This window comes from Arachis ipaensis, chromosome B4 (genome assembly GCF_059453495.1).
Source record: "Arachis ipaensis isolate K30076 ecotype BB chromosome B4, ASM5945349v1, whole genome shotgun sequence".
In the NCBI taxonomy this organism is placed as follows: Eukaryota; Viridiplantae; Streptophyta; class Magnoliopsida; order Fabales; family Fabaceae; genus Arachis; species Arachis ipaensis.
The window spans coordinates 99,223,711-99,284,658 of record NC_142439.1 but is presented as its reverse complement, the minus strand read 5'-3'; the positions used below and the strand labels follow the sequence as shown (position 1 = coordinate 99,284,658).

The following is a 60,948-nucleotide window of genomic DNA, read 5'->3' as shown; positions in this document are numbered from 1 at the left end:
AAATTATATAATTATTTTAACTATAAGTAATGAATTTTAAATAACACAACTTTAAATTATTTAAATTGATTTTTTATTATTTTTCAAACATTATTATAAAATAAAAATTCTCAAACTGAAAACTAAAAAGAACAGAATATATATTCAAAATAAAACTTCAACAACCGCTGCTGCCACCACCACAACCTCCTCTACCGCCATTGTCGCCGCCGCCACCACCACAACCTCCTCCGCTGCCACCGCCACCACCACAACCTCCACCGCCACCACCTCCACCGTGTTCATGATGATGATGATGATGCTGACCACCCCCTCCACCACCACCTCCACCGTGTTCATGATGATGATGATGATGATGCTGACCACCCCCTCCGCCACCGCAAGCGGCAGAAGTAGTTGCGGTGTTGTCGAAGGCAGCAGCTGTCATAATAACTAAGTCACCGTCTTTGGTTCCGCCGCTACCGCTTCTATGAGATTTTGGTTTTGGAGCAGTAGTGGAGTTAGTTGTAGTTGCAGTTTTTGTTGTACGTGCATCCTTATAAATTCTTTCACTTCTCTTATTATCTACTTTCTCTTGAGCATTCCTCTTTCCACCACCACCGAAACAAAAACAACCCATAGTTCGTTACTTAATAATATTGCAGATTCTAATGACGAGTCCTATTATTTTCCTCTATCCTCTTTCCTTATATATACCCCAAATTAAATGCAATCAAATCAAGCACCACGCTTCCACGAAAACTACTTCGAAGTTCGTCAATGTGATATTCTTTTATGTACTCTGACAATTTCTTATGTATTACATTTATTTGTATCAGAACACCTGGAATAGGTATAGGATAGGGATTAGGAATCTTCTTTACTTATAACTTTTTTTTATTAATTTCCTAAACGTGTTATCTAAGACTCGTTAAAAATAGATTTGCCGTGTCAATGGTATCTATCCTATCTTCTCATTTATGAATGAATTTTTTGAGTAAGTATTAAATATTTGAGAAATTTAAAACTTAAACACTCGCGAATTTATTATTTATTTTCTGCCTGATCAAATGTGAATCTTTCCAAATTTTGCCAATGAGTAATAGTTCAAATGGCATAAACTCCTCATACTCAATTAAGAGGTTGCGGGTTCGAGTCTCCTATCTTTCCAAATTTGGCCAATGAGTTATAGCTCAAATGGCATAGACTCTCCATACTCAATTAAGAGGTCGCGGGTTCGAGTCACATGTCTTTCCAAATTTGCCAATGAGTAATAGCTCAAATGGCATAGATTCTCCATACTCAATTAAGAGGTTGCGGGTTCGAGTCTCCTATTTTTCCAAATTTGCCAATGAGTAATAGCTCAAATGGCATAGACTCCCCATACTCAATTAAGAGGTTGCGGGTTCGAGTCTCCTATCTTTCCAAATTTTGCCAATGAGCAATAGCTCAAATGGCATAGACATACTCAATTAAGAGGTTGCGGGTTCGAGTCTCCTATCTTTCCAAATTTGCCAATGAGTTATAGCTCAAATGGCATAGACTCCCCATACTCAATTAAGAGGTCGCGGGTTCGAGTCACATATCTTTCCAAATTTTAGCCAATGAGTAATAGCTCAAATGGCATAGACTCCCCATACTCAATTAAGAGGTTGCGGGTTTGAGTCTCCTATCTTTCCAAATTTTTGAGCCAATGAGTTATAGCTCAAATGGCATAGATTCCCCATACTCAATTAAGAGGTCGCGGGTTCAAGTCACATATCTTTCCAATTTGCCAATGAGTAATAGCTCAAATGGCATAGTCTCCCCATACTCAATTAAGAGATTGCGGGTTCGAGTCTCCTATCTTTGGTAGAAAAAAAAATGTGAATGATGAAATTCGTCGTAAAAGAATAGATAGCTAGGGACAGAGGAAATTACTCTTAAAGACAACTAACAAAAATTATTTATTAAAAAAAATTAAATTAAAATTATTGTACGAGATGTCTCTGGTACGGTTTGAAGGGTGGATCGGGAACCCGCGGGCGAAGCCGGAACCGGATTGTTTGATTGGAACAACGGGGGGTGGTACCTGCAAAGACACTCCGACGCTCAAGTCAGAATGGATCTAAGAGGCAGAAAGTATGTGGAATGGATGAATACCTGGAGGGACCTGGGTCCTCTATTTATAGGTGATGGCGAATATCTTATCTTATCTTATTTGGCTGAGATAAGGGAGATGTTTGAATTCGAAAGTTGGTTAGGAGCTTGGGAGGGCCGGTTCTGGGCCTTCGGGTCGAAACGGGTTGTACCGGGTAACCGGGTATGCGGGATCCGTGGGTCGGATCCGTAACAGTTGCCCCCGCAGCGGGAGAGCGAACGAGATCGGTCTGTCGCTGGGAGACGTTTGTTATGGGCTCGATTTTTTTTTCTCGGGTGCCCGTCTGATCACTTTGGGATGAGGTCGGTGCCTCGGTTTTCGTATTGTGGTAGATTCGTCTGACCGTTTAGATCTGACGTGACTCTTCCGTATCAGTCGCGTCTGTTGCGTTCTTCGAGGCGTTATCTGCTTTCGAGGGGGGTATTTATTGCGAGCTGCGCTTTTCCTTTTTTGCCCTTGCGTTTGCTTTGCTCTCTAAGGGTATTTTTGCCATTTTGCTTTTTTCGAAACCGTTTTGGTTTTCCTCCTTCAGTTCCCTCGTTCTGCTTTTACTTCTCTATTGCTTCCTTTTCCAACCAGAGCATTCCTCATTCTTCATTTTTGCTTTCCGTGGTTTTGGTTGGTCTTCTTTTGCAGCGTCTTTCCTTTGGGTTGTCTTCCTTCGATTTATCAGGTTAGCATTTCTCTTGTTTCTTTTTGCTTCTTCTGCTTTGTTTTCTGTAGTATTTTGTTTTTGTTTTTGCTAAGTGTAGCTGTTTTTAGAGTAGTTTTGTGGTGTTTGTATGGTGGTTAGATAGTTCTGTTGGGTTCCTAGAAAAAGGGTTGGGGCGAGTGCCACCGTATAATTGGTGGTGTGCGGTGGCAGTATTTTTTGGTTTTTTACCCGCCGTCATTTTCTGCCGTGAGGTTTGGCTGACGGTGGTGCTTCGCCGATATTTTAGGTATGGCTCGCCGACGGACGGAGGGTGTGAGGGCTCCGGTGGCCCCGGAGGGGGGTGTCCCTGACCTTTTTTCTTGGGTCACCAGTGATGTTTGGGGGACGCCGTCGCGGATGACGGAGGCGGACCTCCAACGGCTCCGTGATGAAGGGGCTGTTTGTGGGGGTGGCGATGCCGAACGTTACTACGAGCTTGCCCTCCCTGGGGTTGACGAGAGGGTTTGCTATACCAATCTCGACTCCTCGACAGTGCCGGATTGGATGTGGGTGTATGAGGCGATGTTCACCCGGCTTGGTGTTCGGCTTCCCTTTTCTCCTTTTGTTCAGCAGTTGTTGAATCGGTGCTCCGTGGCGCCGTCCCAGCTACATCCGAACAGCTGGGCGGCAATACGGTCTTTTGAACTCCTTTGTGATTATTTAGAGTTACCTGCCTCAGTAAACGTTTTTCTTTTCCTTTTCTTGTGTACTCTTCTGACTAAGGAGGGGAAGCATAAAAAGGGGTATGTATCTTTCCGAGCTCAGCCCCATCGTCGGATTTTCGGTTTGTATGAAGACTCCTTCCACGGTTTTAAGAGTGGTTATTTTAAGGTTCGTCCCGCGGAGGGACATCATCCCTTTTGGTTGACGTTGGAGGGTGATCGCCGGTTCCCCACTTACTGGAATTTTAAGGCGGGTCCGTCGGTTTTTACTCGGGTTTCGAAAGAGTTCCTGTCCTCGGAGGAGCGGGATATTGCTCTCGTTCTGTGGCAGTTGTTTGGAGAGCGTCCTCTTAATCCCCGGGACGTGATGGGTGATCCGGTTGCTTACCGGTCATATGTTGGTGTGTGTCTGTTTTTTCTTTGGTTTTTATGTTTTGTTTCCCGTTTTTGTAACTTGGGATTTTTTGTATTGTTTGCAGTAGAGATGGCTGGTGGCTTGACATCCTTGGCTCGTTTGAAGGCGGCGATGGCCCTGGAGGAGGGGTTGTCGTCTCCGGCTACTCCTGTTTCTCACCCTGCCGTGGATTCTCAGCCAGTTTCTCAGGAGGTGGTTTCCTCGGGTGCGCGGGCCGAGGCTCAAGTTTCTCCAGAGCCTACGAACTCTCCTGAAGTCATTGTGGTGACGGCTGCTGAGGCTTCTCGGAAGAGAAGAAGGCCTGAGGATCCGAGCAGCGAGACCTTCGAGGATGAAGGTTTGGTGCCCAGTGTGATGGACCGACGTTTCGATGCTCCGGGGTTTATTGATCAGCACTTGATGCCTGGGACGGAGCCGTTTTTTGATGGCTGCGATGTTTCGTTCCAGGCTAAGTCGGTGTATCGTGCTCTTCTCCGATCTGCCGTTGTTGTTCGGAAAGCCGAGCCCGTGATGGCACAAGTTGGCTTGTTGGACAAGAAGCTCCGTCATTCTCAGGCTGAGGTGGCTAAGCTGAAGGAGGAGCTTGAGGCTGCCGGGGTTGCTAGGGAGAAGGCGGTGAAGTCATCTGAGGAAGCCGGGGCGGAGATTCTCCGGCTTTCCGAGGTTGAGACTTCGCTTCTTTCTCAACTGGCGGAGGAGCGGCAACGGGCTTCTGATGCGGGTTCTCAGGCGGCCGTGCTTCTCAGTGAATCAGAGACTTTGAAGGCCGAGGTTGCTGCCTTGAGGAGGGAGAAGGCGGAGTTATTGGCTGATGCAAAGGGTGCGATTGCGGCTACCGAGGAGACGATGAGGGCTCAGGCCTTAGTGCTGGCTCCTGGTGCGGATGTGTCCGTGATGGGGGCCTTCAAGATTGTTCGTGATGGCCAGATCGTTGACCTCGAGTAGCTTTCTATCTTTATCTTTTTTGGATTTTTCTTCAGACTGTGTTTTTGGATACTTTTGGATGGCCAAGGGCCGTGTATTTTGGGATTTTGGAACACCGAACTTTCGTTTTATTAGTGTTTATCGGCCGTTCGGGCCTTTTTGTATGTTCCGTTGTTATATTGTTTTTGGGCCGTCCGGGCCTTCTTTATATTCCGTTTTTAGGCTATTTTGTTCCCTCGGACCGTCGTTTGGTCGGGTTTTTTCATGGATATCCGCGTGTTTTGGGCCTGGGGGGTGATCAGTCCCCCAATTGTGGCCGTGTTTCCGTTCCGTTTTTGAGACATTTAGGAAAATATAAATAGCTGTTTTAATGGAATTTTTATTGATGGTTGGGCCTCGTTAAAACCCTCCGTTGTTGGCGGGAAAGAGTACCCGTGTTTAAAACTTAGATGAAATAAAACTTTAGAATTTGTAAACTGGTAGGAGAAGTACAAAAACAGAAATGAGGGCAAGGGTGCGACCTTGTGGGTTGGTCTAGGCGTAGTATCGTCGCAAGTTGGCGGCGTTCCATGTTCTCGGGATTTCGTCGCCGTTGAGCCGTTGGAGTTTGTACGCTCCTTTTCCGATTACGGCCTTGATTCTGTATGGTCCTTCCCAGTTGGGGGTGAGCTTCCCTTCTCCTGGGGTCGGGGGACCGATGTCGTTTCGTCGTAAGACGAGGTCGTTGGCCGCGAATTCTCGCCGGATGACTCCGTGATTGTATCTCAGGCTGATTCTTTGCTTTAGGGCTAGCTCTCTGAGATGGGTTATGCTTCTTGTTTCGTCAATGAGGTCTCGTTCTGCTTCCTCGTCGTTACCTCCGACCGTTTTTCTGGGGCTTGGGTCTCCGATCTCTACCGGGATGACCGCCTCAACACCGTATGTTAGTCGGAAAGGTGTTTCTCCCGTTGTTGTTTGAGGTGTGGTTCGGTATGACCATAGGACCGACCCGAGTTCGTCGGCCCATAGTCCTTTGGCTTCGTCGAGCCGCTTTTTAAGTCCTTTGACAATTATTTTGTTCGCGGATTCCACCTGTCCGTTTGTCTGAGAGTGTTCTACCGAGCTGAAACGGTGGGATACATGTAGCCCCTCTAAAAATTCTCTGAATTTTTTGTCGGTAAATTGAGTTCCGTTGTCCGAGATAACGATCTCGGGGATCCCGAATCGGGTGATGATCTGACGCCAAAGGAATTTTCGGCATTGGGTTGCCGTTATGGAGGACAGGGGTTCGGCTTCGATCCATTTAGTGTAGTAGTCTATGGCGACGATGAGGTATTTAAGCTGGCCGGGTGCCGTTGGGAAGGGTCCGACGAGGTCGATGCCCCAAGTGCCGAACGGCCGTTCTGCCGATATGGTGCTGAGCTGGTGCGGTGCGGCTTGGTGAATATTGGCGTGCCTTTGGCATTTGTTGCAGTTTTTAACTATTTGTATGGAATCCCGGATAACCGTGGGCCAGAAGTAGCCTGCTCTGATGATTTTTTGGGCTAATGTTTTGCCCCCGACGTGGTGACCGCAGCAGCCTTCGTGGATTTCACGGAGTATGTATTCCGTGTTCTCGGGTTCGATGCATTTGAGCAGGGGTTGCGAGAATCCACGTTTGTATAGCTGTCCTGCGACAATGGTATAGTTGGCGGCTTCCCTTTTTATTCGTTTTTCCTCTTTGGGGTCTGGTGGCAGTGTTCCATCGAGGAGGTATTGCAGGATAGGGTAGGTCCAAGATCCCCGGTTTGAGATTGTCAGATGAGCGTCGGTCGTTGTTGACACGGAGGGTGTCTTGACAACTTCCTGGATCAGCGACTTGTTACTGTGTCCGGGTTTGGTGCTGGCTAGCTTGGAGAGTAGGTCTGCCCTGGCATTTCGTTCCCTAGGGATGTGCTGTATGGTAATGTGCTCGAATCCTTCCTTTAGTTTGTTTACCTTGGCGAGGTATTGTTGGAGTAGGGGATCTCGTGTCTGGTAGTCTCCGTTAATTTGGGAACTGACTACCTGAGAATCGGTATTTACTTCTAGGACCCTTGCTCCGACTTCCCTGGCTAAGGATAGGCCTGCCAAGAGGGCCTCGTACTCTGCCTGGTTGTTTGAGACCGGGAATTCGTATCTCACTGATTGTTCGATCACGACTCCGTTTTGGCTTTCGAGAATGACCCCGGCGCCTCCGGAGGTGGTATTCGAGGAGCCGTCAACGTGTAGCTTCCACGATTCGGGGTGGAGTCTCCTGGTGTCATTTCGGCGATAAAGTCGGCCATGGCCTGTGCTTTGATCGCGTATCGAGGTTCGAACTTGATATCGAACTGGGATAGTTCGATGGACCATGCTAGCATTCTTCCTGCTAAGTCGGGTTTTTGTAGTACCTGTTTGACCGCTTGGTCGGTTCGGACCGTCATGGAATGAGCTTGGAAGTATTGTCGTAGGCGTCGGGAGGCTATAAGGAGTGCGTAAGCTAGCTTTTCTATGCGTGAGTAGCGAGCTTCCGCATCTTGTAAGACTTTGCTTATGAAGTATATGGGTTTTTGATCTTTTTCTCGTTTTCTCAGATTAGTGCTGCTGCAAGTGCCTCCTCCGTTATGGAGAGGTATATGTACAGTGTTTCCCCTGTCTGAGGTTTGGCGAGGATTGGTGGTTCCGCTAGAACTTTTTTGAAATGTTGGAAAGCTTCTTCGCATTCCGTTTCCCATTTGAAAAGTGTTCCTTTTTTCATCAGTTTGAAGAAGGGGATTGCCTTTTGAGCCGATGCCCCGAGAAAACGTGATAACGCCGTTAATCTGCCGGTGAGCTTTTGGATTTCTTTGAGGTTTTTTGGGTTTGTCATTTCAAGGATGGCACGGCATTTCTCTGGGTTTGCTTCGACTCCGCGTTGTATAATCATGAAGCCGAGAAACTTTCCTGCTTCCATTCCGAAGGCACATTTTGCCGGGTTGAGTCGCATTTGGTGCTTTCGTAGGGTGTTCATTATGACCTCGAGGTCGTTGGTTAGTTGTTTGCTGGATTCGGTCTTGGCGAGCATGTCGTCTATGTAGACTTCTAATTTGTTACCGGATAAGTCTCGGAATCTGGTTGTATCCGGAATATGCGTCCATGAAGCTGAGGTATCGGTGACCGGATGCAGCGTCTACCAATCCGTCGATGTTTGGTAGGGGGAAGGCGTCCTTCGGACAAGCTTTGTTGAGGTCCGTGTAGTCGACGCACATGCGCCATTTCCCATTAGATTTTTTCACTAGTACGACGTTGGCTAGCCAGGTCGTGTAGAGGAGTTCTCGGATAAAGTTGGCCTCGAGTAGGGCTTTAACTTGTTTTTTGACTTCGATGGCTCGGTCCGGTGACATTTTTCTTCTCCTTTGTGCTACTGGTTTAGCTTTGGGGTCCACGGCTAGACGGTGAGACATTAGGTCGGGGTTTATTCCCGGCATGTCGGCTGGTGTGAATGCAAACAGGTCTCTATTTTGTTTCAGGAGTTGAGAGAGCTCCTCTTTGAGGTCATATGGGAGGTTCCTATTAATGAAGGTGTATTCTTCCTTGGTTGGCCCTATTTGTAGTTTTTCCATATCCCCTTCTAGCTCTGGCCTGGGTTGGCCGTCTTGTCGGGCATCCAGATCGGCTAGGAATACTCCAGCCGCATCTCGGGATTTCTTCCTTAGGGCTAGGCTGGTGTTATCGCATTCGGCTGCGACTTCTCGGTCCCCGTGGATGGTGCCGACGGAGCCGTCGTCGGTTCTGAATTTCATAAGGAGGTATTTGGTAAAGATAACTGCGGAGAAGTCGTTGATTGTTTTCCTTCCGAGGATCACGTTATAGGCTGTGGAGTCTTTTAGGACTACGAATTCAGATAGGATTGTCTTCTTCTGGCTGCTCGTTCCTATGGTGATGGGAAGTGTGATTGAGCCATCTGGTTTGAGGAAGTTGTCTCCGAGTCCCGTGACGCCGTGGCGGTGTGTTTGGAGGTTGTCGTTGCGGAGTCCGAGTTTATCGAAGGCTCCTCGAAAAAGGATGTTTGAGTCTGCCCCGGTGTCTACCAGTATCCTTCGTACGAGTCCTGTTCCGATTCTAGCTGAGATGACGAAAGGGGCATCCTCGGCTGAGGTGCCGTGTTGGCAGTCCTCTGGTAAGAACGTTATCGTATTGTCGGCCGCGGAGATTGGGACTTGGTTCCTTATAGCCATTACCTTGAGGTCTTTCTTCATTGTTAGTTTTGACTTGCTTGATACGTCCTTGCCTGTGATGACGTTTACTATGATGGTTGGATCTTCCTCTGGGCTTTCCCTGGGGGGTTGCTTTTGGGTTCTCGGGTTACGTCCTTCCCTCTCCGACGACCTATCTCTCTCCGCGCGTCTCGGTTCTCTGATGATTTTGGCAAATTCTGGGAGTTTGCCGTCTCGTATGGCTTGTTCAAGGGCGTCTTTAAGGTCGAAACAATCTTGTGTTCTGTGACCGTAACCTCGGTGGTATTCGCAGTAAAGGGTTTTGTTGCCTCCTGTCCTTTCTTTGAGTTGCCGGGCTTTCGGAATGATGCCTCGATCTGCTATTTGGTGGTATACCTTAGTAATTGGTGCTGTCAGGGGCGTGTAATTAGAGAATTTGCCTATTCTCGGTGGTCGGCTAGTCGGCCTGGGGTGGTCCCGTTGATTCTCTTTGAGTGTTGGGTTTTGGTGAGAAGCCGAATTGCCGCGCTGGGCGTTGCCGTGCTGCCGCTTGTTGGCGGCGACGACCTGGCTGACTTCTTCGTCGTTGATGTAATCTTTGGCGACGTTCTGGATCTCATGCATGGTCCATACCGATCTGGTGGTGAGGTGTTTGCGAAAATCTTCGTTCATTAGCCCATTGGTCAGGCAAAGGCTTGCGACGGAATCCGTGAGTCCGTCGACCGTTAGGCATTCGTCGTTGAAGCGGTCGAGGTATTTTCTTGTGGATTCTTCTTGTTTTTGCGTGACCCCTAGTAAGCTGATGGGGTGTTTGGCTTTGGTGATCCTAGTAGTGAACTGGGCCATGAACTTTCGTGTAATATCGTGGAAGCTGGCTATGGATCCGTTCGGGAGGGCGTTGAACCATTTGATCGCTGGCCCGGCGAGAGTTACCGGGAAGGCTCTGCATCGGACCGCGTCGGCCGCTCCTTCTAGGTTCATTCTGGCCTCAAAAGCCGTTAGATGTTCTTGGGGATCCTTAGTTCCATCGTACTTCATATCGGTAGGTTTGTCGAAGCCTTTGGGGAGTTTTGCCCTTAGGATTCTTTCTGTGAAGGGTGTAGCTCCCATTATTATATGGTCGTTTCTTGTGCGTTTGGTGTTTCGGTCCCTCCGATCTTCGTCTGAGTAGTGTTGATAACTCAGATCTCGAGAAGCGCTGCGGTTATGTTTCTTGTTGTATCGCCGTTCTGGCGATTTCTCGTGTCTGTGATCGCGTGATGAGCTGCGACCGTCTCTTCTGTCGTGTCGTCGGGTTGGCGACCTACCGCGGCGAGATCTTGATCTGGAGGTTGCATGGCTTCCGTGCTCGTTGTTGTGTTTTCCTTTATTGGTTATCTTGCCTTCGAGATCCTGAACTCGGAGGCAGAGATCCTGGATGATCTGCGCTGTTTTGTCGCTGGCTTTCTCAGGATGTCGTCGGTCCGTGAGGTCGTGATCGTTCGCGTTTTGGATAGTGCTTGCTATTCTTGCTTGGTTTGTGACTTCACGGTGCTCGGGGGTTGGGTTAATCGGTTGTGAGTCATCCTGGCTTGAGGGGGTTTCCTCTAGGACGTCCCCCATTGGGCCCAGCTGGCGCAGGTTCCCCACAGACGGCGCCAATGTACGAGATGTCTCTGGTACGGTTTGAAGGGTGGATCGGGAACCTGCGGGCGAAGCCGGAACCGGATTGTTTGATTGGAACAACGGGGGGTGGTACCTGCAAAGACACTCCGACGCTCAAGTCAGAATGGATTTAAGAGGCAGAAAGTATGTGGAATGGATGAATACCTGGAGGGACCTGGGTCCTCTATTTATAGGTGATGGCGAATATCTTATCTTATCTTATTTGGCTGAAATAAGGGAGATGTTTGAATTCGAAAGTTGGTTAGGAGCTTGGGAGGGCCGGTTCTGGGCCTTCGGGTCGAAACGGGTTGTACCGGGTAACCGGGTATGCGGGATCCGTGGGTCGGATCCGTAACAATTATTAAGAAGAGTTTACCTGGATAATATTTAAAGAGGATTATGGCTATTAAAGCTAATTTTCAAAAGAGCTAATAATCTTTTTTTTTATTTAACAAAGTTATTTATGTAAAAAAAAAAAAATTTATGTACGTGGAGTTTAAATGCACGTGTTACATTGCATTTGTAAGTTCTAATTAGTAATTACACAACTTCCTAATCATGGCTTTTTAACTAAGAAGTGATCATTTCTAAAATTTATTATTAAAATATTAATCTTTTTAATTATTTATTCAGGAGTTATTATTTTATCACGGTAGCATTTGTTATTAGAAGAATGTTAGGAGGGTAGTAGATTTTATAATTTATAATCATTAATTAATTATTATTAATATTTTTAATAATATAAAATTATATCTATTAATATAAAATTACTTATTTTTTTTATTAATTAAATATTTAAATTTTAATAAAAATATTGACCTTTAAATGTTTTCTCGTTGTTATTATATTTTGACATGCTTACTGAAACACAAACACACTTTTTCCTAGAAAAGGCTAAGCTTATTAAAGGCGTTTTTGTACACGTATTGTGATAAAACATTTGCTAATTACAATATAATCGGTATTTATATTGTCGTTTAGAACTTTACATTGATTTAAAAGACAAAATGGATACAATTTGTAACTACTTGAATAATATGGCTTGATTTTACTAAGCCAATTGAATTCAAACTATTGTGGTTTAAATTTGAACGACTTATATTTTCTATTTAAATTTTAAATTTTATAATTAAAAATTTTTTATTATTAATTATTTAAACAATTGAATTATATTTTTATTAAAATTTAAATTTAAAAAACTTTTCAATTTAAATTATACATTTACATCCCATTCAAATTTGAAAATTCAAAATATCGCTATCAAAGAATGGAGTGAACAACTTGATTTAGAAGATGTAACAGTTTCAAGGAAGTGAATTTTTTTTCAAAATCAATTAAAATAATTTTTTTATTTTTTAAAACAAAAAAAAAACTATTTTTAATCACGTATTTTTTTTTCTTAGGTGCAAATTACTAATGGTCCACCTGCTCTGGGGTTCTGTCTATAAAAGACAATTTTTTATTCCTCCATTTTATTCCATATCTACTCTTTTTTGTTTTGTTATTTTTTCTTGTCTCGTTCATTCAATGCTATGTTATTTTATTTTAGAAAAAATAATTATTTATATCCGTAAAAGATGCACTTGTACAAAAAGTGACAAAATTATTTTTGATAGATCAAAACAAATTTTGTATCCATAAAAATTTAGCCCCGTTTACCAAAAGTACCTAACATCAAAGATACATTAGAAACATTAAGTGAGAGTCTAACATGGCACGTTAAATGAGGATGTGGCATATTATTACTATTCTAAGGTGTCAAAAATATTATTGTTATAATACTATCCTTTTCTTCCATTTGTCCCAAATTGAAAATCCTAGAATGACAATAATGTGCACAGTAGATCCAACTCTTGTGCTTCAAATATAATGGTACCTTCAACGGAGATATGACTTCATCTTCCGAGAGGAATCCAGAGAAGAATTTGTTTGGGAGATGCTTGTGTGGATAGTACGTGATATTGTTATAATCTGGAACAGTGAGTAATACTGGGAGGTGGTTCATTCACTATTCTCTTTGAAAGATAGATATGTTTGTCTATTAATTTGTATTGATGAGAATATGTTACGTTGTGAATGCTTATATATTTCTTTTCTTTTGTATTGTAGACAATCACTACAAGAAAAATATTGAGCACTGTCGAATTTACTGTCGGAATTAGCGTCGATATGTACTAGTGGATTTCGCGTAAGATTTTTTGTTGGAAAGGAGAAGGAATTCATCGCCATAAAAAATTATCGTCAGAACAGATTTTTCCTCGCTAAATCCGACGATAATTGTTGGTGCAAAAACGGAAATCACGCATGCCAATTATACCGTCAATAGCGAGAAAAAATCCGACGGTATCCTTGTTTAATAAAACGCGTCGTTTTAGTGAGTTATTGACGGTAAAATTGGGGCTAAATTCAAACACAACCCTTTTCCCTCACTTGTATGATCTCTCTCTCTCTCTCTCTCTCTCTCTCTCTCTCTCTTCGTCTGCTCCTACTGCCACTGAGTAGCACGTTGCCACCGATCTCACCACCGCGTCTGGAGCACCTATTGTCACCGCCGCTAGACGTGCTCGTCGAATCTGCTGCTACTGTTGTCCCCATCACATCCTCTGCCACGGTTGCTATTCACGTCATCGTCATTGCCACCTATGTCGCCACGAAATATATATGAGACTGTAGCAACTATCATCAGATTGGTTTGTTGCGGTAAAAGCTTTGACTATTCAGTCCAACCTGTGGCAGCAGATCTTGGCCAATTATGTCATGCCAAGTACCCACGAAACCAAGATTACTGCTGACATGGCTGTGTTGTAAACTCTTAGTAGCTCGTGGTTTGTTTTTGTAAAACGGTTTATCGTTTCGTCGCGTTATTACTAACAAGCAAAGACGGATATTGGCTTTATTTTCTAAGTACTTTTATGGCAACCTTTTCGTAGCCGTTTTAGTATAGTACTTCATGATGTCGATGGCTATCGGGGTGATCAACCCCGAAATGCCGTAATCTTATTAAATCGACTGGTTGTTAGTAACCGTATGATGCCTGAAGCAGTAAGTCGGTAAAAAAGAACCATAGACATTCGTCAGGAGAAATTAAAGTATATTAAACTCACGAACTAAACAAACGTAAATATATAATGACAAATGCGAATATCAACAAGTGAATCGAGTAAACATGAAACTAATGAAATGTAATCAACAACAAATGAACATAAATATTAATCAAGGGAGCATGGGTGTTACTAAGTCGGGATGTCGTCTGACTTTCGGGACTGATGAGGCTTCTAAGAGTAGAACCTCCTTAAGTTCCCCGCATTCCATGTTCTGGGTACCTCTTTCCCGCCGAGTCGTTCCAGCCTATATGCTCCGCCGCCGACCACTTCCGTTATCCTGTACGGGCCTTTCCAATTGGCTGCCAACTTTCCTTCTCCCGGTGTTGGGGTGCCCACGTCATTTCGCCGTAAAACCAAATCGTTTGGTTCGAAATTCCTCCTCAACACCCTGGCGTTGTATCTCAAGGCTATCCTTTGTTTCAACGCCGCTTCCGACAAGTGTGCCATTTCCCTGGTTTCATCGATCAGATCCTTTTCAATGGCTTCTTCTACCCCGCCAAGGAGTAGCCAGGGGCTCGACTCTCCTATCTCCACGGGTATTACTGCGTCGACTCCATAGGTGAGCCGGTATGGCGTCTCGCTGGTGGAGGATTGTGGTGTTGTACGATAGGACCATAGAACCGATGCTAGCTCGTCCGCCCAGGCTCCCTTCCTCTGGTCGAGTCGTTTCTTAAGACCCTGGAGGATGACCTTGTTCGCCGCTTCGATTTGGCCGTTGGTCTGAGGGTGCTCGATGGACGAGAACTTCTGCTTTATCCCCAAGCCGGAAAGGAACTCCCCGAACCTCTTGTCGGCGAACTGCGTCCCATTGTCTGATATCACAACTTTTGGGACTCTAAACCTGGCGATTACCTGCCTCCACAAGAATTTCCAACAGTTTGCTGAGGATATGCTGGCTAATGGATCAGCTTCTACCCATTTGGTGTAATAGTCAACGGCAACAATTAGGTATTTGATCTGTCCAGGGCCAACGGGAAAGGGTCCCAATAGGTCGATCCCCCACTGAGAGAAGGGACGTGAGGCCATCAGTAGATTCAGCTCCGCTGTTGGGGCTTTGTGGAAATTGGCGTTTTCCTGGCACTTCCTGCACTTCTTTACGAACTCTTGTGAGTCTGACATCATTGAGGTCCAGAAGTAACCGGCCTTGACGAGCTTCCGCGCTAGAGCCTTCCCCCGATGTGGTGGCCGCAGCACCCCTCATGGACTTCCCTTAAGACATAGTCCGTTTGGTCAGGTCGTAGGCATTTCAATAGGGGTTGGTTCAGTCCTCTCTTGAATAGCTGGTCCTGTATAACGACGTACTTGGCTGCCTCCCTCTTTAGCGCTTTCGCAGTCTTGTGGTCGTCAGAAAGCTTGCTGTTTTCCAAAAAGTCCGTAATTGCGTCGATCCATGAGCGAACGACGTCTGCTCGGGTCACACATAGGGCAACTGTTGGCTCTTTTATCAATCCTTGGATCAGAGACCGGTTTTCTGTCCCCGGCTTCGTGCTGGCCAACATCGATAGGAGGTCGGCTTGGGTATTTCTTTCTCTTGGAACATGCCACACCACGACCTCATCGAATTCTTCCTTCAGACTTTTTACCCATTCCAAATATTTTTGTAGTAGGGAATCCTTGGCTTGATATGCCCCGTTGATTTGGGACGTGATGACCTGGGAGTCGCTGTTCACCTCCAGCTTGGTTGCCCCGACGTCTTTTGCTAAGAGCAGGCCAGCAATGAGGGCTTCATACTCTGCTTGATTGTTCGAGACCGGGAACTTGAACTTGATTGACTGCTCATATACCACTCCAGCGGGGCTTTCTAGGATGATCCCTGCTCCTCCGAACGTTTGGTTGGAGGCTCCGTCTACATGGAGTTTCCATCGTGTGTTCGGGATCTCGTAAGTGTCTCCCGTCACTACCACCAAGAAATCGGCCATCGCCTGGCCCTTAATTGCATGTTTGGGTTCGTACTGCAGGTCCTACTGGGATAGCTCGATTGCCCAAACTATCATCCTTCCCGCCAGGTCGGGCTTCTGCAAGACTTGGCGGATCGCTTGATCTATTCTGACGATTATCCGGTGTCCTTGGAAGTATTGCCGCAATCTTCGAGACGAGGTTAAGAGCTCATACGCCAGCTTTTCCAATTTACTATACCTCAGCTCTGCCCCTTGCAATGCTTTGCTAACAAAGTAGACCGGCTGTTGGGTTTTCCCTTCTTGCTGCACCAAGACGGCCGCCAAGGCCTCGTCTGTCACTGCCAAATATAAGAAAAGCACCTCCCCCTCCATAGGTTTGCCAAGGACTGGAGGTGCCGAGAGTATGCTCTTGAAGTGGTTGAAGGCCTCCTTACATGCTGGGGTCCACTCAAAAACTATTCCTTTTTTCATCAAGTTGAAAAATGGAAGGGCTTTGGCCGCCGACGCTCCGAGAAAATGAGATAGGGCCGTGAGTCTTCCGGCCAGCCTCTGTACGTCCTTAATGCACCCCGGGCTCGACATCCGCAAAATCGCTTCGTACTTCTCCGGGTTGGCTTCGACTCCCCTCTGGGTTATCATGAAACCCAAGAACTTTCCGGCTTCCATGGCAAAGGTGCACTTGAGAGGGTTAAGTCTGATATTGTGTCGTCGGAGGGACACGAACACAGTCTTTAGGTACCCAATTAGGTCTTCCGACTGGCCGGTCTTTACCAGGATGTCATCCACATACACCTCTACTGACTTCTCGATAAGTTTGCTGAAGACTTTTCTCATTAGCCTTTGGTAGGTTGCTCCCACATTCTTTAATCCGAACGGCATTACCCTGTAGCAATAGGTGCCACTTGGCGTTATAAACGCCGTTTTTTCTTCATCTGGTCGGTGCATCAGGATCTGGTTGTACCCAGAATATGCGTCCATGAAACTCAGAAAGCGATATCCCGCGGCCCCGTCCACTAAAGCATCAATGTTGGGGAGGGAAAATGAGTCCTTAGGGCATGCCTTGTTGAGGTCGGAGTAGTCTACACACATCCTCCACTTCCCATTAGCCTTCTTAACCAGGATCACGTTCGACAACCAGGTCGAGTAGTCTAGTTCTTGGATGAATCATGCTTCTAACAGGCTGCCATTTGCTTTGCCACCTCGTTGGCTCTCTCCTGGGACATTTTCCTTCGTCTTTGGGCTACGGGCTTGGCGTCTGCCTTCACGGCCAGGTGGTGCAACATGAATTGGGGGTCGATCCCCGGAATGTCGGCTGGTGTCCAGGCAAACAGATCGCCATTTTCTCGAATCATTTCCATCAAAGGCTCTTTCAAGTTGTAGGGGAGGTTTCTATTCACAAAGGTGAACTTATCTTCTGAGTCGCCGACTCTGAACTTCTCCAGGTCTCCTTCAGGCTTTGGCCTTGGTTTGTCGTCAATCCTAGCGTCCAGGTCAGCTAGAAAAACCCCAGATGCCTCCTTTGACTTCTTCCTTAGGGAGAGGCTGGCATTGTCGCACGCGACAGCCGTTTCTAGATCTCCCCTGATGGATCCCACCGACTCATCGTCGGCTATAAACTTCATTGTCAGCAGCTTGGTACATATTACCGCCCCGTACTCGTTGATCGTCTTCCTCCCTAAGATAAGGTTGTAAGCCGTGGAGTCCTTCATAACAACAAACTCTGCCATCAGTGACCTTTTTCCTTGGCTTCCCCCAATGTACACCGGGAGGGAGATTATTCCATCAGGCTTGATAAAATTATCCCCTAAGCCAACCACACCGTGGTGGTGAGTTCTTAAGTCGGCTTCTCGAAGACCCAGGGCGTCAAACACGTTTCGGAACATAATGTTTGAGTCAGCTCCGGTGTCAACGAGAATTCGCCTGACCAAACCGGTTCCTACTCTTGCTGTGATTACCATGGGAGGGTTCTCCGGGAGGTCGTGGAACCATTGGTCCTCCGGTCCGAACGATATCGTCGGGATTCTCCTAGGGAAATGCCCTTGGTTAGCCGACGACATAGCCAAGACCTTAACGTCTTTCTTTGTTGCCGACTTAGACCTTGCTACAACATCACTCCCGACTACGACATTCACGATGGTGAGGCCACGGTCGTCCTCTTCGGGCTCTTGCCTTGGTTTGACGGCGCGGCTTCTATCGTCACCAGATCGGTCGCGCTCTCGCCTTCTGGGTTCTCTTATGAGGTGAGAGAACTTTGCGAACTTACCTTCCCGGATCGCCTGCTCCAGAGCGTCCTTCAGGTCGAAACAATCTTGGGTTTTATGGCCGAAGCCCTTATGGTAGTCGCAGTAGAGGTTCTTGTTCCCTCCGATTCTGTCCTTGAGCTGGCGAGGCTTCGACAAGATGCCTTTGTCGGCTATCTGCTGGTACACCTCAACGATCGGGGCAGTCAGGGGCTTGTAGTTAGTGAACCTCCCTACCTGGGGGAATGGCTTGAAGGTTTTAGCTGGCCCTCCGTGTTTGGAGTGCTCCTTAGGCCTTTTCCCATTACCGGGCTGACGAGTAGGGTGATAGGTGGGTTGCCGCTTGTTAGCTGCTATGACTTAGCTGACCTCCTCGTCGTTGATATACTCTCGAGCCACAATTTGGTTTTCTTGCATTGTCCACACGGGTTTGGTGGTGAGGTGTTTCCTGAAGTCTTCATTCAATAGCCCGTTTGTCAGACACAGGCTGGCCACCGAGTCGGTCAGGCCGTCAATCTCTAGGCATTCGTCATTGAACTTGTCCAGATACTTCCTAGTCGGTTCCCTGCTTCTTTGCGTCACCCCCAGCAAGTTGATCGGGTGCTTTGCTTCGGCAATGCACGTGGTGGTCCCAACAGAAAATCCATTCAGGCCAGATCCCCACAGACGGCGCCAATGTTCGTGACTTCGGGTCCCGAACGGGTCGGAGATGCTTTGAGTGTGTGATGGTGGGAACCAGCTTGGATCTGGGTCATTGGTGCGTGGATGGACCTCCCGGATAGGTTCTGGCGCGTGAGGACTGGGGTTTCACAACTTCCCGAGCTGGTGATTGGATGAGGGGGAGCCACCGACAAAAAGGACTCCGACGCTCAAGACAGGTGGCAGTAAAAGTGAGGAAATCGTGACGTACCTTGTGGGAGGGGTAGGGCCCTCCTCTTATATACTCTGCGTCTAGAGCAAGTCCCACAGTACTGACCTACTTTCTAGAAAATTTCCTCTCTCAGCTGTCATATAACTGGCTGGGAGAGAGGAGGTGTCCGGGTATTCCTCGCAGTTCAGGCATCGCGCGTTCGTCTGGTCGGCCGCTCGGGCGGGGCACCATGCCAGCTGGGCCGGGGCATCATGTCAGCTGAACCGGGTTAAAACAATTCTTATTAATGTTTTTAATAGTGTGAGATTTTATCCAATAATATAAAATTATTCATTTTTTTTACTGATTAAATATTAGTCAAATTTTAATAAAAATACTGGCTTCAAACTTTTTCAATATAGAAGACCTCTAGTCCTTGCACATTTTGTTTTCCTTGACGACCTATAAATGAAATGAGTTGTAATTTTTTTTTTCGGTATTCGAAATGAGTGGTATTCGTGTGAACTACCATAGGATAAACTGAAACAAATCCTTCACAAGCTTTACAACCCTATTTCGATGTCATTTTTTTTTCTTCTCAATTGGTCCTAAACGGTGGTTAAACCAGACTATTAAAAGGTTCCATCCATTGGCTACTTAATGATTGTTTGGTGAAATTCATAAAAATAACACATGATCAAATAACTTCATAAATTATAAGTCAAAAGTTAGTCTATTAATTGAATTTGGTTTAAACAAATTAAACAAACAGAATTATCTGTATATTTTTACCCCTTCTGCTGCACAGTACAATAATTGCGCAACACGTTGCAGCTTTAATTATTTGTTAAACAACCAAGTGGATTCTTTTATTTTTTTTCAATGGAATACGGATTCATAATACTTGTCGCATAGAAATATAAAAACGTTGGTCGGCGAAACCCTAGTTAAACTATATTTATCCAACCACTACTACTTATGAAGTTAGTAAATTAGTCAAATTACTTTGAAAGATAGTCCTTTTAATTATTCTAAAATTTTGACGACAAGTGATAGAGCGTGTTTGGATTGCAAAAAAAATAGAAAAAAATTTCAGAAATTAGTAGTTTTATTAAAATTTAATTCACATTTAATTATTAAAAAAATATATAATTTTATACTATTAAATATAATTTTATATTATTAAAAATATTAATAATAATTAATTAATAATTATAAATTACAAAATATACTAATTTTCTAGCACTATTGAAAGAAATAAAATTGAAATGGTTTGAATTAAATTCTGAATAATATGTTTCAACAGAAGCATAAAGAAATAAATTAATTGTTTCCAATTTCACTATATTTCATTTTTTAAAAATATTTTATATTAAAAATATCTTTATTTTTAAGTGGAGATTTATGTATAAATATCATCGAATAATTTTTAATTATTAATTTTAATTCACATGATATCAACTTCATATAAAAATAATTACATACACATTTCTATCTTTATTTTTATGTATTTATATGAAATTGTTTGATTTTAAATCTCTATAAAATTTAAACGATGACATCCGGAATTGGAATAAGGACATGTATTAAAGTGACATTATCTCGCTATATGGTTTAATTTTATCTTCTAAATAATGTCCACTCCATGTGGTATTGCATCCTAACTGTTGATGTGTGTGCATGCGTCTGTGAAATTCACATCAAATTGATAAATTAGGACAAGTTTTTTTTTTCTTTTAAAGTTTTTAAATATATCTAAAAATGGTTAAACTTGTACCATCTAATAAAATTTAAAAATATTATTCATACACTAAAATCAATTATTAATATATTTATGTATAAAATATACATATGACATGTGACAACTTTTAATATATATTTATATTAATGACTGATTTTAGTAATTAATTTTAGTACACACAACAGAGTAAAATAAAATTAAAAAAATATCTCACGAAAATAAATAACTAAGATCTGAATACTTGATATATTGCATGAAAACGTCTTTATTTAAAATAAAAAAAAACATTAATTTAACATCCTACTAAATTAAGAAGAACATTTTGATAAAGACATTTAAAATATATTTTTTTAAAGGCGTTTACATGTGTCATGATATTATTGGACATTTTTATTAAACTGGTTAATAATTTAATTTTTAATAAACCAGAATAAAATTGGTTTATTATAGTAATAATAATAAACCTAATTGTCCACACTATAACTATTAGACCTGATTTGATCCGACCGATTTACATAATCTAAATCGAATCATGTTTAAATTTTTTGATAAAAAAATAAATATATCCCTAATTTTTGTTTTAAAAAAAACTATGATCCAGTGGGTTACGTAAATTGATCAGTTCGACTTGATCTGATAACAATTGAGTTTATTGTTATTGTTATAAAAAATTCGATTTTATTCTAGTTTATTAAAAAATTAAAAAATAACCGATTCATTAATACGTCTAATAATAATACAACACATAAATGTCACATTTTACGCGTATTTATGAAAGCATCCTTCCAACCTATTAATAAGGGAAGAAAAAGATTGAAAATAAAACGGGGATGGAGTATCAATAGGTGATGATTTAGTAATAAAAAATATTGGTGTTTGCTATGGTACGATCATAAATTCATACGTACCGATATATTTAAAATATGGACAAGTAATAACAATGCATGTGGAATTTATTTTCCACATCAGCATTTAATTTTTTCTTTTTTAAATATATATTATATCACCACTTTTACTAATACACCCTTTTAATTAAATAAAAATAAAAAAATATTTTTTATTTAATTTTATAAAAAATCTTAAACATCCTTACTTTATTTGATTAAACAAAAATACCCTTTTAAATTAATCAAATTTTAGAATTTAATTAATCCTAATTTTATAGTTTCAAATAATTTAAACAACAAAATAAAAACATAAAAAAAAAAACTAAAAATCAATCGTTCTTTATCTTCTCTAATTTTCCTAATCATTCGTCCCTTCCTCTGAAGCAAAGCAAAACGTATCAAAAAAACAAAAAATCAATTGTTCTTCATCTTCTCGAATTCTCCTAATCATTCGTGCCCCCTTCTGAAGAAAAGCATTAAAAGTCCCAAACCAAAACGGCAAAACCCTAGCCCTAGATTCTTTGCCGCCGCCGTCCCCAGGTTCTCAACACTTCCGCTTCTTCCTATTCCCCCATTCCGGAATCCAGGTAGCTCGGCACGTCGTCCCCATCCTCGCTGGCTTCTTTGTCCGTGGCTTGGACCAGTTCATCTTCGGGTCACCGCTTGCCATGGTCTCTGCTCTCGCCGTCATCTCGCCGGTTGCGGCCGTGTCTCCGTCGAAGGTTAGTAGCCCTGCTCTGACAAAAAATGCATGTTTCAAAGAAATGATTGGTAAAAGGCGTTTCGGTTATGGAGATTGCGATGCTTTTCATGATGCAGGTATATATATCTTGGGCTATTCGACAGCGAAGTAGAAGCTGCAAGGTCCTAGTGATACGTGAATTATATTCTACCTGCACTGAATTTATTACCCTGAATTTTCAAGCTCACTAGGGCTCCAATCCAACACGTGTATCCCTTTTGATTTTCTGGAATTCAGGGCTTATGACAAGGCTGCTATCAAATGCAATAGAAGAGAAGCAGTGACTAACTTTGAGCCAAGTACATATGAAGGAGAGATGAAATCTCCAGCCATCAATGAAGGTATAACAATGATCTATTTTGCTCCTCTTAATGTACAAGTGACTAATGTCACTGTAAAATTGAATTTGTGTTTGTTTTCTACAGGTGGCATTCCTAATCTTGAACTTAATTTGGGCATAGCAACTCCAGGACATGGTCTGAAAGAAGATAGGGGGCAACTCCAGTTCCCCTGGGTCCCTTACAGCATGCATGCTGGAAGAACAATGGTACAGTTGAACATCAAATCTACATTTTTTAAGGTTCATTCAAAATTATGCTTTCACAAGCCTTCATTCAAATATGGCTTTCTCTTTTTGAAGGTTTGTTGTATAGTTCTATTAATTCTTCACGTCTTTGTCCTACCTAGTGATCATAACATGTCGGGCTCTTGTCGTTTGCAGGTGAAAACCAATGTTAAGAAATAGTGACACATCTTCTGAAGAGACCATATTTGATGATAACCGTTCCAGCTTATAACAAACACCAATAAATATGTGTTTGATGTGGATAACCTTATTTAATTTATGCTCTTAGCTGTAGAAAAAGGTTGTAGGGGAATGTTCCAAATTATAGATCAGTAATTTGTAAAAATGTAGGGGATCATGTGGACCTTATGCTAAGTGAATGTTGTTTTTCTTATTTTAATTGAAATTATCAGGGCTTCCTAAGCTTCAAATGCTTAAAATTTACCAATGGGAGGAAAAGAGAATGGGAACTGCTTCACAGCCAGAGAATTTATCAGAAATATCCAGAACTATTTACCACATGTGATAGGAGCAGTTCTAATATTTTAACAACATATGTGATAAGCCGAGTTTCTAGCCTTGCTAAAAAAATTTGAAAAAAAATTCTCTGTCATAACCAAATACATATACAACTGAAGGGTTTCCTCTATAATGTAGCCAACATTTTCATGAACAAATATCTGGGGTGTCAATCAGGCATCTTAGAAGGATGTGGACTCCATTTGTAGGGATAGTAAAATGCTTTCCTCGCCAGATTCTTGAATTGGTCCCCTGGTGGTGTGGTTAGGTGATCCACCATCTTCCGGTGAGATGCGGTCAAGGTCGATAAGTACGGAACTCTGTGCTGTTCTCAATGCTTCTAGTTCTGCTGAAACTTCTTTCATGGTTGGTCTTTTCTTCCCACTGAGTCTCAAGCATATCATTGCAAGATTTGCAATGGCAAGAATGTGACCTTCCCTTGCTTCCTTAAGCACTTTGGCATCCAGAATTTCAGAAAGCTGGTTCTCCTTCATCAGAAAAATGAATTCTGTTATCAGATTCTGACCCTTATCTTCTAATCATATGTGTCATTGTTATGTTAATGCATGGGTATATATATACATTACCAATGTTTCTTTTCCTTTTGTTCTCCTAATGTCTTCGGCCTAGTATTCTTTTTCTTTTTCTTTTAAACTTTAATAATAATAATAATAATAATAATAATAATAATAATAATAATAAATTTAAATTTTTGTCTATCGAAATAGTTCTTAATAAATAATTCAAACTAATAGAATAAGTCATAATTAAATTAAACTTTAATAATCATAAAATTTTATTTAATTATTTTTGGTAAAATAATTTTTTTAAAAACAAAATTTCAACAAATATAATAATTCAATTAATTATTTAATTTTTAAAAATCTGGGTGTTACACAACTTGACTATTACAGCTTTCCGTGAAGAGCTAATTCTTAAATGCTTAAATTTACCTCTGCTCTTCATTACATACATTAACAATCTTCCAATGAACCTCATTCTACATGACTTTCAATGTTTAGTACAAAGCATAAATGTTAGAAACATAATGTGGTTAAGAACTTGTTTGTGAGAAACTAAACTTCATATATTACACTTACAGTAGTTACATATACAAAAACAATAGCAGGAAGGTATAATATCATTTACTATAAATGAAATTGTAATTCTCTGGGAAAGCTATTTCCTAGGATTTTAGTTTCCAATTCCATGTATAATCATGCTTTGGTCAAACATAAAACTACTCTAACAACTGTATGCAACCTAGATTGTCATGACTACCATTCTTGTTTAGTTATGCAGGCTTGCTTGAGCTAGGCTTGTGTATACTCTTCAATTAAGTTCATAAGTGCCAGTTTAGTTGAAACTGCAGGCTATTATATATTTAAAAATTTTGAGGGTGTTTTGTGGAATTGGCAAATCAATAGTTATATCCATTGATAAAATGGTCTCTTGTTTTCATTCTCATATTGCACTAGTAGCATAGTTGTTTCTACTTGCCATTATTAGTTGCAAACTTGTTTGTTATAGTTTGGATCTTTCTCATTCATTTTGGTATTGCATAGGGTAAAAAAAAAAAGGGTCACGAGCCAACTTCATAACAAATCACTACTTTCTATGATTTGTTGCCAATCTTATCTCTATAATTTTAAATTATTTAATATAAATTATACTTTCTGTTTTTTTATCAGCTTGTTTTCACATTATTTCTGCATTTGTTTCTTTCTTCATATGAATTGAACAGTAAAATTGAACAAAGCTACATTAAGTATGGACATGCAGCTTAAGTGTGATTGGATTTGAAAAGAAAAAAGAAATCAAAATTATTTGTAAATCTTAAGTTCAATGAAATGATGAATCTTGCACATTGACATTGCAAATGCATGATAGAAGTTCTGGCCAACTGATTCATGGGTCACAAATCACAATGAATATACCTATTGAATTTATTATCAAATTCTAGGCTCTAAAGGCTGTAACAAGAAGTTTATTTGAATCATTAGTAGAAGAATATGATAAAGTCAAACAGCACTGATTGACTTGATTAAGAGAAGTCAGAGGCCTTTGGTTTACATCAAACTTGAAACACAATTCTGCATCTTGAGTTCCACAACACTGCATATGGCACAAGCTATCTAGAAATCTGAACATTGCATTGCTTGAGGTGTGCCATTTGAAATGGCTATGATAACTTTGATGTAGCTAATATTATGTTATGCAGCCAAAAATGTAAGATGGTTTGAATTCATCTTTTCAAGCTTTTGAAATGGCTATTTAAAGGAGAGATCATTAGAGCTTTAATTAAACAATGTTCGGCTAGTGAACAACTTAAAGAAGTGACATAGCTGAAGGTTGTTTCCTTTTATGTAATCCCACATTCTTTTTATAACCTCAGCTCTTGATAACTCACTTTCTCCGGTACCAAGGAAATTTACAAGGGCATCAGATAGTTGAAGAGGTGCAAGAAAACCTGATTTCTCCCCTTTTGACGTTTTTAATTTTTCTTTGGTTCCTCTGATTCTGTCAGAGTAGGTAAAGGATGTAGTGAACATGCTATTTTCATATAAAACTTGTATCAACAAGTATAGCAACACGAAAACCACTACCACATACCATGAGTTACCCCCAAGTTGGAGATATTAATAAGACAATTTTATGGATGATATATATGAACTTCAAATAGCATAGAGAACCCAGTTTTTTTTCACCAAATAATTATGTCATTTTCTGACCCCCTAAATTAAATGTTCATGTGACCTAATAATAGTTCAAGAACAACACTATGATATTAGGAAAACAAAGAAAAATATATATTCCCCATAATAGATGATCTCATGAAATTTTGGCAAACTAAAGTTTAGAATTAACTTAGAACAAACTGTGAATAGATTTGGCAAACAACATTGCACTTATCAGCAATTACACCAGCAAAAGAACAATTGTGAGACTGTTATCAAGTTTCACTAGGACCTTGCAGCTTCTACTTCACTGTCGAATAGCCCAAGATATATATACCTGCATCATGAAAAGCATCGCAATCTCTATAACCGAAACGCCTTTTACCAATCGTTTCTTTGAAACATGCATTTTTTGTCAAAGCAGGGCCACTAACCTTCAACGGAGACACGGCGGCAACCAGCAAGACGACGGCGAGAGCAGAGACGATGGCAAGCGGTGACCCGAAGGCGAGATGGTCCAAGCCACGGACAGAGAAGCCAACGAGGATGGGGACGACGTGCTGAGCTACCTGGGTTGCGGAAAGGGGGAAGAGGAAGAAGCTGAAGCGCTGAGAACCTGGGGACGGCCGCGGCAAAGAACCTAGGGCTAAGGTTTTGGCGTTTTGGTTTGGGACTTTCAATGCTTTGCTTTAGAAGGGGCAAGAATGATTAGGAGAATTGGAGAAGACGAAGAACGATTGATTTTTTATTTTTTTTATATGTTTTGCTTTGCTTCAGAGTGAGGGGACGAATAATTAGGGAAATTAGAGAAGATAAAGAATGATTGATTTTTAGTTTTTTTTTATGTTTTTATTTAGTTGTTTAAATTATTTGAAACTTTAAAATTAGGATTAATTGAATTCTAAAATTTGATTAATTTAAAAGGGTATTTTTGTCTAATCAAATAAAATAAGGATGTTTAAGACTTTTTATAAAATTAAACAAAAAATATTTTTTATTTTTATTTAATTAAAAGGGTATATTAGTAAAAGTGGTGATATAATATATATTTTAAAAAGAAAAACTCAAATGCTGATGTGGAAAATAAATTCCACGTGTCTTATTATTATTTGTCCATATTTTAAATGTATCAGTACGTATGAATTTATCATCGTACCGTAGCAAACACTAAAAATATTTAATAACTAAAATATATTAAACAAAAATTATTAAAATTTATTATTTTTATTTTATTTAATATATTTTGTAATAAGTAAATATTAAACAAAATAAGTTCACACCATTTAAATCAATTATTTTTTGTCTTTTTAGTATGAACTATGTTGTTTATATATTAAAATTAATCACTAAAATTAATTATTAATATAAAATATATGTTAAAATATAAATATATATTAAAAATAAATTTTTTATAAAAAATACAATAATAGCTAATTAATTAATTTTAGTGCATAACCAACATTTTTATTGAATTATTGGTAGATAAAATTAGCATTCCAAGAACCTCATTTCTAATGTGTATGTCATGAGAAATGAAGAACAGCTAACTGCGCTTTATTGTTGATTGATGAAAGAAGCAATCTTTCGTAAAACCTCACGAGCATTGTCTTCGTCTGGCTCATAAACATGGTTGCAATGTCCTAAACCCAAATTCACAACAAGCTCAACACTCCCACTCCAGCCACTCTTCTTCAGCGCCTCAACGTACTTCTCTCCAGCAACCAGCAATGGATCCTTCTCCGCCACACATACCAACACCCTCTCACATCCAAGCCTCCTTAAATCCTCCGCCGCCGGCTTCAGCCTCGGATCCTCCGGCCCCTCGTTTTCCGGACACATGTACAGCCACTGACTGTCGTCCCCTGTGCCTCCGAAGAAAGGATGGACGAGGATCGCCCCCGCAATCCTCACACCCGGCGCTAAACCTATTTTTCCCACTTGGCTAACTGCCCAATGGGTAAGGTTACCGCCGGCGCTGTTCCCAGCTACGAAAACACGATGCAAATCGGCGTGTTCGTTTAGCCAGGAATCCGGCCCTGTCGCACCCGCGTGAGACGCGACCCACTGGAGGCTGCTCCGGGCGTCGTAGTAGCATGCGGGCAGTGGCCGAACCGGAAACTTGGCGTACTCTACAGAGACAGCGAGTACGTTGGCTTCGTTGGCGATTGCGGCAACGTGGTTGTGGTATTCCGGAGTGAAGGCGGACCTGGCGCAGAAGCCGCTGCCATGGAAGAAGAGGAAGACGGGGAGTTTGGTGTTGGGGTTGGTGGTTTTTGGGAGGAAAAGGCGAGCGGAGAGGGGTGGGTTGGCGGTGATGACGGCGTCTTTGGTGCGGAGGCCGGTGGTGGGGTCGTCGAAGGGAGGAATGATTGTTGGTGGAGGACGGAGGAGCTCGACGGTGCCGTCTTTGTAGACGCGGAAGAAGTTGAACTCGTGTTTTAACTCTTTTTCTTGTGTGATAGTTGCCATTGTTGTTTGTTGCAGTGCAGAGAGAGAGAGTGTGTGTGAGAGGAAGAGGGAAAGAGAGAGAGAATGATGTAGGGTGGACCGAAGAGTTCACTTATATTAATAATCAATGGGTTCACCTAATCAACCTAAGCAATCCGCCTTCTTTATGGAGTTGGAAAGTGAAAATGTTTGGGAATGTAAGTTAAATTCGGACGAATATTTTAGGCATCATATTTGTTTAAGCATTTTGTTATTGATAAGAGGTAAAAACAAAAAAATAAAGAAAAAGTCTAGGGCCAGCAACTTTTGTGTTTTTTGGCCAACACTTAACCATCAAAATAAAAGTGAGTGATCTTTCACTTTGGCTCCTCATACTTTTCCTTAGATATAATCTCACATCATTAAAAATACTATTGATGGCCAATTGATAGTTACAAAACACCAAAATTGCTGGCTCCCTAGCATTCTTCAAAAATAAATTCTGCATCAATAAATAAATTAAAGATACCACTTCGATAAAGAGATTAAAAATATCTTTTTTTAAAGACGTTTATATGTGTCATGATATAATTAGATATCTTTATTAATTCGGTTAATAATTTATTTTTTAATAAATAAGAACAAAATCGATTTATTATAGTAACAATAATAAATTCAATTGTTCACATTATAATTATTAGATCCGATTGATTTACACAATCTAAACCGAATCATATTTAAATTTTTTGATAAAAAGATAAATATATTCCCGATTTTTGTTTAAAAGAAAGAAAATAAAAACATGATCCAGTGGGTTATGTAAATTGGTCGGTTCGATCGGATCTAATAACAATTGAGTTTATTGCTATGATTATAAAAAAATCGATTTTATTCTAGTTTATTAAAAAATTCAAAAATAACTGATTCATTAATACGTTCAATAATAATGCGACACATAAGTGTTTTTACAAAAAGACGTTTTATGCGTCTTTATTTATAGGAGCATCCTCTATAAATTAATTAAAAGTAGTTTAATTTTTATATTATTAAAAAATTGTATAAATACTTATATATACAAATAAAAAAGTACTTATACAAGAATTTTTAATAATTAAATTTAATTACATTAGTTTAATTATTAATTAGTTCAATAAAAATTACTTATGCAAATTATGTGTGAATCGCACTTTTTTTTCTTTCTATTTTTTGGTTTCTTTTAGAAGAAGGAATAAAAAAAGATTAGAGAAAGAAGAGCAGGACACAAAATGTAGAATTTCTGTATTATTTATAAAATTATATATTTTTTAAAATTTTTTTGCGTTTATTATCCGAGAAGAATACAAAAATAATTAAAAAAATATTATAGAATTTTATAGAAAAAAGAAATTTATGAAATTAAACACAATTTATAAAACTAAACACAAAATAATTATATATACAAAATAAACAAAGGAAAAGAAAGAAAAGTAAAAAATATATATAATTTCTATGTAATTTATAAATTTAATATTTTCTTTTAAAAGTTTCTATACATACTGTCAAACAGAAGAAGAAATTAAAAAAAATAAAAATTATAAAGTTCTATGAAATAATAAAAAACAAAAAAATTTAATTACAAAACACAAAATTTTTGTTTAAAACATACAGAATTTTTTTCTACTATTGTAGTTGTTACGTTATGGTATCAGAGCAGTTTGTTTCCATAGAGACTAAGAGACGAACTGACTATATTTGTGAGCATACTCTAGGTTGTGTGTACATGCTATTTAGGATGTTTACTTGACATATATAGCATGAATATTTATGAGCATAATTTTAGGAATTTGAAGTACTAACTTGAGATATTATAATTGATCACCTTAATATCAATTGTTCGGTGTGGACAAGACCCAAATGGCGTCTCGTGGACGTGAACGAGGTTATCCGGTGAACTTTATAGCCGCATTAGAGAACATGGATGCTGCTATGCAAGCTACTGCTGATAGATTGAGACAATAAGTTGGAAGGCCTAGAAATAGTATTGGTATGGTTTGGAACAAGTTGGATTGTAGAATTTGTCAAAATGAGCATTGTGCAAATTTTGGTAAAAATCAGTTTTTAACCAACATCGACGTGCCGTAACTTGTCTCTCGGACCTTCAAATTTTGTGAAACTTGTTTTAAAGAAAACTGGGTTTGAATAGTTTATAAAGTTTGAAAATCGGACGAAAATATTTTTTAACGAAAAAGTTATGCGCGTTTGAAGTTTAGGGTTAAAAACTGAAATTCTGCGGTTTTGCAGCAAATCAGAATTTCTGGTATGTGTGCCCACGCGCACAATAGTGCCTGCGCATGCCCAAAAATTTCGTAAGTTGTTTGTACGCACAGGGTTCATGTGTACGCACAAGCTGGGAATGCCGCTCGGGTGCGTGCGTATGCACAGTATGATGCGTACGCACAAGCCTTGTTTTTACACTTAAACTTTATTTTCAACTGTTTGCCTTTTCCGACAAACTTGTAAACTTCTGTAACCCCTAATTAAGGTTCGGAGACTTGTTTTTAGTCTTTGGAACGAGCGTGAACATATGGGTTAGGTTGAGTTGAGGTTTTGGATGAGATTATGGATTTGAGTTAGTGAATATTGATGAAAGCTTGTGAGTAATGAACTTACTGAACACTAAATTGATATAAGGCATGGATGATGAGATTGATGATGATTGAGTATGGCAGATTGGCTGAGATGGTAAGGTCTGGATAATATTCTGCTTGTGTACTATTGAATATCTGTTGATGGCAAGGTATGGATGTTTTCCCGCTCATGTATGAGTTTAATTTGATTTGAGATATCCGAGTTGCAAGTTTTCTTGGGTAGACGCAGTGGTTCTCTCCACTTACTCCAAGTTGAGATTTTAAGACTTTGTTGACCCTCCGTTGCAAGATGTGGCCAGACACTTAGACATTTCCGGATAATTCCTCTAAGAGATGTGAATTCTTCTTGAGATATGCGCGTATCGAGAGACTGTCTAGAGTTAGCTACTGAACATGTCAGGTTTGACTGTATAACTGACAAATGAGCTCATTGGCCATAGGGTAGACATGCATTATTTTCATTTGTATCTATTATTTTGGTGTGCATCTTGTAATTGGTTTGCCTTCTAAATTAATTGTACCTATATGCTATTTGATCTAATTGCTTTATATGTTTTCTCTATCTGTGTATTTTTTTGTATTGATTTGTATGTATCTGCATAACTGAGAGATCTCTCAAGCTAGCAGTGGTGATGCTGAGGGTTTATTCTTGAAGAGAATGTAATGATTGGAGATTGTGATAATGAGAAGGCTTATGACTTGAATTGAGAGGAATTGGAAACCTGAGAGCATGTATTAGCTGAGATTTAGTATTTTATTATCCTGATTGGTTTAGAAAGACCCTAGGTGTAATGACCTAATTTTTGACACGTCATGACCAATGCCAAACATTTATGTATTAGTTGTTGTATGGATCTAAATGGCTCTAGATTCAGAATTTCATTATTAGGTGTTATTATAAGTCTTTGTCGGATTACCGTGATTAAAAACTACTTTTCGTAAAATTCATTTAGTTTTTTTTTTTGCAAAGTTAATACTTACAGCAACATCACAGATAGATACATGATAATAGAAGATACATATATATAAATATAAGATGAGTTTTGGAGATACATGCCAAAGTTCAAAATACAGAGTACTACTTCAAAGATATATACATAGACAAAATAAGAAAGATAGTCCCAACCCTCACACAGGTCTCCTAAACTAGAACCGGTCTACTAAAAGATTCTATCCCTCTAAAATACTACAAAAGCAAGGGAAAATAACACTACAGATCACCAAAAAGAGTAGAAGATTAGCTATGTCAAACTCCGGAATAATCTCCGAACAACTCTATCATAACTGGCCCAACCTCGGGAATAGACACCTCATCGGGCTTTAAATCTACCTCCAACTACTCAACCTAGGTGGGTGAGATTCAAGCACAATCAAGCGCAATTACAGCAAGTATAGCAGTTAATAGTTAAACATAAATATTCAGATAGGCAAACCAAATACAATATGCATACCTAAACAATGTTATATAGATGTATATGATGAATATCTATCCTAATTGGCCGTGATATCACTTGTCGGTTCAACTATCAAATCGATATATCCCTTCGGGACGTCACCTTTTTGTCATGTACATAAATGTGCGCCCTGGGTTATAGTGACCTAACTCACTCTTACGGGATATAGTTCCTGAGATCACTCTTGTGATATGAAAGGATGCGACAGGAGACTGCCTCAGCCCCTACGCTAGCACTGCAACCTCGACAAGCGGGATTAACCAACCGTCCTTGCTAGGCACATAGTGACTTACCAATAGTTTCAATAATATTCACCATCAGTTAGGCACAAAAATCGTAATCAAACTCAATTCATAATCATAATTGAAACGTGAGCCTTTATACTCATTTTCATTACAACTCCTCATAATTATAACTAAAAATCGAATTAATAATATAAAACTGAACCAAAGAAAATCCTCAACCTTCTATTCAACTTCCCAATGTGACAAGAGAGGGAATCCTCAACCTCAATCATGTCCACCGCAACAAGAGAGGGAATTGAATGAGCAAAACCGTTTGCTTAGAATTTCTTCTCGGTTAGAGGAAATAAATTCGTTGCAAGTATAGCTCCAAACAGACAAGTAATGCTCAATCAAAGTTTAGTTTTGGTTGTCACAAGTCCAACCCAATAAAGATAACCGAGAGTATTAGTCTCGGGTCGTTCTCCCTAGAAATTACAATCGAGTGCTCAATTATTGGTTATGAGTATCAAGGGTGTTGGGTTGATAAAACAAGAAATTAAAAAGGCAACAAAAGTAAAGCAAGCAACTAAAGATAGCAAATAATAAAAAGAGAGACATTCATGGCAAGGATTGAGATTCTAGGTTTTCTATCCTAGTCATTAATTATCATACAATGATTAACAAGAGCTAATCCTATTTCGTCATTTCCAACATAGGAAGAAGGTATAATGTTATATTCATATTGAGAGAAAGTCAAATAAGACTAGTTAATCTCAATCCAAAAGTCCTAATCAACTTACTAATTGAATTAGCAAGAGATTAGAGTCAATGGAAACAATATTAACTAACAACCTTAGATCACCAACATGAGTTGGGTATTAATGACTCAAGATTGCCTAATTTCTCTTTCCAAGCCAAGAATGCTCAAAAAGCTACTCTAACATCCAACCAAACATTTTGTCAAACACTTGAAAGGCATAAAAGGAAAGCATCATAAAATTGCAAGAATATTAAATCTACAACTACCTAATGTAAGAAAATAACAATAGCAACTAAAGAAAGCAACAATAAACAAAGAAACATTAAACTGCATTAAAAAGGGATCTAAATCCAACAAGAGTTCATCAACATAAAAGAGGCATAAAATGGAAATTAACAATGTAAACTAAGAGAACAAAGATGTAGGAACAAGAAATTACAAGAAAAACTAGATGAAGACAAGAATTAAATCCTAAATCTAAAAGAAATTACCCTAGATCTATCCTAATTCTAGAAAGAAGAGGGAGTTTCTCTCTCTAGAAACTACCTAAAGCATGTTTCCTATACTAACTAATTGCTCTCCCCTTGACCCATCTTGAGTTCTGCATCAAATAGCCTCAGAAATGAGTTGGATCTGGGCCTAAAAAGCTCAAAAATTGCCCCCAGCGAATTCACTTTAATGAGGTCACGTGACCAACGTCACGCGTGCGCGTGGTCGATGCGTGCATGTCACTGGCAAATTTCCTCCTCACGCGTACGCGTCGGTGACGCGTGCACGTGGCTTTGCAAATGTCCTTCTCACGCGTATGCGTGGATGACACATGTGCATGTCCCTGAATTCTCCAAATGCTCATTTCTTTATGAATTCTCCACTTGCATGTTTTTCTCTTCACTTATTCCATCCAACACTTGCCTTATGAACCTGAAATCACCCAACAAACACATCAGGGCATCGAATGGAATTGAAGTGACTTAAATTTGGCTATTTAAAGGCCTAAAAAGCATGTTTTTATCTCTTAAGCACAGATTAGGGAGAATTACAAAAGCATGCTATTTCATAGAATAAATGTGAGATAAGTTGATAAAATTCCCTAAATTAAGAACAAGATAAACCACAAAATTAGGAATTATCATACCTCTCCACACTTAAACTAAGCATGTCCTCATGCTAAACTCAAGAAAGAGACAAAGGGTATCAACATTTATTCAATGCAAACTATCTATATGCAACCTATCTACATGCAATCTATCTATATGCATGCAACTACTTGGTCAAAATAAATCAATTCCCAAGACTACATATATGAACACAAGGGCTAAAGCAATCATAATCAAATCAAATCCACAATTGAATTGAGTTATTGAAAAGATTTTAACAACTTGCAAGAACAGAGATGATCATAGGTGAAAACATGTAATTGAGCAATCGAACCCTTACCGGATGTGTATCCGCTCTAGTCGCTCAAGTGTATAGGGTTGATCCACTCAATTCTCCCCTAATCATGATTTTCAAGATTTGTTTTTCATCTAACAATCAACAATTATTCAATGCATCCATACAAATATCATGAGGACTTATCCATAGGTTGTAATGGGGCTAGGGTATAGGTAAGGATGCATATGGTCAAGTGAGCTTGAATTTTGAATCTTTGATTAACTTAAGCTCTCACCTAACCTACAACCTATTTAATTCAAGTACAAATCTAACTACCCCTTCTTCACTTTTTTTTACACACACTCATGCATTCTCTTTTTTATCACAACCTATATGCATTGATTATTATTACTTTACTTTGGGGCATTTTGTCCCCTTTTTATTACTTTTTTTTTCTTTTTCTATTTTTTTCTTTTTTAATTTTATTTTTATTTTATTTTCTTGTTCTCATTTTCTTTCTTTAGATTATATACAAAGGTACCAATGCATATGGTTTAAATATTTAATGCATGAGTATGTACCCAATTTCCAAAATTTTTAACAGAAATACAAAAATATACTTTTATCTCACCCAATGTTCTCAACTCTCACACAATTAAATGATAAACACTCTCACTAGCCTAAGCTAATCAAAGATCCGAACAAGGGACATTTATTGTTTTTCACTTAGGGCTTGTAATATGCTAAAATTAAGAACAAATAGGTTTAGCATAGGCTCAAAGTTGGCTAACAATAGAAGATAAAAAGGGTAGGCTATTTAAGTAAGTGAGCTCAATAAAATGAAGCCCTCAATCATATAAATGCATTCATACACAAAATAATGGACATAAAGAATCAAACAAATCAAAGATTGCAATCATAGAAAGAGAATAATACACACAAGAAGGAAAATAGTGGTTATATAATGTAACCACACAATTAGGCTCAAAACTCACATGCTTATGTGTTCTTAGCTCAAAAACATGATGCACAATATATAATTCAAGCAAGTTTAACGAATTTTTTTTCTCAAATCAATTGGGGTGCCCTATAGATAAAATCCTTGGATATATATATATATATATATATGCAAACTAAGGAAATGCAACTAAAAATCCTAAAAGTCCTAGAAATGAAATGCGAAAGTGTTGGGATTAGAAATTTGTCACCCAAAAACGGCCGATTGGTCGGACGACCTCCCCACACTTAAAAGTGTGCACCATCCTCGGTGCATTCAAAGATGAGCAAGGGGGTACGGCGACTTTTCGGATTACCACCTTCAACTGGTGGATTAATCGGCTGCTGCGTGTTCTTTCTCCCGCTTCCGTTTTTGCTTATGATGACTCATCTATGAAAAATAGAAAATAATATCGTAAGATGAGAAAATGCAAAAACAAGGAAGCGGAAATTGTTGAATGAGGTAAATCACTAGAATTGAGTGAGTGAATTAGTGTGACCTTGATGAAAAATAGGTGTGTGAGTTCTAAGATTGTCCGCGGTTTAGAACTCACACCCTAGTATTTAAAAATCATGTCACAATTATACAAAAGAAGGGTGCACTTCACTCATTCTAGTGTGCTTGAGATACTTCAAAGAAAACTTGTAGGATAAGACAACCAAATAAGCAATAAAGAAGCATAAAAGTATTCAAGCAAAAATCAAGCAATTGTGAATTGGATAATGAATGGACATTGATTTATGTGCAAGTAAACTTAGTAAACCAATTGAAATATAAAGCTCACACATCAAACAATGACACATATTAAAGTTTGTTTGAAACATCTAAGTGACATAGAGGTGGAAGACATGGATGCTATGGAACTTAGAAAAAAGAAAATAGAAATTAAAATCAATCACATAACAATCATGGTCCACAAAGCTTTAAAAAGCTCAAAAATATTCCACTAGGTAAGCTTACGATCTAATTTCACAATTCCACAAATCTCAATGCATGAAATAGGTGATGTGAATGAAGGACAATCATAAACAAGCATCACCTAACAAAAAATGCATTGATAATATACAATTGCCTCATCATAGATAATGAAATCAAATCACATGCTGGCCAAAACATGCAATTCAACAGATTTAGGATACTTTAGGGCATTGTCACATGTACTTGGTATTCAAAAATGTTAAGCATAAAAAATTCAAAACCAAGTAACAAAAAGTGTAACCTCAATAAAGGAATCTAACAGTTAAAATTAACAAAACAATTATGCTAAAATAGCATCAAGTTAATAATAAGCAGCAATGAATAGCAAATAAAATCAATAATCCAACACTTATCATGAAAAGCAGGATATTAAACAAAAATTAAACTAACTAAATGAATAACTAACTAACTAACTAAAAGAGATGGTGATATAAATGGTGATTGGTAGTGTTGGATAATGGTTGAAGGGTGGAAAGAAAAGAAGAAAAGAGAGAAGAAGGAAAGAAATGGAAAGAAGAGAAGAAAAGAAGGTGGGTGAAACAGGGCAGGGGTCACACGTACGCGTCAGGTCACGCATACTCATGATAGTGCAGAGAGAGATAGATGACGCGTACATGTGGGTGACGCATACGCGTGGGTCAAAATTTTGCTAGACGCACAATTTCAGCATCCCACCCGCGCAACTCTCTAGAATTTGTACTGGGTCTTGAAAATTTGGGGACCACGCATACGCGTGGGCGAGGCGTATGCATGGGAAGCTAGAAACTTGGGGGTCACGCCTACGCGTGAGTGACGCGTACGCGCGGCTGGGTGCTCTATTTTTCAAAATTTTCTGAATTCTTGCACCAAACCAAGCATTCCAAACATCTAAACAGCTACCAAAACACCATAAAACCTTATTTAACATATTAGACTCCCAAATAAACTCAACAAACTAAATAAAACATGAAATTAAACTAATTTTACCAATATGTACAAAAGAGAAAAATGAAAAATATGTTACCATGGTGGGGTGTCTCCCACTTAGCACTTTTTTTTTTATTGTTCTTAAGTTGGACTTATGGGGAGATCTCATCAAGGTCGCTTGTGCTTGAATTCTTCCTTGAACATCCACCAATGCTTGAACTTCCAATAAGCTCCATCATTCAAAATTAATAGCTCCAAGCTTTGATGGAGTTCTTCACAAACCATGAGCTCCCAAAATTGATCCTCTTCTTGTAATCCGGGGTTCCACACTTTGTTTTCACACCCGTCTTCAAGTTGATCATCACGATTCCATCCGGGTGGTTTAGCCTTGGAATTCTCATTTAGCCACCAAGCTATTCTCCTAGAACCATTCAATGTAACATAACTCCAACCCTTGCAATTCAACTTTGAGCATGCAACCATATTGAACATATAATGATGTTCCCATCTACTAACCATCTCCCTTTTGCTCTTTAAGCCACAAAGAGCTCTAAGTTGTCCATCCATCTCAAGCAAACCATATTCAAGTGGAATATAAAGCTTAGAGATAAGAGATTTACCCACTTGAATGAAAGGATGGATGGTGATGGCTTGGGAAGAGGTGTCTCCCATGTCCTTGCAAGCTCTACTCCCTTGTGTTCTTCCTTGACAACTTCCACCTCCTTGCAAGCTTCTTCAATTTCAACATCTTCCTCTTGGTAGCTTTCTTCCAATTCAATCTCTTCTTCATTGCTTACCAAGGGTATGGGAGGTTGTGCACATCCTTCTATGACCTCAATTTCATGTCTAATTGGGGAGGATTTAATTGTAGATAAAAACTCATCAATGATTGACTCTATCTCTTGATCAACCTCTTCAAAGTCTTCAACCATGATATGCTTTGGAGGTTGTACACCCTCCTCAACATCCATATCAAACTTCTTGGAAGAGGGCTCTATAAGTCTAAATTCCCATGGACTTTCAACATTTCCCAAATCTTCAACCACTCCTTCCGGCTCAATTGTCTCAACTTCCTCCCTTGGTTGTGATTCTTGCTTTAACTCCTCTTCTTCACCTTGAAGCTCCAACTTCTCCTTCTCATTGTGCTCCTCAACTAATCCTCCACATTTAACAATAAGGGTGTCTTTGATAGTTGAGCACAATGATGCCAACTGGCTCATCATTTTGGTTAAGCTAGCCACCACTTCCCCCTGCTTTTGGCAACGAGTTAGGAGTTCTTGTTGTTCTTGCATTAGGGGTTGGAGATATTCGTCCTATGAAGGTGGAGGTGGAAAAGAAGGTTCATTATTTGGAGGAGAGGTGTCATAGTTGGAAGGTGGCTCATGTTGGTGAGAGTATTGAGGTGGTGTATATGGAGATGGTAGTTCTTGGGAGTATTAGTGTTGGAATGGTGGTGGCTCTAACTATGGTTCATATGGTGGTTGGTGTGGTATGTATGGGTTAGGATCATATAGAGGTGAATGGTGGTATGAGGCTTGTGAGTGAGGTTGATAAGGGCTATGTTGAGGAAAGGGGTCGTGGTGATTATGGTTGACAACCACAATGAGGGTCACCACATCCATTAGGTTGATATGCATTAGGAGTTGAATTGTACCCATAAGAAATCGGAGGAGGTTGTTGCCATGAAGGTTATCTATATGCTTGAGGCTCCTCCCACCTTTGATTCCCAAATTCTTGATGCACATCCTCATTGAAGCTTCCATTTCCTACAACATAGTTTAAACCAAACTCATAGCCAAAGTGATGAGAATTCATAGTAGCAAGGGAAAATAAAAACAAAGACCAACAAGAAAAAAAAAACCAAATCCTAAAACTAGCAAGCAAACCAAAAATCAAGCTATTCACATCATTCACATATATACAATAACCAATAACAAGCACACATTGCAACTCTCCGATAACGGCGCCAAAAACTTGAAAGAGCAAAACCGTCGGTTTAGAATTTCTTCTCGGTTAGAGGAAATAACTTCGTTGCAAGTATAGTTCCAAACCGACAAGTAATGCTCAATCAAAGTTTAGTTTTGGTTGTCACAAGTCCAACTCAATAAAGATAACCGAGAGTATTAGTCCCGGGTCATTCTCCCTAGGAATGATAATCGAGTGCTCAATTATTGGTTATGAGTATCATGGGGGTTGGGTTAATAAAACAAGAAATTAAAAAGGCAACAAAAGTAAAGCAAGCAACTAAAGATAGCAAATAATATAAAGAGAAACATTCATGGTAAGGATTGAGATTATAGGTTTTCTATCCTAGTCATTTATTATCATACAATGATTAACAAGAGCTAATCCTATTTCGTCATCTCCAACATAGGAAGAAGGTATAATGTTATCTTCATATTGAGAGAAAGTCTAATAAGACTAGTTAATCTCAATCTAAAAGTCCTAATCAACTTACTAATTGAATTAGCAAGAGATTAGAGTCAACGAAAACAATATTAACTAACAACCCTAGATCACCAACATGAGTTGGGTATTAATGACTTAAGATTACCTAATTTTTCTTTCCAAGCCAAAAATGCTCAAAAAGCTACTCTAACATCCAACCAAGCATTTTGTCAAACACTTGGAAGGCATAAAAGGAAAGCATCATAAAATTTCAAGAATATTAAATCTACAACTACCCAATGCAAGAAAATAACAATAGTAACTAAAGAAAGCAACAATAAACAAAGAAACATTAAACTGTATTAAAAGGGGATCCATATCTAATAAGAGTTCATCAACATAAAAGAGGCATAAAAGAGAAATTAACAATGTAAACTAAGAGAACAAAGATGTAGGAACAAGAAATTACAAGAAAAACTAGATGAAGACAAGAATTAAACACTAAATCTAAGAGAAATTACCCTAGATCTACCCTAATTCTAGAGAGAAGAGGAATTTTCTCTCTCTAGAAACTACCTAAAGCATGTTTCCTATACTAACTAATTGCTCCCCCCTTGACCCATCTTGAGTTCTGCATCAAATAGCCTCAGAAATGAGTTGGATCTGGGCTTGGAAAGCTCAGAAATCACCCCCAACGAATTCACTTTAATGAGGTCACGTGACCAACGTCATGCGTGCGCATGGTCGATGCGTGCCTGTCGCTGGCGAATTTCCTCCTCACACGTACGCGTGGGTGACGCGTGCGCGTGGCTTTGCAAATGTCCTTCTCACGCGTACACGTGGATGACGCGTGCGTGTGGCCCTGAATTTTTCAAATGCTCATTTCTTCATGAATTCTCTACTCTCCACTTATTCCATCCAACACTTGCCTTTTGAACCTGAAATCATTCAACAAACACATCAAGGCATCGAATGGAATTGAAGTGACTTAAATTTGGCTATTTAAAGGCCTAAAAAGCATGTTTTTATCTCTTAAGCACAGATTATGGAGAATTACAAAAGCATGCTATTTCATTGAATAAATGTGAGATAAGTTGATAAAATCCCCTAAATTAAGCACAAGATAAACCACAAAATTGGGGTTTATCAGGAATCCTCAACCTTAATCTTGTCCACCGCAACAAGAGAGAAAATTCTCAACCTCAACTTGCCTATTCCCAAAACTCTTAGATTAATAATTAATTAACTTTTTGAATAATTAACTAAATAAATAAATCTCTTTTAAAAGTAAGTTAAATACATTTTTCTTTAATAAACCTCATTTTCACCAAATCAAAAGTCTCAGATTAACATAAAAAATCCATTCTTCAATTCCATTTTAAAATTTCCAAAGCATAACTCTTAGATTTGAAATAATTGCATAAAACTTCTTTCAACTTCATTCTCAAGTTTAATAACTTTCCAAAAGTCCCAAAAATTATTCCTCCTTGCCAATCAAATTCTAATACTATAAATTCACAAAAACTTCTCCAAATGTAATTCTTTAGTCAAACCCAAAACATAAGTCTTTTCATATTAAATTGAACTCGAAACAAAATTCTTTTCTTAAATAAATCAAATTCGAAACATAATTCTTTTCTTAATAGATAAAACTCAAAACATAATTATTTTCTCAATAATTCAAACTCAACATAATTCATTCTTTTCTTAATAAATTAAAATTAAATAATATAATTTTTAAATCTAAATTTTTCTAAGTAACACTTCAAACAAAGTCTCTAATTTTTATAAAAATTTCGGCAGCATCTCCTCTGAAATTTGGACTTTACCACCCTTCAAAGGTCTCAACCAAACCATTTCTCAAACCTTTTTCCAACGGGTTCAAAACCAAATCATTTTCCAATAAAACAAAATTCAAACTTCCAAATATCAAATCATTTTCGATGTCAAACCATTTCAAAATCAAACCGATTCCAAAATCAAATCATTTCCATATCTCAAATCATTTTCAATATCAAAATATTTACAAATCTCAAATCATTTCAGCAGCCACCACTACAAGAAAATAGACTTTCTGCCACACTTTAAAAGCGTGCCAAAAAGTGCAAAAAAGCGTGCCGATAGCTTTTTGCCACGCTTTTCGAGCTATCGGCACGCTTTTGAAAGGGTCACATCCGCCAGCGTGCCGGTTGCTCTATCGCCATGCTTTTGTGGATCTATCGCCACATTTTTTTGTTGGCACGCTTTCATCTTTTGCCACGCTTAAAAAGCGTGGCCATAGGTCTTAACCTATAGGTACGCTTAAAAAGTGTACCAAAAAATGCACATATCGCCATGCTTTTAAAACGTTCCAGAATGTTTTGAGTACCCTTTAAAAACGTGCCAATATATGAAGATATGGGTACACTTTTAAAGCGTGTCGGTTGCCTAGCTATGGCCACATTTATTAAGCGTGCCTGTTGAGCCCAACATTAAGATATAGCCACCCTTTTTAAGCGTGGCCATAAGTTTGGTCAGAATTTTTTTTAATTAATCTTCCTAATATTTCGTGCAAAATTCATATATAATTTTAAAATCATATACCAAAATAATTATGTATATTGAACTAATCCAACATATACATAAACTTCCTCATATATATATATATATATATAATTTTTCACCACAAAAGTAGACTTTGAAGACAAAGTACCAAAAAGTAAAGTCATAACAAGTAAATAAAAATTGCAATTCCAACAAGTGTCAGATATCTACTTCTTTTATATACTTAGTTACAAAATATCAAATTTCATGAGTAGTGTGATCATCCATTATGAGCTCCATTTTTTTTACCACTTGATAAATCACTATTTTATGGTTTATCTTGTGCTCAATTAGGTGGTTTTTATCAACTCTTTACCTACTTATTCATACTATTCGCATGGTTTTACATTTGCCTTCCTAATTATGTGCTTTGATTGAAAACATGCTTCTTTGGCCTTAAGTTCCCTATATTTAATCCTCTCTTATTACCATTAGATGCCTTGATATGTGTGTTAAGTGATTTTAGAGGTTACAGGGCAGGAATGGCTCAGAGGATGGAAAGGAAGCATGCAAAAGTGGAAGGAATACAAGAAGTTGGAGAAATTGCTAAGCTGTCCAGCCTGACCTCTTCGCACTCAAACGGCTATAACTTGAGCTACAGAGGTTCAAATGATGCGGTTCCAGTTGCATTGGAAAGCTAACGTTTGGGACTTCACAACGATATATAATTTGCCATAGCTGACCCGAAGTTAGGCGACACGATCGCGTGAATGACGCGCCCGCATCGCATCTGCGAACTTCAATCCGCGCGGACGCGTGGACGACACCTCCGCATCACTTTCCCGCGACCTGAACGTAACAAAAATCACAGGGGGCGATTTCTAAGCTGTTTCTGACCCAGTTTTCGGCCCAGAAAGTACAGATTAGATGCTATAAAGTGGGAAAATCCATTCATTCATGATAATAAGCTCATAATTCATAATTGAGATGTAGTTTTAGAGAGAGAGGTTCTCTCCTCTCTCTTAGGATTTAGGATTTTAGGATTTCTATTAGTTTAGTTCAACTCATCTTCAGTCACAGGTTCAATATTCCTTTTATTTTATATTTCTCTTTTACTTTCAGATGCTTTAATGCTTGTATTAGTTATGTTGCCTAATTGGCTTATGAACTCCATGTTAGAATTGATTTCTTTATTTAATATAATTTGAGGTATTTTAGAATTATGATTGCTTTCTTTTATTTATATAAATAATTTAGATTTTTCCCTTTTGGCTTTGGTTGAGTCATTGGAGACGCTTGAGTTATCAAACTCATTGTTGATTGAAAATTGGAATTCTTCAAGAATTAATTCGAGTTCCAATAACTCTAACTTTTCCCAAGGAAAGACTAGGACTTGAGGAATCAGAATTAATTCATCCACTTAACTTACCTTCATAGTTAGAGGTTAACAAAGTGGGAGAAAAATCCAATTCTCATTACAATTGATAAGGATAACCAGGATAGGACTTCCAGTTTTCATACCTTGCCAAAGAGTCTATTTTATAGTTAGTTAGTTATTTATTTTATTCTTACTATCATTCAACATACTGCTTTCTTACTTTCAAAACTCCCAATTTACAAGACTCATAACCAATTATAAGAACATACCTCCCTGCAATTCCTTGAGAAGACGACCCGAGGTTTAAATACTCGGTTATCAATTTTAAAAAGGGGTTTGTTACATGTGACAACCAAAACTTTTGTAAGAAAGGTTGATTGCTTGGTTTAGTAACTATACTTACAACGAGTATTTATTATAACTTCTAAACCATCAATCTCCAGTTCTTTCAAAATGGCGCCGTTGCCGGGGAATTGCAAATGTGTGCCTTATTATTGGTTATTGTAAATATTTGCTTTTTGCTTGTTTATTTGTTTTTATTTTTGTTTTTATTTTTGCTTTTTCGTAAATTAAGAGGTTATTGCTCTTCAAACATTTTCAAAATTTAAATCTTTTCCAAATTTTTATCTTATATTGTTGACTTTTTCAAAATTTAAATTTCAAAATTTAAAAATTCAAATTTCAAAATTTTCAAATTTCAAATTTTAAAATCAAAATTTAATTTTCAAAATTTAAATTTCAATAACCTTTTAATTTAAATTTGTTTTTATTTTTGTTTTTAATTGTTATTAGCTACCATGAATTCTCACCCCTCTCACTTTGAGTTTGGTTCTAAATCTGTTGAAGGGAGTGGAAGCTATAACAGGAATATGCATCAAGGTCTAAGCAATCAAAGATGGATGGAGCCAAGAGGATCTGATCAACCCTTTAGGCAACAACATCCTCCAAGATATCATGGGCAAGGACCGCTCTACAATGCATACCAAGCTGATAGATATGGTGGACCCCCTTGTAATTACCAACAAGCCCCACCCTGTGCTTATGAACCACCTCCCCAACATACCTTTGAACCACCAAACTCACAAGTCCCTTTACACCATTTACCTCCATATGACCCTAACCCACATCCACCATATCAACCACCCTATGAACCGAATGAGCCATGCATAGATCCACCCCAACCTCCATTGGATAACAATACACTCATCTCTAACATCATTGGTCTCACCTCTACACTCCAAAATCTTATATCCCGCATGAACCAACCCTCTACCTCCAAAATTCAACCCTCAAGCTCTAGTGCACTTCTTTTTTAACCACATAATGATCTTTTCATCCCATTACCACCCTCCATGGAAGAGCACCCACATCCATCAATCCAAGAGCAAGATGATCCCAATTATGCTATTGATATGGAACAGGAAAGAAGGAATCATCTTCGCGAATCCATACTTCATAAAGAGCTAGAGGAGGCCCTATGGGTAAGGGTAGGAGAGACCCTTAAAGATGAAAGAGTAGTTGAAAGGAGTTGTCATGGAAAGAAAATCATCGAGGATGAGTACGATTTTATACTTAAACAACTGGACAAAGCAGCAATTATTAAAAAGGAAGAAGTGGTTGAAGACTTAAGAGATGCTGTACCTCCATGGGAAAGTCAAGACATAGAGCCTCCTTCCAAGACGGTTGCATTTGATGTTGAGGAGGGTGTACAACCTCCAAGGCATGTCATGGTTAAGGACTTGAAAGAGGTCGATCAAGATATGGAGATTCAAGAAAAAGAAGCACAATCTCCCATGCCCTTGGTGAGCAATGAAGAAGAGATTGAATTGGAAGAAAGCTGCCAAGAGGAAGAGGTTGAAATTGAAGAAGCTTACAAGGAGGTGGAAGTTGTCAGAGAAGAGCACAAGGGAGTGAAGCTTGCAAGTTCATTAGAAACACCTCTCCCAAGGCCATTACCGTCCAACACAACTTTCAAGTGGGTAAAATTCTTATCTTTGACCTTTACTTTCTCACTTGAATATGGGCTACTAGAGACGGATGGTCAACTTAGAGCTCTTTGTGGCATTAAGAGTAAGAGGAAGCTGGTTAGTGGTTGGAGTTGTCAAGCAAGGTTCAACATGGTGGAAAGCTCAAAGTTTACATGCAAGGGTTGGTGTAAAGCTCAATTGAATGGGTCTAGGAAGTTGTTTGGACGCTTCACTGAGAATTCTAAAGCTGAACCACCCGGATGGAATCATGATAATCAACTTGAAGACGGGTGTAGAAACAAGATTTGGGATCCCGGAGGTTACTGGAAGTACAAACACTGGTGGGGATTCCTGGATGAATACAAGCATAAGCCACATAATAGGGCTCACCAAATGTCCAACTTAAGGACTCTAACTAAAAGTGCTAGGTGGGAGACAACCCACCATGGTATGATCGTTCCTTTTTTCATTTTTTTACTTAGTTTTATTTGTTTTCGAGTTTTATTTTATTTTATTGAACCTAGAGTTTTGCATAACATTCATATTAGCATTGCATTCTGCATACTGCATAAAAAAAATGCACGCAACGCGGTAGCGTCGCTGACGCGTCCGCGTCACCATTGCGTTGGGGAAAAGAAAAGTGAACAGAGAGTTATGCGAGAGCGTGGCTGGAGGTGTGCCTTTAGCACAAATCATCCCACGCGACCGCATCGCTGACGCGTTTGCGTCATGTGGCAAAAGAGCCTCCCACGCATTCGCGTCACTCACGCGGATGCGTGACCTGAAATTCGGTGTAAAAAAGGGTGCACGACTGAAAGTTGTGTAAGAGTGGTGTTGGACTGGTATTGAACACACAAGCCTTACCATGCGGACGCATGGCTCACGCGTCCGCGTCATACCCCCATAATGGCCACACACGCGATCGCGTCGACCACGCGACCGCGTCACCCTGGATTTTGGCAATACTAAATTTTGAACAGAGAGTTGTGCGAGCGCAAGGCTGCCCTCGCGCCAGTAGCAAAAAACGAGTCACGCGTCCGCGTGACCGACGCGACCGCGTCGTCTCCTCTAAGCGCCATCCGCGCGAACGCGTACCCCACGCGTCCGCGTCGCCTGCGCCGCACAACTCATCCAAATCAGCGCCAATTACCTTCTCTTCTCTTTTCTAATCCTAATTTCTTCTATCTTTTCTTCTTTCTTTCTTACTTTATTTCTTTCACTTCTCATTCCTTTTCACCTTCATTCTATTTTACTTAATTTATTTGCATACTTTCATTCATTGCATTATTGGTGTTAGAAATTTATTTGGATTATTAAGGGAATTGTTTGACAATTATATATTAATTTTATAGGGTTGCTTGCATGTTCAATTTAATACTTTCAATAGCTTATTTACCATGCATGCTATGTGTTTGTGAAAACGCCCATATGGCAGTATACACCATTTTGAGATTTCTTTTAATCTACTACTCTAATTGCTTGCTTTTCACACAAACCCTTCTTTTATTTTATTATTTAAATATAATTATTATTACCAACATGTTGTTAGTTTGAAAGACTTGGTAATCTAACTTGGACATTGAATGCTTGATCTATGCTACTCATGCCTTAGCCAGCATGCCAATAAACATCTTGCATTTAATTGTTATTACATGCACCTGCTATATTTCCATTGATGACCTTTTCACATGTAGTCATGACCATGTGTTAACGTCATTCTTCTTTATTGTGTATTGATTACCACCTTTTCCGCTCTCTTTCTTGCTCTAACCCTTAGCTTTAAAAGTTACTTTCTTTTTCCCTTTTCAGGATGGCCACCAAGAAGGGTAAAGAGAAAGCTACTCCCAAACCACCGGCAAGGAAAGGACCAAAAAGAGCCCCAGTTGAGGAACCACAACCCCATCCACTTGCACATCTTAGCATGCACCGAGGACGGTGCAATCTTGAAGTGTGGGGAGGTCGATACCGACTTCCAGGGGTTAGTTACCTTCTTTTCAACACCAATACTCTATTTTCTTTATTTGTTCATTGTTGCATTTGCATATTTTGTTTGTTTGATTTTGTGCATTTAGTTACTATTTGGTTGAAGTAATATTTTCTTTTTCAAGAAATTTTTATAGTATTTCACTAATTTAAATTGAAAAAGTTTTTGTTAAATTTGTTTGAAGTTGCATTTGGAACATGGTTTTTGAGCCAAAGAACACACAACCTGTGAGATTTTGAGCTTATTTACATGGTTACATGATTTAACCATAAATTTTTATTCTTGTGCGTTTTCTTCTCTATAATTGCAATCTTTGCTTTGTTCCATTCTATATGTCCATTATTTAGTGTATTTACATGCTTGCATATGATTGAGGCCATTATTTGTTATTAGCTCACTTATCCCAAATAAGCCTACCTTTTACATCACCCTTGTTAGCCACTTTGAACTTTTTAACCCCCTTCTATTTCATAACCACATTACTAGCCTTAAGCAGAAAAACAAAATAAAAATCTCAAGTTGAACCCTTGGTTAGCTTAAGATAGATATTGTGTATAATTTAAGTGTGGAGAATTTTATGGGAACATGGGATGATATGAAAAAGTAGGGAATTAAATTGAATAAGTTATTTGAAAATTTGGGAAGCATGCTCATATGAAATCAAAATAATTAAATTACCATGTGCATTGAAAAAAAATATTAAGTAATTAAATAAGGGGATACAAAAAAAAGAGAGAAAAATAAAAGAGAAAAATAATATTACCCCAAATACAAAATAAAAAGAATCAATGCACATAGGACAAAATTCAAAAATAAGTTTGATACATGAGCATGTAATACAAAAGTGGGAAAAATTTGGGTAGCTAGGTAAAGCATTTTAAAATTATATAAAGTATGTATATGTTAGGTGAGATCTTAGACTAATCAAGGATTCACTGTATATAGCTCACTTAGCCATATATATACCCTCACCCTTACCTTAGCCCCATTACAACCTTGAAAAGACCTCATGATGTTTGCATTGGTACATTAAATTTTTGTTGATTGGTTAAATGAAGAACAAAGTTTAGAAAGCATGACTAGAGAAGAGTAGAGCGATTAACCCTAGACACTTGAGAGATTAGAGTAATATACACTACCAGTAAGGGTTCAATGCTTAATTCTCTGTTCCCTGCTTTCATAAGCTATCTTCTTACAAGTTTACTTGTCTTTTACTATGTAATTTGAATTAGTGAAATCTGATTCATGTTTGTCTTGAAAAGATTTATTTACTTTTAACTAAGTAGGTAGAAACATTTTGCATGTAGTTGCATTCATATAGATAGGTTGCATCTCATACATTCTACCATTCCTCTTCACCCCTTTATAGTTTCTCTTGAACTTAGCATGAGGACATGCTAATGTTTAAGTGTGGGGAGGTTGATAAACCACTATTTTATGGTTTATCTTGTGCTCAATTAGGTGGTTTTTATCAACTCTTTACCCACTTATTCATACTATTCGCATGGTTTTACATTTGCCTTCCTAATTATGTGCTTTGATTGAAAACATGCTTCTTTGGCCTTAAGTTCCCTATATTTAATCCTCTCTTATTACCATTAGATGCCTTGATATGTGTGTTAAGTGATTTTAGAGGTTATAGGGCAGGAATGGATCAGAGGATGGAAAGGAAGCATGCAAAAGTGGAAGGAATACAAGAAGTTGGAGAAATTGCTAAGCTGTCCAGCCTGACCTCTTCGCACTCAAACGGCTATAACTTGAGCTACAGAGGTCCAAATGATGCGGTTCCAGTTGCGTTGGAAAGCTAACGTCTGGGGCTTCACAACGATATATAATTTGCCATATCTGACCCGAAGTTAGGCGACGCGAACGCGTGAATGACGCGCCCGCATCGCATCTGCGAACTTCAATCCGCGCGGACGACACCTCCGCATCACTTTCCCGCGACCTGAACATAACAAAAATCACAGGGGGCAATTTCTAAGCTGTTTCTGACCCAGTTTTCGGCCCAGAAAGTACAGATTAGATGCTATAAAGTGGGAGAATCCATTCATTCATGATAATAAGCTCATAATTCATAATTGAGATGTAGTTTTAGAGAGAGAGGTTCTCTCCTCTCTCTTAGGATTTAGGATTTTAGGATTTCTATTAGTTTAGTTCAACTCATCTTCAGTCACAGGTTCAATATTCCTTTTATTTTATATTTCTCTTTTACTTTCAGATGCTTTAATGCTTGTATTAGTTATGTTGCCTAATTGGCTTATGAACTCCATGTTAGAATTGATTTCTTTATTTAATATAATTTGAGGTATTTTAGAATTATGATTGCTTTCTTTTATTTATATAAATAATTTAGATTTTTCCCTTTTGGCTTTGGTTGAGTCATTGGAGACGCTTGAGTTATCAAACTCATTGTTGATTGAAAATTGGAATTCTTCAAGAATTAATTCGAGTTCCAATAACTCTAACTTTTCCCAAGGAAAGACTAGGACTTGAGGAATCAGAATTAATTCATCCACTTAACTTACCTTCATAGTTAGAGGTTAACAAAGTGGGAGAAAAATCCAATTCTCATTACAATTGATAAGGATAACCAGGATAGGACTTCCAGTTTTCATACCTTGCCAAAGAGTCTATTTTATAGTTAGTTAGTTATTTATTTTATTCTTACTATCATTCAACATACTGCTTCCTTACTTTTAAAACTCCCAATTTACAAGACTCATAACCAATTATAAGAACATACCTCCCTGCAATTCCTTGAGAAGACGACCCGAGGTTTAAATACTCGGTTATCAATTTTAAAAAGGGGTTTGTTACATGTGACAACCAAAACTTTTGTAAGAAAGGTTGATTGCTTGGTTTCGTAACTATACTTACAACGAGTATTTATTATAACTTCTAAACCATCAATCTCCAGTTCTTTCACCACTGCCCTGCAAAATTTTAAATAATCTTGTGTTAGTGCATGTTATAAAAGCTACTTTAATTAAGTCCAACAAATCCAATTCCAAATCCAAATCCAAATTGATTACAAATAAAAATTCCAAGGCAACTTTAATTAGGTCCCGCAATAATGCATATTCAACCATTAGAACAAAAAACACAAATCAAAAAATAAAATTGTGACTCACTCAATTTTAATATGACTGCATTAGTGAATTATATACAAACAGATGTAGTAGTAATTGCATTTAACTGAGTTGCTATGGCTAACACAGATTTCAGACCCTACATAGTACATAGTACTTACTCTACAAAGCAAACTACAAATAAGGATAAGGTATTCTTTGCAATTTTCAAATCAGCAAAGTCCTCAATATTCAAAGAGGCAAATGCACTCAAGTAAAGGTAAATTTTAATACAATTGGGTGTGGTGTTGATAAAGCAAACTAAAAACAAAGTGTATGTGTTTGAATAACTTAAATTTTGTTGCAGTCTCAAACTAAAAGAAGTGAGAACTCACAGCTTAGAGCGAAAAATGAGAAGCTTAGAGCAGATAACATGAGGTTGGATCCTCGGTGATGAGAACCGTGGGTTTTGCGTCGAGACCACGGAGACGAAGATGACGAGGAGGCAGGAGGCGCGGTGGCTGGAGAGGAAGGAGATGGACAAGGCAGAGGAGAGAGAAAGAGATCTGGAAGATGAAAGTGAAAAGATTCAAAGGGTTTGTGAATGTGCGGTGGCCATTATTGAAGTTGCGTAGAAAGAGGTGAAGTTGAATGCGAGTGTTAGTAAGAAGAGAGATTTGGACGAGGATTCGATTGTAGACAGAGCTCCATGATTTGCTGGGTGTTAGGGTTTTCAGAGTGTTAGTGTAATAGTGTTATAGAGGAGAAGAGTAGAAGTCTGATGAGTTAGTGTAGCGCGTTTGGGATTCGGAGTTTCTTTTTTTCAGTGGGAACTTTTTCGCCACGCTTTTTTAAGGGATGCCAATAGAGTTTTTGAAAATGGGGATGCTTTAAAAACATCTCAAGATCAAAAACTTTTTGCCACGCTTTTAAAAGTATCTTTGTTTCTTTCTATGGCCATGCTTTTGAAGTGTGGCAAAAAAGAAGGGTGGCCAAAATTTTAATCAGTCGCCACTCTCGTAAAAGCGTGCCGATTTCCTTTTATGGTCACGCTTTTCAAGCGTGGCAATAAAAAAGCGTGGCCAAATTTTAAATAAGTGGCCACCCTCGTAAAAGCGTGCCGATTTCCCTCTATGACCACGCTTTTTAAGCGTGGCAAAAAAAAACGTGGCCAAATCTCAAATCAGTGGCCACCCTCACAAAAGCGTGGCCATTGACCACTTTTGGCTACGCTTTAAAAGCGTGGCAAAAAAAAGTGTGCCGACAGACCTTTTTTCTTGTAGTGCACCAATTTAACAAAATAAATCAATAAATCAGATTTCTCAATGACTCCAACACAATCAAGAAACTGAGATAACCATCAAGTGACCACTTCAACAACAACCAACCAAGCAAGCAATTACATTTATTCAAAGCAACTCAGTTCAATCCATAAGACTTATGCAATCGTAAACGTGTCAAAGAAACCCTTTTCTCTTAATGGTGCGCGAAATTAAAACTCGCACAACTTCATCAGCAAGTTCACCCGATCATCCAAGTAATACCTCAGGTGAGTGAGGATCGATCCCACGAGGATTGTTGGATTGAACAAGCAATAGTTATTGTGCTGGACTTAGTCAGGAGAATAGAGAAAGAGTGGTTGTTGTTGAATTTGCATAAAGCAAAATAATAGAGAAAGCAGTAAAGAATTGGTGTAGAAACAAAAATGAGAAACAGTTAAGCCCTCAGAGATGTTTATCTTTCCGGATTAATACTTATTACCAACTACTTTAACAATGAGTGATTCATTCTATGGCAAACTGTAAGTGATTAAAACCTATTTCCCTAGCGATTTAATCTCCTCCAATCCTACGAAAAGTGCCACAGAGAAGGTCAAATCTTTCAGATCAGAGAGTGAAGCTCAGCATTCTAGTTTAGCGCCACAGAAACCTCAATTACCCAAAGCTAACTGGATTATATGTCACATATCTATTAGCCCAGATGAATTTCAGTTTAGGAGGAGTGCTTTTAAACTGTAGCTCAAGTGACCTTGGTCAGAGTATCACAGGAACTCATGTACAAAAAGGGACATACCCAATTTTATTTGGATGAAGAATGAAAACAACACTTTAGAATTGAATCAAACATATATTAAAATAGAAGAGTAATGATATTAATCCATATAAATAAACAGAGCTCCTAACCTTAACCAGGAGGTTTAATTGCTCATGACTTACAAAGAAAACAGAAAAGAAGATCCAAAATCACCTCTTCCATAAACCTAAGTAATCTCCTCTTTAAATAGTAAATACTATCCTTAAAAAATGTTAATTTAAATTTAAAAGTTACAAGGATAAGACTAGATAAGCTAAGGAGTGCTAAAATCCACTTTGAGGCCCACTTGGTCATGTGCTTCGTATGGTGCTTGGCGTTCAACTAGGGTTTTGGGCGTTGAACGCCCATTGGAGGGTGAACTTGCTGGTCTTTGGTGCACGAATCTCCACACTTCGTACAACTATACCAGCAAGTGTACTGGGTCGTCCAAGTAATACCTAAGTGAGTTAGGTTCGATCCCACGAGGATTGTGATTTGAAACAAGCTATGATTATCTTGTAGATCTTAGTCAGACGGATAGAAGAGTTGTTGGATTTGTTTAAATGCATAAAAAGAAAATAAAGAGATCTTAACTATGTTGACCTGTTTACAATGATAGGAAGATGGTTAAGGCTTGGAGATGCTTTGTCCTTCTGGATTAACTCTGGTCTTACTGTCTTCTTCAATTGTGAATGATTTCTTCTATGGCAGGCTATATGTGATCAATGCCGGTTGAGAGGTAGCCAATGCTCCTCTAGATCTGAACCCCAGGGTTAGTATGGATCCATTCTGATTGAGGGTGAAGCTCCTGCAGTCCATTCTCCTTAATGATCCTACTCAAAACGCCACAGACAAGGTCGGATCCTCCGGATCAGAGAATGTTGTGCCTTTGGGTTCTAGCCTCTACCATAAAGACCCTAATCTCCCCATACCTCGGCTGAACTGGTGTCTCAAGAAGTCCCCAATGAAGTCGTGGATTAGCCGTCTAAGAGATGTATAATCAAGCTAGTGGTTCAATGCTTTCCAGTTACGTATTCACACGAACCCAAGAAGAACATGGGTGGTTGTCAGGCACGCAATCTTAGATTAAAGAATGAAGATGATTGTCACTAGTCATCCTACTCATCAGGTTGAAGAACGAAGATACATCTTAGAATTGAATCAAATACAAATTGAAGAGAAATAGTAATACTTCTATTGATCTATGAAACTCAGCAAGGCTCATCCCCTCAATCTAGGAGGTTTAGAAACTCATACTGATAGAAAATGCAATGTGAAAAATGAAATATGGCAGATCTCCTCCCTGAAGATCATGTAAAATTTCTTTAAATACTAAGCTAATGACTAAGGATTACATAAGAAAGAGTAAAATAATCTTTTAGTGCTAAAATTCACTTCTGGGACCCACTTGATGAGTGTTTGGGCTGAGCTTGATTGAGATCCACGTGCTAGAAGGCCTCTAGGACATTGAACGCTGGCTAGGGGGTCCTCTTTGGGCATTTGGACGCTGGTCTCCTCCTTGTGGGCGCTGGACGCCAGAATAGGGCAGGAGGCTGGTGTTGAACGCCAATTTTGGGCCTTCAATTCTGAAGCAAAGTATGGACTATTATATATTGCTGAAAAGCGCTTTAAGTTAGATTTTCAGAGCCGATGAGAATTCTCCATTTGGACTTCTATAACTCCAAAAAAGCTCTTTCGAGTGAAAGGATGTTAGATCTGGACAGCATCTGCAGTGTTTTCTCTGCTTCTGAATTAGACTTTTGCTCCAGCTCCTTAATTTCAGCCAGAAAATACCTACAATTGCACAAAAACACAAAAACTCAAAGTAGAATCCAAAAATATGAATTTTACACTAAAACCTATGAAAATTTAATAAAACTCAAATAAAACATGCTAAAAACTATATGAAAATGATACCGAAAAGCGTATAAAATATCCGCTCATCACAACACCAAACTTAAACTGTTGCTTGTCCCTAAGCAACTAAAAACAAAGTAGGATAAAAAGAAGAGTAAGATACAATAAATCTCAGAGTTTCCAATGAAGCTCAGTTTCAATTAGATGAGCGGGACTTTGTAGCTTTGCTTCTGAATAGTTTTGGCATCTCACTAACCATTGAAACTCAGAAGTGTTGGTCTCTTTAGGAACTTAGAATCCAGATGATATTAATGACTCTCCTAGTTCAGTTCTTTTTTATTCTTGAACACAGCTTTTAGAGTCTTGGCCGTGACCCTAAGCACTTTGTTTTCCAGTATTACCACCGGATATATAAATGCCACAGACACTTTAACTAGGTGAACCCTTTCGGATTGTGATTCAGCTTTGCTAGAATCCCTAGATAGAGGTGTCCAGAGTTTTTAAGCACACTCTATTTGCTTTGAATCACGACTTTAATTGCTCAATCTCAAGCTTTTCACTTTACACCTTCACACCACAAGCACATGGTTAGGGACAGCTTGGTTGAGCCGCTTAGGCCAGGATTTTGTTTCCCTTAGGCCCTCTTAACCATTGATACTCAAAGCCTTGGATCTTTTTACCCTTACCTTTTGGTTTAAAGGGTTATTGGCTTTTTACTCTTGCCTTTTGGTTTAAAGAGCTATTGGCTTTTTCTACTTTTTTATTTCTCTTTTTTTTGCATGCTTTCTTTTTCTTTTATTGCAACATGCTTTTTCTTTTTCTTTTTGCTGCTTTTTCTTGCTTCAAGAATCAATTTATTTGGATTTTTTAGATTACCAATAATACTTTTTCTTTTTCGTTATTCTTTCAAGAGCCAACATTCTAAAATTCCAATTTCAAATATGCACTGTTTATTCATACATTCAGAAAACAAAAGTAATGCCACCACATCAAGATAATTGAACTATTCTTATGATAAACTTTAAATTCATGTATCTCAATTCTTTTCAAATAAAATTTTCTTTTAAGTAATAGTGAGAGACATGTTGAACATTTTATAACTTTAAGACATAGATAGAAATGATCATACAATAAGAACAAGAGAACAGACAATAAAACATAACAGAAAACAGAAAAAAATGTCATAAGGAGAGGGGATTAAGAGAACGAATCCACCTTAATGGTGGCGGCTAGTGCTCTTCCTTGAGGATCCAATGTAGTTCTTGATCTCTTCAATGTCACTCCTTTGTCTTTGTTGTTCTTCCCTCATAGTCCTTTGATCTTCTCTAATTTCATTGAGGATGGTGGAATGCTCTTGATGTTTCATCCTCAACTTATTCATGTTGGAGCTTAATTCTCCCACAAAGTATGCCATTGATCCCAATAGCTTTGAGGAGGAAAATACATCCCTTGAGGCATCTCAGAGATCTCATACTGAGGCGACTGCACAGGCTCATGTGCATGCTCTCTAGTTTGCTCCATCCTCTTCTTAGTGATGGGCTTGTCTTCCTCAATGAAGATGTCTCCTTCTATGAAAATTTCAGCTGAATTGCATAGGTGACAAATGAGGTGAGGGAAAGCCAACCTTGCTTTGGTGGAGGGCTTTTTAGCTATCTTGTACAATTCTTAAGGTATCACCTCATGTGCTTCCACCTCACTCCTAGTCATGATGCAATGAATCATGATGGCTCTGTCAATGGTCACCTCTGACCGATTGCTAGTAGAGATGATAGAGTGTTGGATGAATTCCAACCATCCTCTAGCTACAGGCTTAAGGTCAAGCCTTCTTAGTTGAGTGGGCTTGCCTTGGGAATCCCTTTTCCACTGTGCTCCTTCCATACAGATGTATGAGAGCACTTGATCCAGTCTTTGATCAAAGTTGACTCTTCTAGTGTAAGGATGTGGGTCTCCTTACATCAAAGGCAAGTTAAACGCCACCCTCAAACTTTCCGGGCTAAAATCTAAGATTCTCCCTCGGACCATGGTGCTCCAATTCTTGGGATTTGGGTTCATACTAATGTCATGGATTTTTGTGACCCATGCATTAGCATAGAACTCTTGCACCATTAAGATCCCAACCTATTGGATGGGATTGGTTAGGACTTCCCAACCTCTTCTCCGGATTTTCAGATACTCATTCTTCTTAAGCCTGAAAGGGACCTTAGGGATTACCTTCTTCTCTGCTAACTACTTCATAAAAGTGGTCTTGGTGGGCTTTGGTGATGAATCTCTCCATCTTGGAAGTGGCAGCTACGGACTTTTCTTTCCTTTTTCTAGAGGATTCTCCAACCTTGGGTGCCATAAGTGGTAATAGAAAGAAAAAAGCAATGCTTTTCCCACACCAAACTTAAAAGCTTTGCTTGTCCTCGAGCAAAAATAAATAAAAGAGAAGAATAGAGTAGAAGAAGAAGAAAATAGAAGAAGATAGAGGGAGGAAGCAATTCGGCCAAGGGGACTATGATGTGTATGAAGTGTGTGTATGAAGGGTTAGTAACAGGGGGTACTTATATGAGTGGGCTAGGTTTGGGTTCGGTCATGGGTGGGGTAAATGGGAGGAAAATTTGATTTTGTAGTGGGTGGGAGTTGGTGGGAGTTATAATGGTTTTGGGGAAGTGATATAGATGTGATTGGGCTAGGATTTATAGGGAAGAGTGTATGGAAAAGTGTGAAAGTAAGAAGGATGAAGTGGGGTAGGTAAAGATGATGTAGGATCCACTGGTCCTGAGAGGCTAGGAAATTCAGAATCCTTGACCTCTGCATTGGCGTTGAATGCCCAGGGTCTACTCCCTGAATGCCAGCTTTGTTGCCATTTGGGGCGTTAAACGCCCAGCCAGTGCTCCCTGGCTAGTGTTCAACGCCAGCAACACACTCCATCCAGAGAGGTCTATTTTCATTGCTGAACCTTTCTGACTCTGTTCTGACTGATGCACATGATCATGAACCTAAAGAAAATAACTTAATGGAAAACAAAATTAAGGAATTAAAAGAAATAGAAATAATTAATTAGGGTTGGGTTGCCTCCCAATAAGCGCTTCTTTAACGTCATTAGCTTGACAGTTAGCTCCTTACGGAGGTGAGTATGGGCTCAGAATTTCGCCCCTTATAGTGAACTTTCTTCTTGTCTTCTCATGAATGAGCTCCACATGCTCTAGAGACAGGACACGACTCACTGTATGTGGTATGACTGGCTTCTTAGAGAAGACAACTCTCGTGCCAGGTAAGAGGCCTTCAGTGGGGACTTTCTTGTCCCTCCAGCCTTTAGGTACTTTCTTCTTAGTACCTTTGTTATCAGTGCTTGTTAATAGTTGTCCAACACTAAACTTAGAATTGATGTTTGGGGGCTTAGTAAAGATCTGCACTGAAAGAGATGGTTAGAATACTAAGTGTTGTACAGTTATCTCTCTATTTTCAGAGGGAGAGTTGGGGTGAGGCATCTTAAACAAGATGTGATCCTCCCCTAGTTGTAGGATCAGTTCTCCCTTAGCTACATGAATGATAGCATTGGCAGTGGCTAGGAAAGGTCTTCCAAGGATGTTGGATTCATCCTCATCTTTCCCAGTATCTAAGATTATGAAGTTTGCAGGGATGTACAAGTCTTCAACCTTTATCAAGACATCCTCTATTAAGCCATATACTTTCTTCATTGATTTATCTGCCATCTCTAGTGAGATGTTTGCAGCTTGTGCCTCAAAGATTCCTAGCTTCTCCATTACAGAGAGTGGCATGATGTTTATGCTTGACCCTAGGTCACACAGAGCCTTCTCAAAGGTCATAGTGCCTATGGTGCAGGGAATCAGGAAGCGTCCAGGATCTGGAAGCTTCTAAGGTAGCTTCTGCTGAACTAAAGCTTTGAGTTCTTTGGAAAGCACTAGAGTTCTTCCTCCAAAGGCTTTGTACCAAATAGCTTGGCATTCAGCTTCATAAGAGCTCCTAAGTACTGAGCAACTTGCTCTTCCCTAGTATTTTCATCCTCATCAGAGGATGAGTAGTCATCAGAACTCAAGCCCTGCAGAAGTGCATGCAAAGGAACCTCTATGTTCTCTATATGAACCTTGGCTCCCTTTAGTTCTTGGATAGGGATTTCTTGAGTAGGTATTGAGCACTCAGAGGTTGTGCCTTTACTGGCATTCAACGCCAGCTCTGATGGCTCTTTAGGCATTGAACGCCCATGATACATACCCTTACTGGCGTTAAACACCAGTTCCCTTACCATTTTGGGTGTTGAACGCCCAGCAGGGATGTCCTTGCTGGCGTTCAATGCCAACTTCCCTACCTGTTTGGGCATTGAACACCCAGTGAGGGCTTCCTCACTGGTGTTCAGTGCCAGCTTAAATGCCTGGTTGGGCGTTGAATACCCAGTGAGGGCTTCTTCACTGGCGTTCAGTGCCAAGATCTTAGCCATTTTGGGCATTGAACGCCCAGTGAAATCTTCCTCACTAGCATTCAATGCCTTCCCAGTCTCTCCAGATTCGGCCTCTGCCTCAGTGGTGATGGCCTTGCACTCTTCTCTTGGGTTCACTTCAATGTTACTAGGAAGAATGTCAGGAGGAGTCTCAGGGATCCTCTTGCTCAGTTGACCAATTTGTACCTCCAGATTTCTGATGGAGGACCTTGTTTCAGTTATGAAACTATAAGTGGTCTTAGAGAGGTTGGAGACTAGAATGTCTAAGTTAGAAAGGCTCTGCTTAGGAGTCTCCATATTCCCTTGAGAAGATGGGAATGGTGGCATGTTGTTGAACCTATTCTGGTTCTTTCCACTTTGATTATTATTGAAGCCTTGCTGAGGCTTCTGTTGATCCTTCCATGAAAGGTTAGGATGATTCCTCCATGAAGGATTGTAGGTATTTTCATAGGATTCTCCCATGTAATTCACCTCCTCCAGGGTGGGTTGATCAGGATCATAAGCTTCTACTTCAGAAGAAGCTTCCTGAGTGCTGCCAACTACAGCTTGCATTCCAGTCAAATGCTGAGAGATTATATTGACCTGCTGGGTCAAGATCTAGTTCTGAGCTAATATGGCATTCAGAGTGTCAACTTCAATAACTTTTTTCTTCTGAGGGACCCCATTGTTCACAAGGTTTCTCTCAGAGGTGTACATGAATTGGTTGTTTGCAACCATCTCAATGAGTTCTCTTGCTTCTGTAGGTATTTTCTTTAAGTGGAGTGATCCACCTGCAGAGCTGTCCAATGATATTTTGGACATCTCAGAAAGACCATCATAGAAAATTTCTAGGATAGACCATTCTGAGAGCATGTCAAGAGGACACCTCCTGATCAATTGCTTGTATCTTTTCCAAGCTTCATAGAGGGGTTCACCTTCTTTTTGTCTGAAGGTTTGAACTTCCACTCTGATTTTGCTCATCTTTTGAGGAGGAAAGAATTTGGCCAAGAAAGCATTGGCCAGCTTTTTCCAAGAGTCTAGGCTTTCTTTAGGTTGAGAATCCAAGCATATCTTAGCTATGTCTCTTACAGCAAAGGGAAAGAGCATAAGTCTGTAGACCTCAGGATTCACTTAATTGGTCTTAACAGTGTCACAAATTTGCAAGAATTCAGCTAGGAACTGATGTGAATCTTCCAGTGGAAGTCCATGGAACTTGCAATTCTGTTGCAGAAGAGAGACTAACTGAGGCTTAAGCTCAAAGTTGTTAGCTCTAACGGCAGGTACAGAGATGCTTCTGCCATAGAAATTAAAGGTAGGTATAGTGAAGTCACCAAGAACCTTTCTTGCCTCTCCTTCCTGATTAGGTTTGTCCATGTCTTCAGCTTCTTGTTCAAAAATTTCTGAGAGATTTCTTCCGGAGTGCTGTGCTTTAATTTGTTGTAAGCTCCTTCTTAAAGTCCTCTCAGGTTCAGGATCAAGATTAAAGAGAGGTTCTTTATCCTTGTTCCTGGTCATAAACAAGAAAAGAAGAAACCAAGGAAGAAGGATAATGTGAGCTCTATGTTCAAGAACAGAGGACTCCCTGTGAGATGTGAATAAGAAGAGAAAGAAGAATGAAGATAGAAGAAGGAGAAGAAGAATTTGAAAATAAAGGTTAATTAATTAAAAGGAATTGAAAATTAA

The 60,948-nt window shown here is 39.2% G+C and overlaps 3 protein-coding genes, 2 long non-coding RNA genes and 1 other non-coding gene across 7 annotated transcripts; 2 read left to right on the top strand and 4 right to left on the bottom strand.

Annotated features, from left to right (window-relative positions):
• Window positions 1-5,276: 5,276 nt before the first annotated feature.
• On the bottom strand, window positions 5,277-7,166 carry LOC148568538 (uncharacterized). The gene is made up of 3 exons (XM_088484719.1): window positions 6,300-7,166; window positions 5,510-6,029; window positions 5,277-5,290 (listed from the first exon to the last, which is right to left on the bottom strand). The coding sequence occupies exons 1-3, from the start codon at window positions 7,164-7,166 to the stop codon at window positions 5,277-5,279; spliced, it is 1,401 nt and encodes a 466-aa protein (XP_088340845.1).
• A 7,731-nt stretch (window positions 7,167-14,897) lies between these two features.
• On the bottom strand, window positions 14,898-15,656 carry LOC148568537 (uncharacterized). The gene has a single exon (XM_088484718.1). It carries the CDS (start codon window positions 15,654-15,656, stop codon window positions 14,898-14,900), a length of 759 nt encoding a protein of 252 aa, XP_088340844.1.
• Window positions 15,657-21,733: 6,077 nt separating this feature from the next.
• Window positions 21,734-23,739, top strand: LOC107639410 (uncharacterized). Of its 2 annotated transcripts, XR_015880667.1 has the most exons (5): window positions 21,734-22,075; window positions 22,173-22,217; window positions 22,333-22,436; window positions 22,521-22,642; window positions 22,817-23,739. It is a non-coding gene; the product is annotated as an uncharacterized LOC107639410 (long non-coding RNA). The 2 variants fall into 2 exon arrangements; XR_002360320.2 differs by having other exon boundaries at window positions 22,173-22,436.
• A 1,322-nt stretch (window positions 23,740-25,061) lies between these two features.
• LOC110271096 (uncharacterized) lies at window positions 25,062-27,156 on the bottom strand. Its single transcript, XR_002361217.2, has 2 exons — window positions 26,292-27,156; window positions 25,062-26,194 (listed from the first exon to the last, which is right to left on the bottom strand). It is a non-coding gene; the product is annotated as an uncharacterized LOC110271096 (long non-coding RNA).
• Window positions 27,157-27,299: 143 nt separating this feature from the next.
• On the bottom strand, window positions 27,300-28,422 carry LOC107636599 (2-hydroxyisoflavanone dehydratase). The gene has a single exon (XM_016340099.3). The coding sequence runs from the start codon at window positions 28,324-28,326 to the stop codon at window positions 27,412-27,414; it is 915 nt and encodes a 304-aa protein (XP_016195585.2). The 5' UTR covers window positions 28,327-28,422; the 3' UTR covers window positions 27,300-27,411.
• A 31,709-nt stretch (window positions 28,423-60,131) lies between these two features.
• On the top strand, window positions 60,132-60,240 carry LOC148568536 (small nucleolar RNA R71). Its single transcript, XR_015882034.1, has one exon. It is a non-coding gene; the product is annotated as a small nucleolar RNA R71 (small nucleolar RNA).
• The last annotated feature ends 708 nt before the right edge of the window (window positions 60,241-60,948 follow it).

Coding starts and splice junctions, on each gene's coding strand:
- LOC107636599 (XM_016340099.3), bottom strand. CDS start 28,326: ATGGCAACTATCACACAAGAAAAAGAGTTAAAACACGAGTTCAACTTC.
- LOC148568538 (XM_088484719.1), bottom strand. CDS start 7,166: ATGGTCCATCGAACTATCCCAGTTCGATATCAAGTTCGAACCTCGATA. Junction 6,030..6,299: donor CAGGCTACTTCTGGCCCACG/GTTATCCGGGAT, acceptor CTTTGGCGTCAG/ATCATCACCCGATTCGGGAT.
- LOC148568537 (XM_088484718.1), bottom strand. CDS start 15,656: ATGGCCGATTTCTTGGTGGTAGTGACGGGAGACACTTACGAGATCCCG.